This window comes from Eptesicus fuscus, chromosome 13 (assembly GCF_027574615.1).
Source record: "Eptesicus fuscus isolate TK198812 chromosome 13, DD_ASM_mEF_20220401, whole genome shotgun sequence".
NCBI lineage: Eukaryota > Metazoa > Chordata > Mammalia > Chiroptera > Vespertilionidae > Eptesicus > Eptesicus fuscus.
The window spans coordinates 61,370,424-61,442,512 of record NC_072485.1 but is presented as its reverse complement, the minus strand read 5'-3'; positions in this window follow the sequence as shown (position 1 = coordinate 61,442,512).

Below are 72,089 nucleotides of genomic sequence, written 5' to 3'. Positions count from 1 at the left end.
AAATATAGTGGGGTCTTTGTAAAAAAGATAATTTGATATCAATGATAATTATGATAGAACTTACTACTTGTGAATGAATTGAAGTGATATAAGATGCTATTGTGTACCTGATATTAGCAACATTTCATTCTCAAGGCTGCTTCATTATACTAGTAAATATAATTTAAAACATCATGCTCTATCTATAGCTCTAGAGCATAGCTTCTAAATGCATTGTGTATTAAAAATGGACAGTTATTTTCCAGGCAATTTGCTTTTCAGAATATTTGCCAAATTAGAATAACAAACAAATGAAATGTTAAGATTCACCTTGTTAAAAGAAATTTTACCTTTATTCTATTAAAAATTCAAAATAGTTCTTGTTATTTCTTACTTGTAAAATAAATGATGTTGTATGCTGGGCTGTAACTATAGGTCCTCTGGGGCCACCTGGGATACTATTGCTGAATACCTAACCCCTACTATGCTGTTTTCTCTAAAATAAAGAACATGCATCATCCAATGTTAATGTAAATGATTCAGCATACAACCAAAGCTCCAAGGTATACAAAATGCCAGGTGAATTTTCACTAAACAAATATTTGTGAAACAGCATAATTTTTGCAAAGTGCTGCTTGAGGTGCCACAGATGCAGTGATAATAAAAACATTTCTTCTTTCATAGACCTTACATTCTAGTGAGAGTATGCAGACAATAAATGCATGAACAAATAAGCAAACTGATCATTTCATATTAGTGTTGTAAAGAAAATGGAGCAGGTTAACAGAGAATGACTACATGCGGGGGCTTCTTAAACTAGTGATAAAAATCCTCTTAAGGTCACAGAGATTGAAACTCAATTCATGAGGAATAAGCTGGCGTGTAGGATCTGGAGAGATGTGCTTCACAGACCTAGTAAGAAGAGCTTGAATGCAAGTCACCTTAGAGTATCTGAGATCCAGAAAAAAAGTTCAGGATGGCTAGAACATAGTCAATAGGCACAAATAAGTAGGAGTGTAACCCATATAGGAGAGATCACATAACAGGAATCAGATCATACAAGACTATAGCAATGTCTTTCAACTCCCCCTGACCTTATCTCATTTTGACATGTTTTATATCTATATTTGCTTTGCCTTAACTCCATCCTTTGCTTCCTTGAGGACAAGCGCATGTCTTACTCTTTCTAATGAAATCCAGATAGCAACCAGACTGTTTTATCCTTTGATATTTAAAAGAGTTTGGCTTGAACTACTCAAGTATCAAGTAGTGGCAGAACCAGTAAAGGCTGGAACTCTTCAAAGAGTTTTGTGAGTGAGGCACACCCACTGAATTAGTTTAATTTAAAAATCAATTAGTTGAATTTTAAAAATTTGAACACCTAGCAAAGAATTTAAAGAAGAAAAGAAAATCCTCATAATTCCCATGTGATAATGATAAAAATGAAACTTAAAATCAAGAGTTATAATATAATGCTGTAGTGATTGGCTAAGCTTATCATAAATAAGTAGGCTTTCTATTAAAAAAAAAATCTACCCATAGAATAAACATCACATCTTGACTATGGTAAAGTTTTCCAAATATTCAATGATCTCTATTTTATAAAAATAAAATGTTCAAGAGAATAGAAAAAAAGTGAAGATTTCTAAACTTATTTTGGGAGTTTTGTATGTATGGGCATTTTGTATGTATGGGCTTAGTGCTAAGGCACAACAATGACTGTAAAAGAAAGCAAAAGTGTAGGCAAATCTAACTTATAAGCAAAATCCTAATTAAAATATTAAAAACTAAATTCAGATATATTAATTTTTAAAAATTCACAGCATGACTCAAAACTAATTAATGTAATTAGACACATCCATAGATTATGAGGGAGCTAAAATTCAATATAGAGTCATGAAAAAGAAATCATAGCAAACTGGAAATAGAAAAGTTTTTCTTAACCTGCTACATTCAATCCACAAAATTCTCTAAAAACATCATAGTTAACATTTCACTGGGAATTCTAGCCAAGGCACAGGAAATATATAAATATAATTGTCTTTATTCAGGGATAGTTTAGTTTTCTACATAGTAGATTTGGAAAAATCTATACAAACATCATTAAAAACAAACAACAAACTTAAGCAAGGTTATTTGTTGTATATAAGAACAATGCAAACAAAAAAACAAAAGTTTTTCCACTTAACAGTAATAAACAATTTTAAAAAAACTTATCCTGAGCAAAAGTAAGTGTCATAAGCCATTTTGTTCCATGGGAAAACACGTGTGTGTATGTGTGTGTGTGTGTGCATTGAAGCTATAGACTAATTTGAACATATGTGTAATATTAATTATTCCAAAGACAAGAATATATAAGAACATTGTCTCTTATGTAATAACTAGAGGCCCGATGCACAAAATTTGTGCAAGTGTAGACCTTCCTTCCCCCAGCTGTGGGCACCAGCTTACTTTTGGTACCCAGGACCCGGGCTTCCCTCACAGCCCGAGCTTTGTCTGGAAGGACGGAAGGATGTCCGGAAGGATGTCCAGAAGGATGTCCAGTCTAATTAGCATATTATGCTTTTATTATTATAGATGAGGAATCTAGTCTGATTGTCCTTTTAGTTTGACCCTTTCCAGTCTGAAAGTCTGGGAAAATGCTTTGTATTGATTCTTTGATAATTTCTTTCTCATTGTTCTCTTCCTGGGTCACCTATTATTCATATGTTCTATTCCTTTTATCTTCTCTTTTATATCTTTAAAACATTTTTGCTCTAATTTTGAAAAAACTTTCTCAACTATATTTTCTAACACTTAAACTATACTTTTTATTTTATCCTCATAGTTATAATTTTCAGGAATCCTTATCTGTTCACTGAATAAACTTTTTTATATCATGTTTCATAGATGCATTATATTCTCCAATTGTATAGTAATTATAGTATTTTAGAAGTCCCTCTCAGTATCTTTTTCTATATAAGATGATTTCTCTGATTTGTTTTTGTACATTTCTTGCTTGTCAATAATTTTCCTCTCTTGTCTGAACATATTTGACTTTAAAGAAATGATTAAGAATTGGCAATTTAAAAAGACTGATTGTACTTTACAGCATGATATAGAGGTATCATTTGTTTCTCTTTTCTTCAGCTAATCAGACATCTTTAGAAGGGTTCTTCAATCTCCTTCATTTTGGTAAAAGGATTTGGTTACCAGCATTCTGGAGGTCAAATGGGGGTGCAGATCTAAGGGTCTCTATCATCGTTCAGTATCTATCTATCTATCTATCTATCTATCTATCTATCTATCTATCGATAGATATAGATAGATAGATATATATATCTATATCTATCTATCTATCTAGATAGATAGATAGATAGATAGATAGATAGATAGATAGATAGATAGATAGATACTGTTACCTAATCATCCTCTTTTTTCAGGAGGGTAACACTGATTTCAACTATGCCTAGCATCTTCAATTCAAAGATGTTCTGAATTACTCTTTCAAGATAGTAAATCCCTATACATTTACTGGGGCAGAAAAAAAGGAGTCAGTCAACAAAGCAAAGGAAGGATAAGGATCTAAAAATCTAACTGCTCATCAAACAATGTTAACCCAGTCTTTCTTATTTTAGGCTTCTCTTCTCTCTTGGTTTATCAAGGGTACCTGGTTCTTCCAATTCCCATGACTTTCATGTTTTGTCCGGTAAAAGGCTCACCCCAAGCTGTTCTCACTGCTAGATTGTATTTTGCTCTAGATTTGTAATTTGCTTATCAATCATCCTCTTGCTCATTGTCTTGCACATTTGTTTTTTCTTCTCCATGTTCCTCTGTATTAATGCCTTAAAAGGTTAGCCATCAAAAAAAAAAAAGAAAGAAAAGTAAAGAAAGAAGGACATATGACAGCGATCTTACAAAAATGGTTTCTATTTTATGGCAATGAATGAGAGCACAATATAGCAAGTAAGTCAGTTATCTTCAAATAACACAATAAATTAAATTCCAATCAAGAAGTGAAAATGATTTTTCAAAGAAATTCACAATCTGGTTTATAACATGTTAATATGGCAAAATGCTAAAGCAATTTTTTTTAGAATTTCCTGACAAGATATGGAGATGCCATCATGCTAAAGAATTGGATAGTATTTGCTTTTTGTAGAGATAGAAAAATAGACACTTTAAGCAGATCTGTAACCTTGGACACAAATTTATTTATAGATAGAATATTGCTGTATGACAAACATTCTGGCATTTCACTGCTAACATAACTACTGTTAGATTGTAAGAGTTTAAATTAAAAAATGTTAAATAATTATATTAGTAATAAGAGCAAGATGTAATATAATCCATATAATTCGAGACCATTTATGGGGAAAAGTTCAGAAAGGAATACTAAATATTTTGTTTTGGGCACATACATATGGTGAGAAATTATGAAAACCTGCATGAGAATACCATACCACTTCAAGATAGTGATTATTCTTCTCTGGAAAAAAGTGCAGGGTAATATATAAGGAAACTTTGATCATATCTTAAAATTTTATTTCTTTAAAAATTAGAATCTAAAGCAAATTTAAACATACAAACCTTTATAGAGCTAATAAGTGAAAATAATAATAATTGAACCCGTTTTCTAATTACAAGGCCCTTGCCCTTTCCATTCAGCCGTAGTCCTATCACTTGAAGAGATTCGTGAAGTCAGAAGCAATGAGGAGTTTCCAGAGGCAAGTATAGCAGCCCCCTCAATGTTTTCATCCACTGTGCATGGGCTATTAAAATATCAAGTCAGTTCAGAAAAAAAGACTTGTTCACTATTACATGTGAAAAAATATAACATTTATTAACTGAATGCTTTTCATTGGTTTTTCTGTGCCATATGGATCTTATTTAAAACAAAAAAAAAATGATTCTCATCCTTTTGTAATTTATTTCATAAATCTCTCCAAAATTCTCTTTATCAGACTTTATATGTCTGCTATCCTTATATGCCTTATGTGTGTACCCATGAATCAAGTAGCAAAGATCAGAAGCTGGGCACATCATTATTATGAGGTGCACATTCTAGGAAAAGACACAAATGCAGCTAACGGCTTCATTTTCAAGAAATTGTTTGAACTACAAGAGGTCAATGGGGGAAAAGGGAAGACATATGTAATACTTTCAACAATAAAGGCTTAATTAAAAAAAAAGAAACTGTTCCCCATGAGTCGTACTTCCAAGAGGTTTTCAATGAATGACATAAATAAGTCCTTTGAGTTCTAACGCCTTCAGACTCTGTCCAGAAGGAATGATTTATGTTTGATTTACAGAAAAAAAAAATCTTGATACCTTACAACATTATCCATTTCATTTCATTCATTATTCATTTAAAGAATTGAAATTGATTAATAAACTGTATGCTTGTGCATTCTCATTAACATGCTTGGGCAAGGGAGGATTGGTGTGCCTCATCTCCAATGAGATCTACATACCTGCATAAGAAGGAAAAGCAAAGCTGCTCACATTACAGCCAATGAGATTCAAAGCTTAGCTTGCTGTTGTCAATTCCATAACTAACTATTACCAGCTATCTCTAAAGACATTGATTTATTTCATGTTGCCTTATACATTTAATGACCTCGGGATTTATACAGATTGTAGAATGCCCTTCTTGGCATGCTAAGGAATTACACATCTATAAATCTTTCCTCTTTGTAGTGAGGACATATTTATTTCTTCATCTGCATGGTAAGTACTATGTCATCTTTAATGTCATACCACCCTCAAAAGATGGTAAAATATGCAACAGCATGCAATACTCCTGCTCATGCCAGCATAACACTATGACAAAAGAGAATTTCAAAGCTTCTGAAATGTAAATGTTAAGTGTTTAATAGTAAAAGAGATTAGCATTAACCCCAGGTGTGAGATGAAGCAGGTGCAATTATTTTCTAACCTTGTAGTCAATGAAAAAAACATACGAAGCAGATTTATTTTTTTAATGTATTTTATTGATTTTTTACAGAGAGGAAGAGAGAGGGATAGAGAGTTAGAAACATCGATGAGAGAGAAACATCGATCAGCTGCCTCTTGCACACCCCCTACTGGGGATGTGCCCGCAACCAAGGTACCTGCCCTTGACCGGAATCGAACCCGGGACCTTTGAGTCCACAGGCCGACGCTCTATCCACTGAGCCAAACCGGTTTTGGCCGAAGCAGATTTAAGTTGTACTCAAGTACACAACTCCATGAGCATTGAGTATGTTTTCTAGCACAGTTCTATAAAGTTATGTCAATAAATTATTTGTGGAATAAATGAATGAGCAATTAACAAAAAAGAGCATTAAAAATAAATCTATCATTTCCTCCCAATTAATTTTTAGAGAGTGTGGAAAAAAGGGAGAGAGACACAAAGAGAGAAACATTGATATGAGAGAGACACATCAATCGGGCTGGGGATCAAACCTACAACCAAGGTACATGCCCTTGACTGGAATCAAACCTGTGACCCTTCAGTCCGAAGGCCTACACTCTAGTCACTGAGCCAAATTGGCTAGCACCATCATTTTGTTTTGTTTTTTAAATAAACATTTCCTACATTCCAGGATTGGTTGATTGATTGATCCATTAAGTGACTTGAGTATCAAACTAGTTTCCTGGTCCTCTAATAACTGGATGTAAAATAGTGGGCAAGACAGACAACATTGTTTTCTTGGTTTATGGTTTAATAGGAGAAAAATAATTCATTAAAATTATGACAAGAGCTAAGAAATGCACAATTTGCTTTAAGCAAAATACCAGAGTCACTTAACCTAGGTTGGGATAAAAACCTCTATATAGAAATGGCATTAAAAAGTTTCCTTTAAACAACAGAGTAGTGAATTGGATTAAATGGTGTGGGGGTTTTTTTTAGCTATATTTCTAGGAAAATGAAATTGCTGATATATTTTTGGCAACTGAAAAAATTAACTCATAAATTTAATCCACTATAAAGTTTTGAAAACTCTGCTAAACCTCTTTTTGCATTTATCTGTCAAACCCTATAGTATAAGATAGAAAACAAACAAGCAATGAAAGAAAAAGAACACAAATAGTACAAAAGGTATCAAATAAATAGGAAGTATACCAGGGAGACCCACAATCCTCCTCCCCAGATGCAACTACTGTTAACAGTGTCTTGCATATTTGCCCCCAAAAAGTTTGTGTCTATGAAATCAAAAGTTTTATTTATGACTACAATTACATATATATATATACACAACTATGTATATGTTTGTATACATCTATATATACACACACACATGTATATATAACTAAAACAAAAATAATTATGGAATATATATTTTTATATGGATTGGATCTTGGGAAAGATACATTTGGTCATTGCCCTCTTTCATTTCACCATATGGCTATCCACACCATGTAAGAACCAAAAAGATTATTTTTTCTTTAAATTGTTTCTTCTTAGCTTCACATTTCCCATCACTCCTTCTAAAATGGACTTAAAATATACCAAAATTTCATTTCTGAATCACTAACAGTCAACTGATATTTTCACCCTCCCCTTAGAAGGAGGGCAGTTTGCCAGTTTCATTTTCAATATGTCACTAGTTTTGAGAATCTTCTTTCTCTCTCTTTCTCTTTGCCAAAAGAGAAAAGGAGGTGAGAAAAGAAGGGATCACCAGACAAATCATTATGGAGATGTTTTTTTTTTTGAAACATCCCCTACAATTTTCTGACCTTTAAGTTTGTGTCAGGAAGCACAATGTCTGACTAAGGAAGGAGAAATCTCTGCATCATTGCTTATATCCTTCTAAAAAAATAATAATTTGATATAGTCCTACTACAATAGTTTTCTGTCCCTTAGTTGGCTTGACAAAGAAATTTGAAAATGTCTACCTACTAGTCATGGGCAATAAAAATTAGGGACTCTGGGGGAGGTGTTTGCCAGAGGAAGATACTGATGTACACAATAATTTAAGAACTCTTCTGTTATTTCTTTTTTTTTTTAAAGAGTATTTTACAGTGACTACATTTCTTCTGGTCAGTCTGTGAAATTAGCCTAAGCAAAAACTACTTTTGGAAGGAGCAAGGTGGGCAGAGAAATAATGGAAAAACCTACAAAGGGTAATTCTGAAAATATGAGCAGTGGGCCAGCAATGAGACAGAACTGGGGAGTGTGGGGGAGCGGGTGGGTGGGCAGGCATCTTGGCCGGGATGAGACAGAACATGAATCATGCCTAAGGCTTGACAAAATTGACTACAAATAAATAATTGTCTTTTAAGCATAAGAAAAATCAAAGGGTGAAGGAAATTTCTTTTTCAATGCCATAAATTAAATAGTCCCCCAGATTTAACTATCAGTAACAGCAATAATATGTTGGATTTTCTTAGGATCCTTTTCCAAAATCATACCATGTTCATACGAGTAGGTAGAAATTTAGCCTCATGAACTTCTAGTGGATGATACAGACCTATTTTAATTTTGCAGCTAAGAAAATGGGAGGGGCTATAGTTGTAAATCACTATCAACAACGGCCTTTACTAAACAACAGCAAAATGGCTTGCCTACTCTGTGCAAAGCACTGTGCTAAATTCTTCATAATCGTGATCTCACTTAATATTGCAAATAATCCCATTAACTTGGTATGATTCATTCCCTTGTAGAAAGAAAAAAAAAATGTTCAAAGTGGTTACAGACCTCACCTAGTGTGAGCAACTTCTAAGTGGTGAGGGTCAAATCTGAATCGAAATCTTTAATATTCTGAAACTTGGTTGTTAACCACCAGTGGAAAGTAGCGCCCCCATTGAATGCCCTATGGGAGGATGCACACTTTAGTTCACAGAGTGCACTGACCCACAGGACACTGATGTGGAGTCTGGGAGTCTGTAAGCAAGAAGCAGAGCACCCCACGTTTTCTCAAAGCTGCTGACGATGGCCACACTGTGGAGAACAGGCTGCCATCCCTTCATCAGCACAGGGTGTCAGGCAAGCTGGGTGGGGGCTGGCACAAGTGGTGGATGAAATGGAAGATGGTGAGTCATGCTCTCATCTCAACATCTAAAAATAATCGCAGCATATTAAAAGAACACATTTCCTTCTATAAAAATGAATACTTTTTTTTTAAAACCTACGTCTGTAACTTTCCATTTCCAAACAATATTCCATTGGCACTGAGATGTATCCCTCGAAAATATTAACTATCATCCCAAGAAGCCAGGGAGCCAATTTAAATGGTGGCACCTACACAGGCCATGGATAATGCAGGCTGAGCAATCAGTTGGTTGCCAGGGTTGAAATAACGGTAAGAGAAATGGGCATAGTTCAGAGGGCTTTTAGACACAGTTAGCATCTCTTGCCCACAAACTCCCTCACTGGCGGTCTTTAGGAGGTAAGGTAATTTTGTCCTGCTCCATCAAAATCCATATCAAGCCCTCACATTTGTATGAAAGAGAAGCAGACAGATTTCCCCATTCCTTGTAATCACAGCAATAAATCTGCCATTTTTGAGGAAGATCAAACCAGGGGTAGTTTTTGAAGAGGCACCAGAGGGACAAAGGAATATACCTGGGAGTGTAAAAATACATCTAAGATCTGCATAGTGAATCACTGGTTATTTTTAAAACTGAACCTGAATTGATCTGAAACAGTTATATATGCACTGCAGACATGGAAGGGATCTTGAATTTTTTGCTGACAGCTGTGGAATCGGACAGAAAGAAAGAAAGATGTGAAGTACCCAGTTTTCATCCCATATCCCATGATTAGTGGTCAAAAAAATGCACTGATATTCTGACTAATTAAAGCCTCAAAAGTATAGTTTTACACTTGACACATCCCCAATTGGTAACTGTCAGAATAGCTGCATGGAAATGTCCAATTAAAAAAATGAAGGTATTTTAATGTGTGGAAAATGTCAGAACCTTGGGGAATAGGTAGCAGGATGCAGATGTTTGTTAATTAAGTTTACAAAGGTAGTAAAATGATGAAACCAGTATCTCATATATGTCATTACTAAAGAAACAGCTGTTTCCCCCATTCTGACTCAATCTATACATGTCCCACCCCCACAATAGCTGTCACATTTTGAAAATATTTGCTTCAGTTATAAACTTTAATCAATCCAAGAAAAATCCACCAAAAATGTTATCAATAATTCACACTAGAGAAAGTGATGGGTAATACATGGGAATATAGCCACAGGACCTGCTCAATCCACGATTGTAGCAAAAAATGTCTGGTCACTTATCAAATTTTTGCCCCACGGGTAGATAATCATTGTTTCTGTAACAGATCACTGCATTCATTTGGTGATTCAGGTTTTTATCGGCTTTTATTCTGAGTTATTAGATTTTCATTTTGCTTTAGGAAAGTACAAGGAAAAAGAGAAGTGTGAATGAAGAGGGTTACAACCCAATTGCTAAAATGCAATGCCTCCTAGAACATGTGTTGTTTCTTTTTGTTTGTTTGTTTGTTTGTTTGTTTTCCAACAAGAAAACGGAAAAATAAATAACATGTTGAAGATCACATTGCAGTGAGTGGCTCAGCAGGGATTCAAGCCCAAGCAGCATAGCTGTCATCACCACGCCCTACCACCATTATCTAGGCATGCATGCAGGTCATGGGAACCACGGTGTCTCCATGCTGGACACCTCATCAGGACTATTGTGTCAATTTCAAGACACCATTAATTATTTGGAACATTAACCCATTTGAATACTCTCGAAAAGGAGACTATGGTGGAGAGAGACTGAAAGCCATTTCTTATTACTAATTCCAGCCATGCTAACATTAGAAGCCATTTTAAAGGCTATCCAAGGAAAGATCTGAGACTACTTTTTAAAAGTATGGTATAACTCTAATCATCATCACAGTCATCATCATTACTGATAAAATAATTATTTTTTAAATATTTTATAGGTGAGTCATACTAGTTACATACATCTTAAATTTAGCATTTTAGGTGAGATGATAATTATATAAAATATGTTGGTTAGCTTCAATTCTTAGGGAACAAATTCAAGCCATTTGAGTATTCAAATTTCATGACTCAATTTTATTTTGGTCTAAAACCTGATTTTCTTCATTTTCTCACTAGATCCTTCCCTCCCATTCCATGGCTCAAATTTGGTTACTTTTTTTTATAGACAAAAGTGGGAATACTAACCTTTCTACCAAAGAAACTCATGCTAAGTGAAATAAGTCAGTCAGAAAAAATTAAGAACCATATGACTCCACTGATATGTGGGTATAAAACTGAAACTCAAGGACACAAACAGCAGTGTGGTAGTTGACAGAGGGAACGGGGTGGGTGGTGAATGGGACGTAATATATGGTAACAGGAGAAGATTTGGCTTTTGGTAGTGGGTACACAGTGCAATATACAGAACTTACAACATAGAAACCCATACCTAAAACCTATATGATCATATTAACCAGTCACCCCAATAAATTTAATTAAAAAAATATTTTTAAAGAAACTCATGTTTAGTGTGGTGTTACTATTGTGAAATGATGACATGGCGACGCCATGAAAACAGATCTCCAGTGACTATAGATAGGGTTCTGTTTTGCTTTACCCTTTATTTTTATTTTTTTATATATTTTATTGATGTTTTACAGAGAGGAAGGGAGAGAGATAGAGAGTTAGAAACATCAATGAGAGAGAAACATCAATCAGCTGCCTCCTGCACACCTCCTACTGGGGATGTGCCTGCAACCAAGGTACATGCCCTTGACCGGAATTGAACCTAGGACCTTTCAGTCCGCAGGCCGACGCTCTATCCACTGAGCCAAACCGGCTAGGGCTTGTTTTATCCTTTAAATGATGGCAGTGATTCAAGTGAATACTGCCAATGTAAGGAGACCTTCCAATACTTCCAAATAACAGATTCCTGTAAGCATCTCAAAAATCTAGTAATGTTTCATTTCTACCTCCAAACTTTAAGTATTTCCCAGGCTAATAACTTGAACTATCATTCACCAAGTTGTTCAGACCAAAATTCTTGAAGCCTTCATTGGCTCCTCTCTTTCCTTCATACCCCATAGCCAATCTATCAAAAATCTTATTGACTTATCTTTGCAATTATTCAACTGTTTCTCATTTTCTCCACCACTTCCACACTAAGTCAAGAAAACATTTTTTTTGCCTAGATTTCTGTAGCACCCTACTGTTCCCTGCTTCCTTTTCCCACCCAGCTTATAGTATATTCTCTTCCATACTGCCACCAGCATCATGCTATTCTATGGTACATCAGATCATAGCATTATCCAGCTCTCACTCCTCCAGAGGCTTTCTATCTCACTGGAATTAGAAGCTAGCATACTTACCATGACCTAAAGGAACCCAGGAGTTCAATGTCAGTGATGGCCTGAGCCTTACCCTTTTCCTACTCAGCTCTGATCCCTATAGTCTGCTCTTCACAGGTGCCTCTGTCCACTCACCCCCAGATCAAGCCAGCTCAGGGAAGGCACTGCCATGAGATTGGAGAACAGGAAAGAGAAAATCCAGAATATTTCTTCTCCAAGGTGACCTCATCAAGACACACTGGCTACACTTCCTCCATGCTCCCTCTCCCACTCAAGAGGCTTTCCCTGGTCCTGGCTTCCACCAGGCTCTGGACTCTGTAATTACCAATACCTCCATTTGTCTCTCTTGGCTAGGAGATAGTAGTTTCCTGTTGATACTAATCACTAGATTACTTCTTGGTCTTTTATTTGACTCTCATGTCCTCCATCATCTATGCCAACTAATTGTACGTTTGTGTTCAGTCTCATTATTCGGTCTTATATGATATTTCTACTGAGTGGTAACTCAGATATTCTCTTAATAATTGCATCTTTATTCTGCATATCATGAAATAGAACTGGTGCACATCTTAGGAGAGTTTCTTTAATAAATTCTCCCTCACTGAGCGCTTTTCCATGCTGAGCTATAGAGTGAGCAATGCTCAAACTTGCAGATGTTAAATTTGTAGAGCCTTTCATAAATTTAAGGATGGAATTAGATTGGCTCTTATAAAGGTGTAGCTGCCTGGAAATGTATTCCTTCCTTTCATCCTCACTTTTTTCCAAGAGCTGGGAATTAGTTTCAAAATGTCTATTTATATTCCACGTTCTGCTTACTACTGTTTCAGTACACAGAACGCAAAATGATCTGCCATTTTTTTTCTATAAAGCCATACATCTCGATCCATGTCTCTTGAAAGGGTCGGCCACTGCTACTACCACTTCCTTTACTTAACCTTAGTTTTTTATCTTATTTTTCTTTTTTTTTTCTTTTTTATTTTAGTTATTTGTTTTTGTTTTGTTATTTTGGAGTTGCCATGTCTAATGACGTTGCAGCCCCCTCTGACCTCCAGGAGCACTGTATTGGAGACTATGTTCTCCAGTACAGTCTTGGCCCAGGGAGCCTGTGTGCCAAGGTGTATTTGGCCTGGCACGTGCTGACTGGGACGGAGGTGGTTGTCAAAGCCATTAGTCCGAAGGGCTTCTCTCGATATTGTCGAGAAGTCTATTGTCTTAAAAGCTTAAATCACCCAAACATCACCAAATCGTTTGAGGTGATGGCCACCCCAGCCATGCTTTAATCTCGTTATGGAGCACGTGAGGGCAGGGGACCTGCGCGAGCACTTGGAGAACCACGGCCCGCTGAGCGAGCGCCAGGCCCGCGCGCGTTCCGGCAGTTGGTGTCCACGCTCCCGTCCTGCCACCGGCGGGGCATCGCCCACAGGTTTGATTAGTTACCAAACCATGTGTCCTATTATAAAACTGTAAATGCTGTAGGTATCTATAAAGCAGGGAGTGAAAAGCTGGGGTAATTCCCTTCTCTAGAAGCAGCCACTGTTCACAGTGTGGTGCCCACATGTTCACACATTTCTTTCAACGCCCCCAGGGACCTGAAGCCGGACAACATCCTGCTGGACGAGGACGGGGCCGTCAAGCTGGCAGACTTCGGCTTCGGTCGGAAGGTGAGCGACGACTCCAAACTGAGCACCTTCTGCGGCACCTTCCACTACATGGCCCCGGAGGTCCTGCGGCAGGAACTGTACGACGGCGGGAAAGCGGACGTCTGGAGCCTGGGGGTGACCGTGTACAAGACCGTGACGGGGACGGTGCCGTTCCAGGGGGACAGCTTAGCGGAAAAGTAAGGAGCCGGTCCTGACCGGCAGTTCGAGGTCCCACACTGGATGTCGAGGCAGGGCGGCCAGTTCATCAGGTGGCTCCTGACTGTTGACCCCAGCCAGAGGCTGACCCTGGAAGAGGTCATGCAGCACCCCTGGCTCAACAGGGGCCAGGAGCGGGGGCTGAGGCCCTACAGCGAGCCGCCTGGGGGGGACTTGCACCCCCAGGTCCTAGAAATGATGCAGAAGCTCGGCTTCAAGCAAGACCAGGTAGAGCAATCCGTGGGGCAGAGGAAATATGACAGGGTGATGGGAACATACCTGATCCTGAGGATGATGGAAACCAAGATGCCAGGCCGAAAGGTCAAGGTAAGGCCCTACCGCTCCCCAGACAGCAGTGACATTTCCTCAAGCTACGAGGCGCCTCAGCCATCTGATGGGGGGACTGAAGAGGCGGCTCAGCCATCTGATGGGGGGACTGAAGAGGCGGCTCAGCCATCTGATGGGGGGACTGAAGAGGCGGCTCAGCCATCTGATGGGGGGACTGAAGAGGCGGCTCAGCCATCTGATGGGGGGACTGAAGAGGCGGCTCAGCCATCTGATGGGGGGACTGAAGAGGCAGCTCAGCCATCTGATGGGGGGACTGAAGAGGCGGCTCAGCCATCTGATGGGGGGACTGAAGAGGCGGCTCAGCCATCTGATGGGGGGACTGAAGAGGCGGCTCAGCCATCTGATGGGGGGGGGGCTGAAGAGGCGGCTCAGCCATCTGATGGGGGGACTGAAGAGGCGGCTCAGCCATCTGATGGGGGGACTGAAGAGGCGGCTCAGCCATCTGATGGGGGGACTGAAGAGGCAGCTCAGCCATCTGATGGGGGGACTGAAGAGGCAGCTCAGCCATCTGATGGGGGGACTGAAGAGGCGGCTCAGCCATCTGATGGGGGGACTGAAGAGGCGGCTCAGCCATCTGATGGGGGGACTGAAGAGGCGGCTCAGCCATCTGATGGGGGGACTGAAGAGGCGGCTCAGCCATCTGATGGGGGGGCTGAAGAGGCGGCTCAGCCATCTGATGGGGGGACTGAAGAGCCTTCCATCCTCCTACACTACCTGTTGTTGAACATGACCGGGCCCCCACCCAGCCTGGAATCCATGACCACCCCTCCCCCATTGGACTCCATCGAGTTCGGGACAGCTACCCCCAGCCCAGACCTGCAGCTTGGCCCTGGGGGCTCCCCCGCACCCACAGCGGCTGCCTCCGCAGCAGCATCAGGGGTGGAGCCCCAGAGGGAGCCGCCTGTGAAAGCTGCCGCCAAGCTGGGCAGCCTGAGGGTGGCACCCCCGCCTCTTCCTCTGCCCACAGCCAGGGCCGGCCGGGGTTGGCTAGAAGGGCCTTCCGAGAGCCTTCCTAAAATTCACGTGCTGTGGGTTACCCACCATCAAGAGACGTTTTAAAAGGAACAAAGTCCATCCAATGTAATTTTTAAATATCGAACTGTTCCATTCTCTAGAAGCAACCACTGTTAACAGTTTAGTGCCCACATGTTCAAACATTTCTTTCAATGCTCTGCAAACATCATTTTTTAAATTATTTTTATTATAACAGATTTATGTTATTCATATTATCTTGCTAGTTGATTTGTTTTCTTTTTTTTTTAAATTTAATCTTTATTGTATCCAGCAGCACCGTGGTCTTCAGAAGCATCTTGCCCAAAATGCCTGCTGAGCTGGGAAGACTGCGTGGCGCCTCCTGGAGGTCAAGAGGAGGGGCTGCCCTCGCTGTGGGTCCACCCCCCAGCCCCCACCTGACTGAAACGTCATAGACCGGACTTTTTCCTGGGTCACTTTCCTCCCCTGCTCCTTGGCTCCCATGTTGTGGGGCTTCTTATTAAAGCATTTGGTTCTCCCCCCCAAAAAAAAATAAATAAAAGAAATCATTGCTTAATCCTATATTTAAGCCTATATTTTTAAACAATAGCTTTAGCTCTTACATTTAGCTCTCATAAATTTTTGTGGAAACTGAACATTTTAAATAATACGATATGGCAACTTTGAAAATCAGATTTCATCACTCACAGTGTATTGTCACTGCTATTTTTTTGTTGTTGCTATTTGTTTAGTGAATTTTATGAACAAATTCTGTAAAGCCTGTATTCCTTGTTGTGTGTGGTCACTGGATCCTCAGCTTGGTTAGCTAAGTGGTCAACTAGTGACTGGATAAAGATTGTTCAAATGCCTGGAAGTAGTAAGTCCACCAGCTATTGTGGAGAGGCTTTGTGTGCCTGTTGAGGCACATCTTCAACCCTCAGGCACTTAACAACTCTTGTTAGCCTTTACTTACTAGTACTGCTTCTGCAGAGCTACAAGGTCAGCCAGAGGTGAAAGATTAGGACCTGATTAGCACACATGCATGTGACCATCTAGATTCCCAGGAAGATGCTGGAGTTTCTCATTCTCCAGTTTTTACTTTTAAATTATTCAGCTTTTTAAAAAATATATTTTATTTATTTTAGAGAGAGGGATAGAGAGATAGAAGCTTCAATGAGAAAGAAACATTGATTGGGTGCCTCCTACACACCCCATGTCCACAACCTTGGCATGTGCCCTGACTGGAATCAAATCAGTCATTCAACCGTTCAGCCACCCCAGCCAGGCTAAGTTTTTCAGCTTTAATTTTTTAAATTATCTTTTCCCATTGTTATTGCTGTCTCAGGAAGTTGCAGTTTTAAACAAGTGCTGCTGATAACTTTCTACAAATGTCCCAGGACAAGGGCTATACACACTAAGCTAGTTTTGTCAGGTTTGTAAGGCTAATATGGACCTGCATGGAGTTTTGAAAAAAGTAATTTTGACCATCTTTTTACATACAGAAGCTATTAAATTTTTAGTCAATACCATCAATCTTTTCCAATATAATAGACAAAAATTATTTTCTATCTCAAATTCATATATTTACCTTTCTCTAGCTGTCTTGTAATGTCATATTTATGAAATATGAATTTTGGGGGTAAAATAGGACAGGTTTAGGAAATATTAGAAGGAAATTAAGGGGACCATGGGGGAAAGCACGGCTGCAGAGCAGCAGAAGGTAGATTTCCATAGAATGGGGGAGCTGGAAAGCTGCAACAAGTATATTTCCATAGACTGAGGAAACTGGGAACAGCAAAAGGTCTATATTCACAAAATAAAGAGAAGGAAGCCCTTCATTCAGAAGGAGAGGGAGAAAGCCCAAAGGGAATAGGAAAACAATAGGGAAGGAGGGGGAGTGGGGGGGAAACATCACAAGTGAGGTTCAACCTTTGAGCCCAGGAGTTACTATAGTAACCAGTCTAAGGGAATAGTGACCAATCAGAGGGGATGTCAAGGCACCAGGATCTGCAGCCTTTATAAGCCATAGGGAAAAGGAACTCAGTGGGACCCTTTCCCCCTCCCCAAATGGGAGTCCATTCTGTGGGACTCTTTCCCTCTCCCCATGTAGGAGTCTGTACTTGTTCTTCAATATATCTCCACCTTTGCTATACCACTTTCTGTCTTTGGATTCATTCTTCAATTCCAGCGGACAAAGAATCTGTGTTCCAGTCCAAAAATTCCATATCATTTACATTCATTATTTTGTAGTATTTTTTTCAAATTGTTAATCAACTCTCTGAGAACCCTTTTATAAAAAAAAATATTTCCTTTCCCTACTGATTTGAATTTCCACCTTTTTAAAATACACTTTTTAAAATTAAAATATTATAATATTGCACAATATAAATGCTCCCCTCCTTTACTTTCTGTTTTTCAAAATTTCTTGTGGTTTTTACCCATTTGCTATTACAGATAAATTTTAGATTCACTTTTGTTAAAACTTGCCTCCAAAATAAAATATGAGAATTATAATCTGTACTCTTTTGTAATTACATTAAACTTAAAAGTTAGTTTAAAGAAATTGAAATTTTGTAATATTACATCAGCAAATACCATTCCATTTATCCTCATTTATTTTATGGCACTCAATGAAATTTTATAGGTTTTTTTCCTTCAAATAGATTGAAATTACTTTGCGTATTTACCTTTAGGTAGTTTATATTTTATTATTATTGTGAATATCTTCTTTTTTGCTGTATAGATTCTAAGTATATTTCTATTGTAAGTACAATTTTGTTTAATGTACATTTTGAACTTGATTATTTGTTCTTGATGGACATTTCTGTAATGTGCATATAATGATACCACTTATGTTCCTTTCCATAAGTGCACTCATTCTTTATAGCAATTTCATTTGTCAGAATTTCCAGAACTATATTAAATATCAGTGGTGTTAGTAAATCTTCTCCCTTATTCCTGACTTTAATAAGAATGTCCTTCTTATTTTACCTTCATAAATAGCATTATCTCTTGGTTTGAGTTAGATTTTTCCATATCAAATTAAGGGAAATTCCTTCTTTTGGAATCTATGATTTCAAGAATTATTAATGAATATTCACTTTTAGCTTTTGAAAATCTGTAGAAATTCTCATATTTTTTCTTCTTTTACATATTATATTAGATTTCCTGGGGTAAAACATTTTTAATTGGTTTAATAAACTATTTGTTCATGGTGCATCACTCTTTAATACACCACTAGATATAATAACTTACTAGATTTTACTTAGAATTATTACTTCTCACTATGAGTGAGATTGATTTGTAGGGTTTTTTTTTCAGTATCATTTTTGTTACATTTTGGTATCAGGAATAGGCTGGCCTTGAAAAACAATTGCAATGGTTTTCTTCCTTTGTTTTACAACAGTTTATATACAATGGGAATTTTTATTAAAACTTGGGAAAAGTCACTTGGAATAAAACCCTGGACTTAAAGTCTCTTTCAAAAACAATTCTTTGACAGCATTTTGAATTTATTCCTTATGTATTACTCCATTGGGTTTAGTCAATTTCAATTATTTGTATTTTCCAAGAATTTTAATTGTTCTTCTTTAGTCAATTTTAATTATTTGTATTTTCCAAGAATCAGAGGAATCATAGGATGACCTCACTCCAGGATTATAACAACTATTTACCAAAAACTCCCATTTCTGACGGACTCCAAACATAAATAATTATATAATACAGATTTAACTAGCTTGAATTTTGTGTTGATTGGACTGACAAATTGCTGTGTGACAATGCAGTTTCCACTGTCTCTGAGTCTGTGCTTCACATTTTCTCCATGGTGGTTCAATAAAGAATATCTACCAAAAATGATTCTAGAGCACTTTGTAAATGCACTGAACTAAATAGCTACCTCATACTAAATGCATGGGTGACAAAGTATACAGTACATTCTTTTATCCAGAAGAAATTACTCACCTGACAAACCAACAAATATAGGTGTGACATGTGAGGTAAAGAAACCAAAATACAAACAGTGAACACTTGCCTAGATTAGCTCACATTATCTTTATCACACCCTTGCTCAAGTCCCAACCTTCCTAGAGATTCACTCAAATGAAATATTAAAGGTTCTACTGAATTTCCAACCGGTGCAAATTCTCCATGCCCAAATATGGCTCTAGGCAATGGGAAACAACAACAATAATCCATGTTTTCCCACACAGCCTAGAATGTTCCTTAGAGAGGGGGTGGGAGGAATAACAACAACAAACCTCTCTGCTGCCTGGGTTGGCAGAAATTTACTTCAAGGTTCACTCATCTGAGCAGTTTGCTTTGCTCAATCCTTTGTCCTTTCTCCCTATTTTTTAACTTCAACTTTACAAGGTCCAGGCCCTTTATCCTGTCTCAGTTAGGACATCAAACTCTATTTTCTCTCTTTGCTCTTTTTCAGTAAATGAGGACAGATATGGAGTCACAGACACTTGAGTGAGCCAGAGTCGAGTCACTGAGATTCCAGCATTGGGTCCACAGTGAACACTGAGGACAGTTTGCAGGTGTGGTTAAAACTCGGGAGCCTCCGTTTCTACATCTGTAAAACTAAAGCAGTTGTGCTTCATAAGGTAAATTTTGAAGTCCTTCCCAGGTTCATAATCTTTGGTTCAAGAGAAAAAGTGATCTTTTAGAGTTTCAGTGATGGCCAAGGGTAGAATTTCCCATCTGGAGTGCTGGTCTAAGGACCTGATGGGAGCCAACTTCAACATGTGATTACTCACAGTTGACTTTCCCGACCCTACTCATTGGGTTGAAACTACTATGAAAGTAATCCACCTGAGTTTACTAAGGAGCACAAACTTGTAATTTTGCATTTAGGTATTCACATCAACTGCCTGGAAGCGTTTCCTCCTCTTTGAGAGGCTTGTTTGCTCTGAAAAGCTCAAGTGTTAACAAAAGGTGAGTGAATGTTTTATACAGGCGGGTGGGCTCCTGAGGGGACAGGTGGAAGATAGGGAGGCTGGGAGAGAAAACAATGCCTGCTTCTCATGCCCCTCCCCCAAGGGACCTGGAATGGAGTTCATTGTGGGGGGAGGGGAACCCTTTCCAAATCTTTCTGTCTACAATCAGGGAACAAAAAGTAAAGCAGGTATGTTCCCTCCAACCTCCAGGTAGCAAAGGGAGAAGGGCTCTCGGAAGTAGTCCTCTCCCCAACTCCCTACGACTAGGCTGTGCCAATAACCATGAGTTCCTATGGGCTTTTTTCCTACAGTTTGAATCAATTATCTCTTCTAGAAGGAGCTAATAAATAGAAGTTATCTCAGATCTTCCTCTATGGTACACTGGAAATAAAATCAGGTAATATGGGAGAGAGTAGAATGGTGTCAGAGAGGGAACTTTGAATGAAGTGATTATTCAGAGAAGGCCTCTTTTAATAACAGTGGCTACCATTTTTTGAACACTTTATATACCAGTCAGGTCATATTTGTTACTTCATTTCATCTCTGCAACAGTCTCAAGAAGTAAAGGCTGCGGGTTTTCATTTACAAACTTAAAAGTTGAAGTCCAAGGTCCACAGCTGGTAGGCATCAAAGCAAGGATTCAAACCCAGATGTGTCAAATTCCAAAGCTTGTGCTCTGTCCACCATGTTAACCCGCCCTCCTCGAGGAAGCTGTCTATTGCACTAGAGCACTGGTCCTCAGCCTATTGGCATGTGAGAATCATCTGGTGGGGTTGGGGGGTGGGAGATGGGGCAGGGTCAGAACATGTTGACACCTGGACCCAAACCCGAGAAATTCTTATTTAATTGGTCTGGAATGTAGTCTGGACCTTTCATAAAGGTTGCCCAGGGGAGCTAAACTCAGAACCTAGTTCAGGGGTTGACACTCAACCACTGAGCCACAGTGACCGGGCTCCTTCAGTTATCTTAATCATTTATTTGCTTACTAGAGGCCCGGTGCACGAAATTCATGCATGGAGGGGGGTTGTCCCTCAGCCCAGCCTGTACCCTCTCCAATCTGGGACCCCTCAAGGGATGTCCAACTGCCCGTTTAGGCCCGATCCCTGGGACAATCGGACATCCCTCTCACAATCTAGGACTGCTGGCTCCCAACTGCTCGCCTGCCTGCCTTCCTGATTGCCCCTAACCGCTTCTGCCTGCCAGCCTGATCAACCACTAACCACTCCGCTGCCAGCCTGGTTGATGCTTAACTGCTCCCCTGCCAGCCTGTTTGCCCCCAACTTCTCTCCTCTGCTGGCCTGGACACCCCTAACTGCCCTCTCCTGCAGGGTTGATCACCTCCAACTGCCCTCCCTTGCAGGCCTGGTCCTTCTCAACTGCCCTCCCTTGCAGGCCGGGTGCCTCCTAACTGCCCTCTCCTGCTGGCCATCTTGTGGTGGCCATGTTGTGTCCACATGGGTGCAGGATCTTTGACCACATGGGGGTAGCTATATTGTGTGTTGCAGTGATGATTAATCTGCATAGTACTCTTTTATTAGATAGGATAGAGGCCTGGTACAGGGGTGGGAGCCAGCTGGTTTGCCCTGAAGGGCGTCCCAGATCAGGTGGGGATTCCTTGGGGCGTGGGGCGGCCTGAGCGAGGGGCCTGTGGTGGTTTGCAGGCGGGCCACGCCCCCTGGCAATGAAAGCAGAGGCCCTGGTATCTGGAATTTATTTTCCTTCTACAATTGAAACTTTGTAGCCTGGAGCAGAGCCAAGCCTGGGGCTCCCTCCGAGACCCGCAGCCATTTGTGTTGGGGTTATAATTGAAACTTTGTTGCCTTAAGCGGGTGGGCCCAGCCAGGGTGTGCTGAAAGCTTTGCTTTCCCTGTTGCCGGCGGCAACCCTGGCCTGCTCTCTCAAGCTCCATTCTGCCGCCATTTGTTTGAATTTGTTTACCTTCTATAATTGAAACTTTGTAGCTTGAGTGGAGGCTTAGGCCTGCAATGGCTGGCAGAAAGCTTGGCTTCCTCTGTTACCTAGGAAACCTTGCTCTCTGTGGCTGTAGCCATCTTGGTTTGGGTTAATTTGCATACTCGCTCTGATTGGATGGTGGGTGTGGCTTGTGGGTGTGGCCTGTCGGAGGTATGGTCAATTTGCATATTTGTCTATTATTAGATAGATTTCCTATCTTCCTCTCTGGCCTCTAAGTGCCATGAAGCCAGAACCGTGTTTGTTTTTCTTTTTCCACATACCTAGAACAGTGCCTGACACTCAGTAGAGCTATTTTGCTGAATAAACACTCTCCTTCTGCTCCTTTAAAGCCCTCTATGGATGGTTAATGCTTTTTGAAAAGGAAGATACAGAAGTAGCAATTGTAAAAGAAATTGTTGCAAAGGAAGTGTTTTTTTATTTCATGGGTGGAAGAGAAATCTCCTATCAGACATAACTTAGCAACAGGCTTGGGCAGACAGTATACAAAGTGGGAGGAGACCACTCAAGAAATAATAGAAGCCAAATATGTTAATAGTTCAGAGCTTGGGTTTAATTTTAATTCTGTTGTTTACTAGCTATGTGTCTTTTGACAAATTACTTAACTTATCTGACCTATGGATTCCTTATCTATAAAAATAGAATAATAATAACAACTTCCTCATAGAATTCTTATATGAATTAAACAGGATAACTCACATAAAGGGCTTAGTGCGGTGCTTGGCATAGAGTATGCTATTGATGAATATTAGCCATCACTGTAATTATTATTAGAGGAAAAGCAATGTTTAAGCCATTCTAGAATCTGAATAACACACTGAGAACATTATACTTTGCTGTTTGTTGAGAGCATAGGTCCAGAATGTAACTAGACATTAGCCTACATTTAGAGAGCAGCATGTAAGCCACAGAGCTAGAAGCATTGCAGATTAAGAAACTGGGTCTACAATGAGACCTTCTACTTAATAGCCCTGTGCTCTTTATGATAACAGAACAGCAAGCATAACAGCAGAACAACATAATAACAGCAAAACAACAATAATGGCCACTATAGTATATGCTGTGCATAGCATGCTAGATGCTTAACATGCAATTTTACATGCTGCCTAAGGACATTTAAAATTTATTTTCAAATACTAGTGTTATTTGAAAGGCAGACCTGGTTAACCATTTATCCACTACTAACATCACAATTTGATTCCTTCCTATCCCCACCTAAATTATAACCACAAAGGTTTATCTTAAGGGCACAGGAATGAACAATGGTGATTTTAATATTCAATAAGGAGAGAAGGATCTAGAAAAGTCTTCATAATGATGGCTGTTTATTCATCTCAGGAGAAAGTCCCAAGTGATGCTATATGAACGAGGAACCAGCAGGGCTCCAGGCCCTGGAGGGTGCTAGAATGTAATAGGGTGTCCATAGGAGAGGTTACAAGACTCCCATGCTGCAGCTGTATCTCCAGAGGTCACCACAGCTGGATGTATATGCCCTGCATTTAGGAAACCTTGTTCCCATGTGTCTACTCTGTGATATTCTCTCTTAAAAGCAGCATGGCATGGGATAAAAGGGTTTCTATGTCTGCAGTGTTTACATGGAACCTGCTAAAGCTGCAATGTTTGATTTATATTTAATCACTAGATAAAAGTCGGCTTGTAACTTCCAGTAGCTTGATAATGCCCAAGTGAAAACATTTAATGTGACTCACTCTTTAATGTTAAGGGGGAAACAAAGGATTTCTAATAGTCTGTAGGCATGATGGTCTTGGAGTGAAACACTTTGGACCCACTGTTCTGATTGCAAGAGGCCCACCTTCTCTTCCATAGACCCTGATGAATAATGCATCCTCACTGAGGGAGAGGTTCTCAGTCTAGGCAGACAACACAGGCAGCAAACAAAGGACACACAGCAAATGGGCTCCCTGGTCCCTGATTGCAGTGACAGATTCTACCGCCTTCCTCTGCGTTTGTCAGGACTGCAGTTAGAACTGCAGAGTTCTAATGGCTTCTTTAAAACATTTCATTTAACATTGTTATGTTCAAATACTTAATTAAACGTTTGCTAGTAAACAGATGTCAGATGTTTAGAAATCTCACTTAATGTAATTAAAGCACATGTACTGTATGCTCAGACAAATGTGCCTTGGCTTTGAGAATTCTTTAGATACTCATCAAAATCCATATTTAGCATTCTAGTATCACTTTTTAAAGTAGTCTCTTCGTGGCAAGAAACTACTATCCATTTTTTTAATGTCTCCCTGGGAAAAAGAAAAATAATTAGGGGGAATTGAAAAACATATGCAGCATGAGCATGGAAGTGCTGATTTTTGTCTCTATTCTCTGCGAGTGTTCTGTCTGTTCTCAGGTGTCTTTCCTGGCATTTCCTGAGTAATTCCACGAAGACTTTGCCTTGTAGTTGCAACAAGTGGGTGGTACGTCATCTCAGAGGCCACATAATGTCAATATGCAATTTTACTGGTGATAGCAACCTTGATCACTTAATTAAAGTGCTGTGTGTCAGGTTTTTCTATTCAGAAACTATTCTTTCTCCCTTTGTAACTAATAAATACCCTGAAGTGGACAATTTGAGCCTACAGAAATGCCCTGTATTTCATACAATGTCCCTTCAATCTTAGCATCCTTTGGTAAATCTTGCCTGACAATGATTACTATAAAGTTCTAACGAGAGTTTCCATTTCCCTCATTCTTACTACATTTTCTATTGAATTTCATATAGGAGAGGGCTGTCCCTTATTCTCAATTATTTACTCAATTACTTACTTATATCAGCATGGAAGCTTGGATATTTATTTTCTTCTATGGGATATAATCCTATATTGCTGTCATTAATTTTATTTTCCCAACTGTTTCAGCTTTGGCCATTGGGAAATATGAGAGAGCTTCAGACACTGAGAGAACTTTCTGATTTGCACCGAAAGAAAAATATTGGAATAGCTTTAAGAAAAGATTTTATTACACCTAAAATTGTAAGACATTCTATAATCATTCATATATGAAGATAAAAGAAAAACATTGTTATATAAATTTCTCAAAGTATATATACTCTAAGCTCTTTTTCTAAATCTTTTACTCAGGTATTCTGAAAATAGCTGAAATAATGAATTTAAACATAAGTTTTTCAGGGATGCATGAGCACTGAATAAATTGACAGATAGTAAAAGGCATAATAATTTGAATAATCATTTTTAAAAAGTAGTAATTTGTATTTGAATGCAAAAATAATCTACTGCATAATTCCAAACCTGTAAGTGCAAAATTCCCTGCCTTTCTTTGTGGAAAAGTCAAAAGATAACTATTTTGTTTTTAATGTGAAATTAGGTTACTAGAAACATAACAATCTGTTAAGTAAACAGAAATATTGTCACCTGTACAATTAAAAAAAAGTTTTACCACCCCAACCTATGAAGATCATTTTTTTTAATTTAAGAAATTTAAAAAAGTAAGCTTAGACAATGTAAAAGGAAAGGCACAAAACAAAATAGCAGAAAAACATAAATAAGCAGATTTCTAAGACTAAACAAATAGTGAATTTCACCATGACAAAGCATAATCTTTTGAAATAGATTAAACTACACTATGTCTTGCTTTCTTAATTACACAGGAGTTCTAAAAGAGAATAAAACTAGTAAAAAATAAGAGGATTGCTAAATGTGCATCAGATAATAAGGTGCAAACAAAAACTCAATAGATAAATTAGAATGTAAGGCAAGGGGAAGATGAAAAACATTATAAATTCATGCTGCATCAAAAGTAAAAAAGTAAGAGTAAATAAAAGCACTAAAGACATAAAGAAAAAAAATTAAAAATAGAGATACAAAGATAAAATGCCAAAAACACAACAGCAGCAGACATCTCGGAAACTATTATCTGCATGTGATATAAAAATTACTCGAATATATTAGGTATATCTAACAGTGGCATTGCCCCAAAATCAAACTTTCACAGAAGTTCCAAGGGTTTTATACTGATTTTAACACTCCCAAAATATCATATGTGTTGCTTGTGATTTTGTTTATTCTTTATTGGAACGTGTTGTCCCAGTTTAAGATAAAAGGCCTAAAGTAGACTGAATAGGTGAACCTGAAACATACTGATGTACTCTTTTAAGCATTCATGGAACATGCAGAAAAAACTCATCACCTGTTTAAAGGAAAACCTCAATAAATTCCACACAGATGTAAGTACTCCACCCAATAACAGTGAAATATATTTCCTGCTGACCCTGCTTTGTGACATGTCTGGGGTATGGCTTCAAATGGGAACTGCTGAAACTCACTGTCACTAGCAGAGTACTACAATGCCCACTTTTACTTCTCTCTTTTGTCCTTGCACAACTACTAGCCTACCACATATTAAGTTTTTCTCATATTCTAAATTGTGTTTACTGTTGAGAATATCAATAGCTCCTTTAAATTTTGAAGCTCTTGTAGGGTTTTGCATATATGAGATGTATTTGGATAATAAAAATACAAGAAATTCAGAAAAAAATTTAGAACTGTGAGACAAATGGACATTAAAGCTGTACGATTTAAAAGTAAAGTTAGAAAGAGGAATCAGCTTGTTAAAAGGGAAATAACATCAACATGAAATTCATTAGTTATCAAAGAACTGAACATAAAAATGACATATTGATATGCAATCTTATCAAAATCTGTAAATGGATACTTATGCTTCATTCATATAAGAGAATGAGAATAGTATAAACTTTTGAAATGCAATATGAAATACCTGTTATTTTAAAATATGCATATTCTTTTGATCTAAATTCTTTAGAAACACCCCATGATTGCTAAGAACGTTTCATTCATCATCCTATATAATAAAAACCTGATATGCAAATCAACCGAACAGTGGAACAACCGGTCGCTATGATGCTCACTGACCACCAAGGGGCAGACACTCAACACAGGAGCTGCCCCCTGGTGGTCAGTGAGCTCCCACAGGCAGAGCACCTCTCAGCCAGAAGCCAGGCTCATAGCTGGCAAGTGCAGTGGTGGTGGCGGGAGCCTCTCCTGTCTCTGAGGCAGCCCTAAGACCCTTCTGGGGATGTATGCCTTCAGGCTTAGGTGGGGAGTGGGCCTAAGCCTGCAGGTGGACATCCCCGGAGGAGTCCCAGACTGAGAGAAGGTGCAGGCCGGGCTGAGGGACCCCTGCCCAGTGCACGAATGTCGTGCACCAGGCCTCTAGTCCATAATAATGATGAAATTGGAAATCACCTACGTAGTCTTAAATAGAGAAACCATTAAATAACAGTGGTAGATACATGAGTGGATTATTTATGTGGCTTTTAGAAACAATGAAAAGTTTCATGTGTGTTTACAAAAAAAGCTATCCATGATATTTATGATAAAAAATAAAAACAACTATATTTAGTATTGTACAGTACCATTATGTTAAAATGGAACTAATACAATATATATAAACAAACATCCTATCTAATAAAATAGTAATATGCAAATTAACCATCACTCCGCTATACCCACAAGCCACGCCCACCAGCCAATCAGGAGTGAATATGCAAATAAACCCAACCAAGATGGCTGAGGCCACAGAGAGCAGGAGGAAGGCTTGGGTTTCCCCGGTGATGGAGGAAGCCAAGCTTTCCGCACACCCTGGCTGGTCCAGGCCTCCGCTTAAGGCTACAAAGTTTCAATTATAGAAGATACATAAATCCCAACAGAAATGGCTGCTGCCACGGAGCAAGCAGAAGGCTTGGCTCTGCTCCAGGCTATAAAGTTTCAATTGTAGAAGATAAATAAACCCTAGATACCAGGGCCTCCGCTTGGGTCATCAGGGGGCGTGGCCAGCCTGCATACCACCACAGGCCCCTCGCCCAGGCCGCCCCATGCCCCAAGGGAACCCCCACCCTGATCTGGGACACCCTTCAGGGCAAACCAGCCAGCCCCCACCCGTGCACCAGGCCTCTATCCTACCTAATACAAGAGTAATATGCAGATTGACCATCACTCCAACACACAAGATGGTTGCCCCCATGTGGTCAAAGATCCTACCCCCAGGTGGACACAAGATGGCTGCCACAAGATGGCCAGCAGGGGAGGGAAGTAGGAGGAACCAGGCCTGCAAGGGAGGGCAGTTGGGGGCGACCAGGCCTGCAGGGAAGGACAGTTGGGAGGGACCCAGGCCTGCAGGGGAGAGCAGTTGCGGGGAACCAGGACTGCAGGGGAGGGCAGTTAGGGGCAAACAGGCTGGCAGGGGAGCAGTTAGGTATCAATGAGGCTGGCAGGGGAATGGTTAGGGGGTAATCAGGCTGGCAGCAGAAGTGGTTAGGGGCAATCAGGAAGGCAGGCAGGCGAGCAGTTGGGAGCCAGCAGTCCTGGATTGTGAGAGGAATTGGGCCTAAATGGGCAGTCGGACATCCTTCGAGGGGTACCAGATTAGAGAGGGTACAGGCTGGGCTGAGGGACACACACCCCCCCCTGCATGAATTCCGTGCACCGAGCCTCTAGTATGTATATAAAAAAGGTAAAATAATATTCAAATATTCAAAAACTGTTGACAACATATATTTCAGAGAGGGAATAGTGAAGTTATAGGAAATTTTATAATTTATATCTTGGATTTCTTTAATGTAATTTAGTATAGTTTTGTGTTATCTTATTTTAAATATTTATATTGATGTCAGAGAGAAAGGAAGAGGTAGAGAGAGATAGAAACATCAATGATAAGAAAGAATCATTGATTGGCTGCCTCCTGCACATCTCCTCTGCATGTGCCCTTGACCGGAATTGAAACTGGGACCAGGCTGACATTCTATCCACTGAATCAAACCGGCTAGGGCTTGTGTTATCTTCTTTAAAAATATTTTTAATTGACTTCAGAGAGAAAGGAAGAGGAAGATAGAGATAGAAACATCAATGATGAGAGAGAATCATTGATAGGCTGCCTCTTGAATGCCTTCTACAGAGAATTGAGCCCACAACTGGGGCATGTGCCCTGACTAGTAATCGAACTGTGACCTCTTGGTTCATAGGTCAATGCTCAACCACTGAACCACACTGACCAGACTGTGTTATCTTTTAAATCAGTAAGAATATAAATTTTACTTTGAAAGAAAGATCAAAGAAGTTAATGCTCTAAAGTGGGGGAAAAAAACACACAATGTCAGTGAATTTATTCTCAGGAATATTCAGTAAGAAGAACTAGTCTTACCAGTCATGATATCTCATTTCGTAGAGAATGAATTTTTAAAAAAATCTCAATTAAAATATTTAAAAACCTTCCCCAGGTTCTGTACTATTATATGTCTGACTTCTTTAAGTTCTATGTATGTTGGCTTAGGTATCATTTCACAGAATCCTTCCCCGGTGATCCTGGTTAACTTAGGGACCATGATTTACTCTCTACTACAGGACCTGCATTAGTTCCTTCATCCCACTCATCAGTCTGTAGAATTATTTGTGTGTTTTCCAATCCATCTATTGCTATTTAAAATGGGAGTTTCAGTAGAGTGGGGATCTAGTTTGTCTTTTTTGTCTTTGTCTCTCAATGGTACAGTGCTTCTCACAAGACACAAAGTAAGCACTCCATATTAAAATAAAAGAATGGATGGATGGGTGAGCAAATGTTAAGGTGGAAGGCATATAAGGATTTCAATAAATATGATGCCATCTTGGTAATGACACCACAATTAACCCAGTTGGCCAAACTAAAAACTTATGACTTCTGCCTATTTCCTCTTTCCGTCCTCTCCAAAGTCGGATCCATCAGTAACTTTCTGTTCTCAATATCCCTGAATCTCATCACTTCTCCCTGTCTCTCTCACTACCACCGTCATTGATGTCACAATCAGTTCACAGCTCAAGTACTGCTAGAGCCTACTAATTCATTTTTCTTGCTTAAAACCTTCCAAACACTTTGGTCTAAATAAAACGTATACTCTTTACCTTAGCCAACAAAACTTTGTACAATATAGTTCTGCCTATGACTCCAAGAGCCTCATCACTTAGCAGTCTCTTCTACATTCATCATATTCCAAACCCCCTGGCCTCTGAGGATGAAGTGTCTAGTACAAGGCCCTACAATTATTGCTCAACCCTATTTAGCCTCCATATGATTCTCCCTACATTGTCATATAACTTTCTCAATTATATGACAGTTATTTAATGTCAGTTATTTCTACATATTCTGACCAGTATATCTAAAATTATTGTGACATACAAAACCACAAATATACTGGCACATATATACATACATACATACATGCAAAAAAGTCCCCTCCTGTCCCATTCACTTTCTAGCCCTTTGGCTAGGTTTATTTTCTGCACAGCATTTATTAATATATAAAGTTATTTATTAACAGGTTAACTTGTTTTGGACTACCAGACGTTTAGCTCCACAGGGTAAGGAACTTTGTCTTTCTTGTTAATCACCATATTCCCACAATCGAGATGATTCCTTGCTACAACTAGACAATCATTATCTGTTGAAAGAATGATAAAATAAAACTCTTCAGTTGGGAGTGTTTTACCACTTTAAAAGTTACTGTGCTCCTAGTCATATGAATTTTTCATATAGAGGTTAATATCAAAGAACAAATTTTAAAGCTCTTCTGTTCAGAAATTCTGTTGTGTGTTTTTTTTCTTAAAACTAATAATTGCATCATTCTTCATCTCACTGCCCTTCTACTCCTTTGTGGGAAAGCTTTTTGTTACCTTTGCAATTAGGTCAAATGGCTCTCTTACACACTCTTAAAAGCATTATTTAACTTTCCATTTAGTGATTATCTGAGTTTCAATTTACCTAATTTTTAAAAGTGAAAACATTTTTTCCATGTCTGCATCCTCCACTAGATTCTAACTCCGTGAGGATGGAAGTTATATTTATTTTGGCTTATCATATAATCCAAAGTGTTTATCCCAATAACTGGCCTATTTTAGGCATTCAAAAATATTGCTTCAAAAAATAAATCACCAACCCAGGTGTCTAGTGGAAAATACATAAATATTTAAGTAGTATGCATCTATACTTTAGGATTAAACTATTACTCAACAATATAAATCATAAACATATTATTAAATTAGCTGACCTTTGTTGTCCTTTATTTTTCCCCAAAGTAGAACTCCTTCAGAGGTAACAAAATCTGATTAATTGAATGCCCCTTTTAGTTGAATTCTATGTAATTAAAAATATTATGTCAGGCACATGCAGCTCATAAATTTATAAGAGGGGATGAAGTAGTTTCTTCCTTCCATGTTGAATTCAATTTCTCTCATTGAGGTATGTAATGAGTTCAATTATTCACTTTACAAGAAATCTTTCATTATATCAACAAATAAAATCTCCTCTCTTCCCATCTCCTCCACATTCCATTACAGTCACCAAATTTGATTCTGTAAGCATGCAAAAGGTTTTTATAAATCCAACAATTGACAAATATCTTCTTTGGTTCTATTATACCCTAGTCATTTAAATATATTATATATCCAAAAATATAGTTTGTCTAAATGTAGCATTGGGAAAGGGCAGTTGGTTAAACATTATTCCTTTTAGCCTTCCTTTCACATTTAATGATTCATTCTTAGCAGTGTCAGAATTGACTATAGGAACATAAAATTAAGTTCTCTCAAAAGGTTAAATATTTTGTCATTTAATGAAAGATGAAAGGAAACCAAAACCAGCTAGCCACACTCACTTTCTAGGTTGGTAACATTTTTACTTGTACATGAGTTTTCACAATAAATTTAAAAATCAAAATATTTTTTAATTAAATATTTACTGTCACATTACTGTGATTTAAAAAATTTCAGCTTAGAAAGGGTCTACTAGCCCAACTTGTGTGATTCCGTTGTTCATGGGTGATTCCATTGACCCATGAACCAGTAGATCTTGGTTCGATTCATGGGATCAATCCCTTAGTAGGGGGCGTGCAGGAAGCAGCCTATAACTGACTCCCTCTCATCATTGATATTTCCATCTCTCTTTCTCTCTGCCTTCCTCACTCTAAAATCAATAAAAACATTTTTTTAAAAGCGTTTACTCATCTCTTACAAGCATTTCTTTGGTCTACCCTGAGAAATAAACTTAATTAGAAAATACAAAAGTGTTTGTTTTATAGGTATAAGCTAATTGTGTATAGTAGAAAAAAATAATTAAATTTAATTGTCCAAAGATGTTGGAAATTACCAAGTAAGTACTCATGTAACAAAAGAAAACTGTGAGATATATCCTAAATTTTTGAAAATAAAAATCTCTATTTCCAAATAAAAACAGAAGTATATAAAGTCAATTTAAAAAGTCTCTTTACTCTAAGAGGAAAATTTAATTTGAACACAAATCTGAAGATTTTTTTTACAAAAATACACACACACATCATTTTGCTATGTTTGCCTGTGTATGTGTGTTCATCTTAGCAAGGAGAGGGGGAAAATGTTGGAAATAAAAATGTAAACAGAGAAGAGAAAAAGGCAAAAAAAGAAATTGGTGTGATTTTAACGCATATCTAATACCAGGTCCAGAGCTCAGTACTGAAGTCACATGATAGATGGGAGAAATATGGTCCTTTGACCTCATGTTCTCACTGCTTATGGCATCACCCCATCAAATTTACTTTTAACTATCCATCTACTCAATAAATAACTGTATGTAATTGTTCAATTACAACTGAGACAAGTGCCCCAAAGAGGCCTGAGTGCTGAGAGAGTTTAGATAATTAGTCAAATTTAACTATCAACATCTGTATTTCAGAGAAGCTTCTGAGAAAATGACATTTTAAAGAAACCATGAATGACATAAGAATTGAACTGACATATGGGGTGGAAACATTGGGGAAAAGGGCATTCTTGGTCAAGAAATGGCATCTTCAAAGGCCATAATGTTGCTAGGGGTTTGGTGAGCCCCAGAAATTGTAAAAGGTAGTGTGTGGATTGCATGGAGCTAGGTAGGAGAGGTAAGAAATGGGACAGAAGTGGGTAGGGACAAAGTTATCTAAACAGATGTTACATTTTACTACAACAGTGATGGGAAACCACTATGGGGTTTTAAGCAAGGGAATGACATAGTTTCCTTGGTTGGCAAATACTCAAATCTGGTCTGTTGAGCGAGTCTAATTTTAAACCAAGGTGAGTGCCGTGAGACCACTGTTACCATCACGTAGCTAACTCTGATGGCTCAGAATCCATGCTCACTGGTCACACTTGGCTCTCCAAGGTACACTGTTCATTGTAAAGTGATTAACAGGCTCTCTGGTTTCTACTGACTTGTCATTTTGATTCTGTAATCAAATAAAGTATTGTTGTCTTGAGTAGACTAGGTCTGCAGGGCCAGGTGGCACTGCCTAAGTGACCCCTTGCTTCAGGGGGCTATTTTTCAGTCTAGCTAAAATTACACATCTGCTCTGTAGAGTATTATGCAGCCACTAATGTATATGAAATGCCCATGCAATTTAAAAATAACTATTTTAATATTAAGTTTAAAAAGAATATAGAGCTGCTAATATGATTACATCATGCTTAAAAAAACAAATAAAAGGAAACACAAAGCTCATTAATAGTTACTATGATTCTATAGTTCCATCTGTTGTTAATCATGATTACATATTATATTGAGAAAAATAAACACATTAAGGAAACTATGTTTTTCAAAAAGGAAATCTTTTCTCCTCTAGTACATGCAAATACTTAGTTAAATGAGAGTTAAAATTTTGAATTGTCTTAGATTAAGTGCTACCTCACACTTTAAAGATGTATAATTAAAAAATTATAACCACTATATAAAAATTAATATATCTATTGCAATTCATCATCTGAAGGATCCTCAGAATATAAACTAATATAACTATGTTTCAAAATTGAATGAAAACTCCACAACTAGGGATATGAATTAGGTATTTTTATTCATTATTGTTCCACTTTTATCCTTGAGATTTCCCTTTCCCATTCTAATTCAAAGCATGTTACAAATACCTACTGAAAGTAGAATTTATACCCCCTTCTGAATGCTGCCTCCTCATTCTCCTTTAGGGCCAACAGTCTTAAAATTTTCTCATAAGCTCCTTGTTAGAAACTCTCTCTCCTCCCACAGTCCCTGGAGAATGTGCAGGACCCCAACTCCCCACCCATGGACCCAAACCAAATTATTTAAATTCACTTCATCTCATTTTTCTGAACTGAAAATTGAGGATGATCATAGTATCTCCCTTATGAACTGAGAATCAAATTAAATGATCCATGTAGAGTGCATATGTGATCCCCTACATATAATACTTATTCAATAAACTTTGGCAACCAGAGAAATAATTTCACAGGTTGTGGCAGGTTGGGTTTCCAAGGAAGTGGTCTCTGAGGGGGAGATTAACACGCAGGAAGTTTACTTGAAGACACTTTCAGGATCAGCACCTGTGGCAGGGAAGGGACAGGAAGGAAGCAGAATTGGGTAGAGAGTTGATTCATTCTCAACAAATGTCTCAGCTGTCCCCAAGGGAAGCCAAAAGCCCTCCAGGGTTATTCCACTCTGCAACAGGAATCTGGGCCTCTAGCCTCAAAATTCAACCAGTCATTGGATACAGACTGTTTCTAGGGTGAGGCAGAGGCAGCTCTTTCCAGCCTAGGAAAATTTCTGGAGAGGATTCACAGTTAAGAGCTGCCAGCAGCCAATACACCCAGCAACTGGGGCATAAATCCTTCAGTCCTGAAGAGGGATTAGTGCAGTTGATCACAGGATCTCTTCCAGTGGTTGAAGAGAAAGACAATATGTTCTAGGGTGTTTCTCTTTCCTCTGGATTCCTCTCTGAATTCATTTTTCCCACCAGGGACTGCATTTCTTATACTTTCCTCCCTATTAATCTCAACTAATTTCTCTTCTCCATTCTTCCATATGTATATTTCTGAACTTGTTTTGCTACCATAATTTACACATAATGCAGGGATTATTCACCCTTTTTAAAATGTGTTAATTTTTTAAAATATTTTTTTATTGATTTCAGAAAAGAAGAAAGAGAGAGAGAAACATCAATTGGCTGCCTCCTGCACGCCCCCTACTGGGGATTTAGCCCAAAACCTGGACAGGTGCCCTGACCAAGAATCCAACCATGATCTCCTGGTTCATAGGTTGATGCTCAATCACTGAGCCACACTGGCCGGACTAAAATGTGTTATTCTTAATACCTTCTCACCCTTTTTAACTAACTTGACAAACTGCTTGTGGATATCAAAAAATGATACATTCTCACTTGGAAGAAAATGTTTAAAATGTAGTTTAGTTAGGTAGTTAAACATGTTTCCCTAAAGGTTTTCATTTGGTAATTTGATATATTTTTTAATATCAGTGTAACTTCTTTCCATGGCCTGCCCCTTCCCAAAGGCACCCATGAAAATAACATGTGTCTCTGAACAGTTTCCTAGCTGAGGCGGGTTTTATTATGTGTCCCCAATTACAATTATCTTCATCGCATTGTAAAGAATCAGTGTTGTACAGCAAATTCTCTATGAACAGTAACAATGTCTACAAATTATCTTCACTCCAGAACATCTCAAGGGTCCAGGCTGTTTGTATATGATAACAGCTCATTGAGACCCAAATTAAGAAAAATTAAAATAAACGAGTAGGAAAAGTATCACTGTCACACCATCAGTGTTTAAAAGGAATGTGTCGCCACGCCAATGTAAGGATGTCTCTTTGGAAGAAAGATCCTCTCTAGTCAGGTAAAGAAGCAGAAAAGGAGAAGGAGGAGGAAAAGAAGAAGAAAAGAAAAGGGAGTGGGGAGAGGGAGGAGCAGAAGGAGAAGGAAAAAAGGCATATGATGTCCCAAGGGAGGTGTGAGTACAAGCATCCTGATTTTCTGACTCTAAAATAAGACTGAGTAAAATTTTTAAAAGAGGCGTTTATGATATTAAGAATAATTAACAAACAATTGGATAAATATCAAGATTTAAATTTTTAAAAACACATAAATAAACTGCAATACTTTTTGTATGCTACAATTTAATTGGATGAGCTACAAATTTTAAATAGTGATGTGAAGGTCTTAGCAGGTAAAGATGCCAACTTTTGACATTTAAGACACAGAGTTTCTGAAGTCCCTCTCACCCATACTAAAGACATCAGCTTTAATTTTCTTCTCAATTATCATTAGTTTTACATTACATTTAAATGTTAGAGTAATATGACTGGATTTCATATCTATCTGAAAAAGGATATGTAAGTCAGGTCAATACCAATAAATTTGAAGAAATGTATAATGAGTTAAAGGCTATGTGATTGGGAAGTTCCAATATAGGAAATAGAAAAATGTGGAAGAGTGTTTACTATTGTGTCAATCACTCTTCAGGGCACAAGGAATATAGTGGTACTTTAAAAAAAAAATTAGTGGAATCTGAAAATGGAGCTAATGACAGGAGGCAATAGAGGCAAAGTGTCTAAAAGTATGCTTTTTTTTTTACCAAGTGTGAAAAAGAACAAGAGCAGCTAAATAATATGCTTCCAGTGCTCAGAAAAAAAGGAGCGATGACTTTGGAGGAAAATGATGTATTAGGCAGGACTTTCCTTTGTAAGAGACAGGACAGTTTCTATCTCCACAGGTTTAAACAAAAAATAAATATAAGACTTTAGTTTATTATGCATCAAAAACTTCTTATTGATATGGCTTCAGGAGCAGCTGAATCCAGGTGCACAAAAGTCCTCATCAAGACTAAGACTTGCTCTCTTCATCTCTTGGCTATGCTGTGCTATGTGCGGGCTTTGTTTTTAGACTGCATACTTCCTCTTGCTAGCAAAATAGATGGCAAGAGCTCCTACCTTGCATTACAACCTCTCAGCATCTGCATGAGAAAGAATACCTCCTTTCTGTCCTCTTCACCGCAGTATATCAGAAGCTCTAAAATCTAAATGGACCAACTTGGGTCAAAGGCTCATCCCTGCACCAGTCTCTATAACCAGAGGGAAGACATTCAATGTTTATCTGAATCCCATAGGCTGAGAATGCAATAGTGGTGCCTTCTCAAGGGGCAAATCAGGGTGCTGTAACCAGAAAATGGAACGGAAAGAATATCTGTTAACTACCAAAGGTAAAAATAAAAGAATTCAAACTGAATTCAATGAAGGACATTGAAAAATAAAAGGAGATAAAAATGAAGTACCCTTTTCCCTAGTGTTGGCTCTTCATTTTCACTATAAAAACTAAATCCAGATTTTTATAAGGGGAAAATATACCCAGATAACATTTCTACCCTTTTTTTTCTTATTGCCTTTTTAACCAATTTGTAGATTAAGTCTTACATAATGATACTTCGTATTTTGTATTGATGCTTTAATTGAACTGTATCAAATTTTAAAGAAAAAAGGACATACTCCAAATCTCTAAGCAACAGCAATGAGTGGCATCATACCTATGCCCACCTATGAATTGGGTTGGGGGTGACGTGGGAAAGTGCAGACGAGACCAGAGAAGCAAAAAGATTACAAGATATGAAAAATAATAATGAGGGATACTTGCAGTTATCCTGAACTTTAGTATACCTGAATGGATAAGTGAAGAATAGGAAAACAAAGCAAAACCACACAGTCTAATGTGCAAGAGAAAGTCATCATAATCTTTCTTTACGATGGGTTGTAATATCATTTTTCTCTAATTACCTCTGTAATATGTGTTTAACCTGTTAAACAAAGTATCCTATACAATTAAATGCTTCTGTTGCTGAGATGTCTAAGGCCACCCACAAGCCTAGACAGAGATTGACAATGTCTCCGTTCAACCCCAATTTCATAAGGCTTGTTGAGTTCAAATTACACAAGGCAAAAGTTTTTGATTCAGCTATGAAAAATGTGAACTATCTTAAGAACAATAGTTTATAATAAGTACTAACAAAGTAGGAACTGTTAAGGAAAAGGGATTTATCATGATAATTGACCACATTCCACTTAGTATGAATATAGGTACCTCTAAGTCAGTGTGCCTTCATAAAAGCAGAGAAGAATATATTTGTTTAAACTCTATCTGGCACAATCAAATGATTAAATTGGATGGGGAAGAGAAAGAACAAATACACAGATAAACCTGTGAAACTGATTGTTATTATGGAAGACTGCAAGTCTGATATGAGAACAAAGTGTAGGCGGTGCCCAGTGATTCACTCCTGAAATAAATAGGGAACGAGCAAGAAATGACATTTATAACCCCAGATGCATGTATACCAATTTTCAGAGCATGGGTAATAAAGTGAACTTGAGATTTGCAAACTAAATGATACCTTTTATCAACTGATCAAATTATATCTATATGCATATGTGTGTGTATGTGTGTGTGTGTGTGTGTGTGTGTGTGTGTGTGTGTGTGTGTTGAGAATGATGTTCAGACTTATAAAAAAGCATACTGAACATTATCAGAAAAAGGGACTTCCCATTATGGGTAGTTGAATGAATTATAGAAAAGTATTCATTGAGTTAAATGAGGCTACATTTCAGATTCCTAAACGTTTAAAATTACTGTACTGTTTTGACCATCATGGAGAAATTGGCTTGGTGCCACAAAGCTGTAAATAAAAGTGTTTTATTTTTTGTTTTTATTTTGTAAAGGACAGGAATTAACTATATACAAACTTTATACTTCTAACCTTGAGGTGAATTGTAAGCATAATTTTTAAAATAACTATTACAGAAATGAAACTCTTTTCTTTCTTTGTTTTAAGAAATAGCTACCACATTTCAGCACCTACTATGTGCTAGGCTTGTGTAATTCCTTGACATGAATTTCATTCTCACAATGAACAATGAGATACATATTCTGAAAAATTTATGTCACTCAAATTGGAAAATTTTCCCCAAGGTCATCAAAGTATAAATAGGAACTTTAGGTTTTCAAAATTTGTAAATTACATGAAACTGATTATAGAATCAAGCTCTAAAAGAACGTACACTCATTAGTATGTCAAATGAGTAGATATTTTGTAGACATTTTGTTTTTTAACAATCTTATTGTGGGTCAGTAGTGTTGACATAGCTGCTAAAAAATCAAAAGTCATACTATAGGATAACTATCTGAAGAAAGAGAGGTGGCATGCTTGCTTTTTCAGTATTTTCAGTTCCAAACTCTACACCTTAATATGGGATATATCTACCCCATATTAATGACAGGATTAATATGGGGTAGATTTTGTCCCCTGTTAATGACAGAAACTCCATATGCAAGAAAGGGAATTTTGACTTCTAGAGTTAAGAAGAATTCTCAGGTAACCTACAAATCTGAAGAAAGGACGCCTGGAACTTTGACTTCCAAGGAGGCAGGAGTAGATGTGTGCAATGGGCAGGGAAAAGGGTGACACCTGCAATGACACCAACATTAAAATCTTTCTAAAATGAATGTAAAATAGGGTCTCAGAGCCACCAAATCTCTGTTTTCAATCTCTCATCTCTGCTTCCCACTGCTCCACGTTGCATGTTGGTGTTATCCTCTCCTATTTCATATAGGCCTTCACCACTGGCAGGGAGCATGACGTGACTACCAAGAGTCTCAGCTGGGCTGTTCCAGCTGAAAGAGAAAACTTCTCTTTGTCCAACACTCACAAACAATCCCTGAGAAGAATTCTGTTTGGCCATGTTTTAGTTATATATAAATACATTTTTTTACTGGCCACAATTGTCAGGGAGATAGGATAATACTCTTGGCCATGACTTTGTCACATGAGCACTCTGGGAGCCAGTGGCTGCCCAGAATGTGGGGCAGAACAGCTGAGCACATCACCCCCAATATATGAACTTGGGATGTATGCAGACAGGAATAGGGAAAAGGAAGATAATGAAAACTACACTCTGAAGGCCAGATGAAGACCTAGAAGCAGTTATTCTGAAAAACAAAACAAAACAAAAAAAACAACCAACAACAAAGTTCTGAGAAGACAAAAGGATTGCTAACAAAGAAAAAGTAAAGTTCCATGTGGTTTAAAAGACAGAATTCAAACCATTCTCACTGGAAGATTTATTTTTAAAAATATTTCAACTTTCTGATATTTTAACATTCAAAACTCAGAGCAAGATGTCTCTGGAAGAAATAAGAACCCTGTCACTTCCATTTTGAAAACATACGCCATTTTAACATTTGCCAAGAAAGTTGCAGATAGGTTATAAATATCAGGTATATGGTTGGACTAAATCACCTTCAGAGGCAATGGATAAAAACCTAGATTTTAAAGTCCGATATGAGTATAAACCTAACCTTTGCCACTCATTACCTATGCAACCTGGGGCAGATTGACTACTCCCTCTTAGCCTCACTTTTGAAATGAAGATCATTATTCTTACTTTGCAGGACTATTGTGCATAGTGGAGATACCCTACACAGAACTTGTTCATAGATAGTGCTTAATAAATTATAGTTTATGTGTATAAATATGCATGTATGGGTGCACACATACACACAGAAGTATGTTCTCTGACATCACTGAAATAGGGAAGCATGCCATACTCAAACCACAGATCATGGCTAAAAATACCTATAGGTTTGGAATGGTAGAGAGACTGGGAGTGGAAGGGTGGCTGAGTGCATATAGTAAGAAAGATTCATGAAAATATATCAAGACTGCCTAGTCTCTCAGAATTGACTGTCTTAGAAGCCTAGCATCCTTATGGTAGATTTCAGAAGTACATAGGGTTTGAACATGTATTTCAGGAGGACTGAATGAAATAATAAATGCAAAATTACTTAGAATAATTCCTAGTATCCAATATGCTCTCTTAGGTTTTCAGAGTTTAGATTAGCATATAGTGTGTTATAAATATCCCCAAAAGCTGAGCACTTTGAATTAGATAATGATGCATATAATTTTACTAATTAAGCACACTTTGGGGTTAATGTGAGATTCCAGTGTTCAATGGCAAAGAACATTACATCAACCCTGTGAAGAATCCACAATGACAAGAGGAGTGGAAGGATAGCCACTTGGGTATTTTATGCAGCCTTGAAAATACAGTCCATCTGTTCTGAAGCAAAGTCCTATCTGTTCAATGGAAGGAAAACAGGGACAATCAATTTCTAGTGTTTGCCATGAGCCAAGCCATGGTGTTAGGATCTCCACCAGTGTATCTCAAATTATATGGTGCATCTCAAATCATGTGGAGACCTTGTTATAATGAAGACTATGATTCAGAAAATCTGCGGAATGATACAACTTGAGTTGGGTTAAAGCTAGGCTGTGCACTCAGAGCTCTTCTCAATAAGCTCCCATGTAGTGGGATGCTGATGGTCCTGACCATGAACTGTGGGTTCTGCACCACATGTGATAGTGCCTTCATTTTACACACGAAGTTGACATTAGCTCAGAAGGTGTCGTGCTTCAATTGACACCTCTCAACTGTAGTATATTCAAACTTGTAGTTAAAAAACACCAGCTGGTTCTCCTACCTAATGATTTTCCCCATTCTTAGAAGTCAGTGAGCTGAAAATAATTATATGATGAGGAAATATTTGACAGGAATTTTTAAATGTAGTGAACCCAATTATTTTTGAAGAAGATTTTGAAATGCATCTTATATGATCTCAATGAATTTGTGCTTTCTCTCTTTGCTCTTAGAAAAATCTATTCTTTTAATATGGTTGCTTCTTTTGAGTTGTCGTGCCTTTTAAGAAAATTAAAAGGAAAACTAATAATGGCTTGAGAAAATGGTGTGACAGAAGAAATTATGTTACTCTGAAGCCACCTACAAAAGGTATGGAGAATGTGATCTATACTTAGCACGACTTAATTTTCCCTGACTCCCTGGCAGAGTAGAAGAGAGTGAAGTAACGGCTTTGTTCCCTACCTAGATGTTCAGTAGCTTAGAGGGTGGGCAAGGTAAGCATAACTTCGATTAATGTCAGAGTAAATAAGAACCAAAAAAAATCCCTGAAATTTCATTTTCTGTGTTACTGCGTCACTTGGGATAATAGGAATACAGGCCTTCCCCTTCCTCCCACATCTCCCAACTGGTTTATTCTACATCACTGCACCTAATGATTTGTTTTTCAGGAAAGAAAATTACAAACAAGAAGCATCCAGATTTCTTTAACCTGGGCAAGCAACAGGTCCAAGGAAGACAGTACTCTGCCCACAAATACGCTTCAGCAAGTAAATAATATGAATGTAGCAAGATATTATAAGAAATAAAAGGGGAAGATGCAAGACCTGCAAACACACAATTAGGCAAATAAAATTCCAGATAAAAAAATGTCAATCACTGCTTCTTATATTATGCAAATAAGCAGTAAGATGCTAAAAATAAAAATAAAATTGAGGGAAATAAGTATAATCCCTTAGATAAGTAAAGTAAAACTTTTGGGGGATTTGGTTTGGTTTGATTTAGTTTGGGTTTTATATTTATAACTCATAAACATCCCTCATGGCAGAGCATTTGGTTTTCAGAAATATAGTCCTGCCACACAGAAGGAAGTTATACCAAACTTATTAAAAGAATATGCTACTCTTCTTCCATTAAAAATTAACAATCATGCCTGGCTGGAGTGGCTCAGTTGACTGAGCGACATCCTGTGCATCGAAAGGTTGCCGGTTCAATTCCTGGACAGGGCACAAACCTAGGTTGCGGGTTCGATCCCCAGTGGGGCGTGTATTGGAGGCAACTGATCGATGTTTTTCTCTCTCTCTCTCTTCCTGTCTCTAAGTATGACCTAGGGTGATAATTTAAAAAATATATATTATAATAGAAAATTTAGAGAATGCAGAAGTACCTAAACCCATTGAGGTCAACAAAACAATTACAATAAGTTGATTTGCATCTTTCCATTTGTTTTCTCTCTAAGCATTTTAACAGTTAAAATATATTCTTTACATATGGTTAAAACATGCTTTTTGCCTAAAAATGTAATACAGCATTTTTTATGTTGGAACTCTTCTCTAACATGCTTTATGTCAATCATAAGCATTGATGTTAATGTATTTAACCATTTCCTTACTATTAGGTAGTTACATCATTTCAAAAATGTCCTTATTTTAAGGAAACACTGCACTGAAGATCTTTGTATAGTCATTCCCCTTAGCCCCCCATATTTGGGCTTTTTTTCTTTGTAAATATTTCTAGAAGTAGAATTACTGAGCCAAAGGGAGTATATATTAAGATTCCTAGTAGGACTTACTTTTTTCCCATAATAATTTGTCATTTCATGCCTCATGGTTTTTTATTAAATGCATAAGTGTGTAAAGTCATTTTAAAAAACATATGACTATTGATCTGGCCAGTGTGGCTCAGTTGGTTGAGCGTCATCCCATGTTCTGAAAGGTTGTTGATTCAATTCCAGGTCAGGGCACATGCCCAGGTTGTGGGCTCGGTCCCCGGTCTGAGTGCATGCAGGAGGCAGCCAATCAATGTTTCTCTTTCACATCAATGTTTCTCTTTCTCTTCCTCTCCAAAATCAATAAAACATTTTAAAAACAAACAACAACAACAAATAACATAGGACTATTGAAGCAGTTGAGGATAGTAGTAAATAGCCCTGTTTTGAATTTGGATACGTCTCAGCTCAAGGACATATGAGTAAAAAGCTTTTAATCTTTCTTCCAGACCTTGCCACAGATAAGTATGACTAGAGTCTATGACTCTAGGACCTAAAACTTTGCAATAAGGTCTACTAATTCCTTTTTATAGAGGAAAAAATAAAAGTCAAAATAAAAGGTTAAAAAAGTGGTGAAATCTCCTGCCTCCCAGGTCAACTGCTATTTTCAACACCCAGTGCTTAGGCTGTATGCTTGCGGACTTCAAATGCTGATTTTCTGATCTAACCTTCCACAAACGATCTGAAACAAATGCTTTATGTGATTTAGCTTTTAAGTTCACTAGGCTTTGATGAGATAAATAGTGCTTTCCTCTTGTCATGATGTCATTACCTACTGAATGTATTCCCCCCCCCCCCCTTTTTTAGGAATCATGTCATGCACATTCAGGTCTCTAAATCCTATAATAGATGCTTTTTTTTTAACCTCAGGCGTGCTCTACTGTGACCTTTTATCATAAAAGCCTGTTTGTTCACCTTCTGACAGCTCTCCACAGCTCATCACCCTGCTGGCTACAGCTAAACCATACAATTGTATGAATTTCAATATATAGAAAAAGATGAAAGATGGAAAAAGAGAAGACTAGATAATGGATCCATGGTAAGCCAAAGAATTAACAAAAAGGGTCAAATTACCTGGCATTCAAACTAAAAGATATCAAAGAGGGAAAGCCAAGTACTAAAATAAGAGATAATAGAAGATGATTAGTGGGGGAAATCATAATAAAAGGGAGATAATAGTTTGTAATGGGGAAAGAAGTTGTAAAGAACTAGAAATAAATGGGCAAGATAGAATTAAAGGTATAATAATGAGAACTGAAAAATAATAGTGGATGTAGTAAGGGATAAACCTGTCATATTATCCAGCAAAGATGTGAACAGAGGGAACTGTTCCTGTAGGAAGTTTCCAATGCCTTGGTTTGAGTAGCTATATTCAGATGTGGAGTGGAGTCTTGGGGATATGAAAGCAAAATGGTGTAACACTAAAACTGGGTATTCATAATGGTGGCAAGCCAGTCTTGTGATTTAAAGCAACAGGATTCTAAGAAAAATCCTCAGGATTATTTTTCCATAAAGAAGATGTATTGCATTTACAAATCTATATGTCTGTCCCTGAATTCATCTTCTCAAAACTAGATATTCTGAATCATCATAAATTCTTCACTGGAATATCTGTCAAGTGTGTGTTTTTTCCTCTCAAAACATCTTTATTAGAACCGAGTGCCCTGAGTTTTTTGTCCACATTTGCCTCCTTCATTATTCCCTCAAAACCACCACTCATGTGTTTTATTTGTATTTTATATTTGAAGTTTGTTTTATTTTATTTTATGTATAAAGAGAGAGCATTCTGCGGTCAGGTAGATGTCTTGAATGACCTATTCATGGAAGTTCACCTAGTTTGACTTTATTAAAAGCCTATATCCTTCACATTCTGATGGAAACACTGGCATAGAGGCTGTAGTTTCAGATCAGACTAAGCATGTTTGAGCAGACATGGCAAAAATGAGAACCCTAGCCGAATTTGCTCAGATGGCTCCAGTAGAGTTACTGGTGACCCATCTGACTCTCTCTGAAGCAACAAGGCTAAAGGAAAGACTCATGTGCTTTATTTAAAAACATAATATCTGACTGGATCCCATTAGTCATTTGAGTATATAGGTTTTATAGCACAATTATATTTACAAAATTATCAAAATATACCCATAAAGCAATAATATACCCTTCATTTGTTTTTTTGTAAATCCCAGAGGTATATAGGAATTGCTTTTGTTTGATCAGACATGGGCTTTTTCAAAAAATAAAAAAAGATTTCAAATATATCATTTTGTTTTGCAGCTAGGGGCATACTTGACCTATGCTATAAAACTGATCCTGTTGGAATGGATCAACTGCATTTGAATGAGAAACCAGTGCAGTATTCTGGATGTATTAAACTCTGCCCCAAATAAAATATATCCTTAGCTACAGTGGAATGTATAAAATTGGGAACACAATATCACTATACTCTGTGAATAAATAGATGAATAAATGAGCGAATTTATTATTACAAAATTTTACTCTTCCCAAATCTGGTCTCAATATATAACAGAATGGCTATCATCAACAAATCAACAACCAACAAAAGTGCTGGCAAGGATATGGAGAAAAAAGAACGCTCGTGCACTGCTGGTGGGAATGCAGACTGGTGCAGCCACTGTGGAAAACAGTATAGAGTTTCCTCAAATAATTAAAAAGGGAACTCCCATTTGACCCAGTAATCACACTTCTAGGAATATATCCCTAGAAACCAGAAACACCAATCAGAAAGGAAATATGCACTCCTATGTTCATAGCAGCACAATTTACAATAGCTAAGATTTGGAAACAGCCTAAGTGCCCATCAGCAGATGAGTGGATTAAAAAACTTTCGTACATCTACACAATGGTATACTGTAAAACAAATGCTGCTGTGAAAAAGAAAGAACTCTTACCATTCGCAACAGCATAGAGAGACCTGGATAGCATTATGCAGCTAAGCGAAATAAGCCAGTTAGAGAAAGATAAATATCACATGATCTCACTCATTTGTGGAATATAATAAACAATGTAAAATGATGAACAAAAATAGATCCAGAGGCATAGAAACATCAAACAGACCTTCAAACCTCAGAGGGAAGGCAGGGGAGAGTAGGAGGGAGGTGGGTAAGAGATCAACCAAAGGACTTGGATGCATGCATATATAAGCATATCCAATGGACACAGACAGTAGGGGGGTGAAGGCATGTGTTGGGGGGTGGGAGCAGCTGGGGAGAGGTCAATGGGGGGAAAAAGGAGACATATGAAATACTTCCAACAATAAAGAATTTAAAATATAAATATATAATATATATATCATTATATATATATATATCAGAAATTGTCAATAACCCCAAATCTCGAATTTCAGGAAAACCTCTGAGGTATTGCATATAAGCCCCACAAGAGTTGACATAGGAAATACATCCATCTATGTGTTCTTATTTAACAATCTGATTACAGTTCACAGTATAAGGCCATGTTCATTAGTCCATTGATTCATGAGCATCTGATACAGGTTGCATTACATTTTGATACTGAAGTAATGTTATTTATAGAATAATAATATCATCTTCAGCACCAGCATCATCCCATTGATGTGGGCTTAAGACCCAGGAAGAGCCAGTATTTCAGCTTGAGTCCAAAGGCAGGAAAAAGATCAATGTACCAGTTAGAAGGCACACAAGCAAGAGCAACTCTCCCTTATCTGGGGGAGGGTCAGCCTTCAACTGACTACATGAGACTCACCTACATGAGGGAGAGCAATCTGCTTTACTCAGTCTACAATTTAAATGTTAATCTCATACAAAATACCTTAATAGAAATACCCAGTATACTAGTAATGTTTGACCAAATATCTAGGCACCCCATGGCCCAGTCAAGTTGACACATAACAATTAACCATCCCAACATTCAATGCCATGGTTTTCTTCATGTTTCTTGTGCTTGGGTTCATTAAGCATCTTGGATCTCTATGTTTATAACTTTCATGGAATTCAGAACATTTTTGGCCATTGTTCTTCAAATAATTTTTGAGCCCACCCCTTAAGAAACTCCACTTGAATGTATATTAGCTGGCAGGGCATAGCGCAATAGTTCAGCTCCAACCTATAAACCAAGTGGTCCTGGTTCGATTCCAGGTCAGGGCACATGCCTGAGTTGTGGGCTCAATATCCAGTAGTGGGTGTGCATAAGCCAGCCAATCAATGATTCTCTTATCATTGATGTTTCTATCTCTCCCTCTCCCTTCCTCCCTGAAATCAATAAAAAATATATTAAAAAATATATTAGACCACTTGCTATAGTCCCATAACTGTCTAAAACTGTGTGTGTGTGTGTGTGTGTGTGTGTGTGTGTGTGTGTGTGCTGCCTACATAATTTTTGAGGCCCAATGCAAAATGATAATGTAGACTTCTTATTCAAAAATCATTAAGGGTTTCAATTCAGCAACAGCAGAGCATTAAACCAAGCATGGGGCCCTATGAGACTGCAACAGTAGCATATCCAAGAATCTGCCCACAGTGCAAAACAGTAATGATCATGACCAATGCAAGGAGAGTATCTATACTAAACTAAACAAGAGTATCTATACTAAAACAAATTTATAATGAAATAAAATTATCTGGACTATCTCATAATACCCCCCCTAAAAAATTCAGAAAGGTAATATTCTCCTAATCTTATTTTTACTAACTTTATAAACAAATCGATGTAAAAGACCATCTATAATAATAAAAGTGTAATATGCTAATTAGACCAGAGAGCCAAATGACCTTCCAGACATCATTCCGACGTCCTTCTGGATGAAGCTGCTGCTGTGGGGGCCGAGACAGAGGTGGTTAGGGGTGATCAGATAGGCAGGCAGAGTGGTTAAGGGCGATCAGGGAGGCAGGTAGGAGAGTGGTTAGGAGCCAGCGGTCCTGCATTGCGAGAGGGATGTCCGACTGCTGGTTTAGGCCTGATCCCACAGGGATCCCTAGGGAATCGGGCCTAAACCAGCAGTGGGACATCCCCTGAGGGGTCCTGGATTTTGAGAGGGTGCAGGCTGGTCTGAGGGACACCCCCTCTCCATGCATGAATTTCATGCATCAGGCCTCTAGTTCAGGAATAAATACCAATAAAATGATGAGCAGAGAAAATGATTCATAAAGCAGGTAGAAATGATATTGGGCATCGTTTTGTTTTGCTTTTCTTTTGATTTTCCCCCCTTTTTAAGCAATGACTTTGAAATTAAATTATAAAAAGGAAGCAAAACAAATGGAATTTAAAATGCATGCAGGATTATGTAATTATTTCTGTAGCTGATGAAAGGTAAATGCTTAAAACTTAGAAAATAATTACAAAGCAATTATGGAGAGAAGTGCTGTTTTGTTCACTCTTATTTCAGGTATTATGGAAAAAAGTTAGTATGTCAAACTATTAAATTTCAGTATGTTAATCATCATTCTGAAAACTAAAGTAAGATATTTTGGTATCTTGCCAAAAAAAGAACAACAACAAAACTATGGCAACTATAATTTTTTCTTTTCTTTGTTGAGAACTAAACCGATCTGTTGTTATAGTTACTTTTCATGGTGAAATAGGAGAGATAAAAGTAATGTAGGCAAGGCAAGTATGCAAACCTTTGTTTTTTTCAGGCTGATTCTTAAATAAATGCTGCTTCACTGGTTAGGGAAATTAGGTGAGGGACAATACTTACACCTGCTGAAGATGACATCAGGAGAAGATGAATAACCAATCACTTTAAACTGTTTGTGATCAAATTAATTGTATGATAACCCTAATAATTAAAATTAGTGTATGATGAATATTTAATTTTTAAATCCAATTATTCTTAGAATGAATATGGTTTGACGATATATTATCATGATTCTTCCACATATAACTAGTTATATTAGAAGTTTCTAAACCACTAAGTTTTATAGTTTTCTCCCTAAACTGTATGTGCTATGCCTAAAGGGAGGAGGTTATTTTGGTCTAGTGCTGGGACATGTCACCTACCATATTCTTATACATGATTACAACAGATCATTGAGAAGAAATTTTTTATGAACATATAATCTCTTATGGTTTTTAATTGGCTTTAACTTACCAAACATGGAGGTTTAAAATCTTAATAGACCTAAAATCAAATTATTTATTGACTACTTAGGAAATGTGTAGCCTAATAGAAAAATACACTCATCCACTTGAATATCACCTTCGTAGGATTTTGATGAAAATATTAGAAAGTAATTTTAAGTGACTTTATAAGATTTATCATATAGTCCAATAAATGTTTTTCCTGTTTCTATTTCTCAAGAGTAGAATAAATTGCCTTTATTTATTCTAATATATCATTTATTAATCATTTTCTGTCTATATTAATTAAATAGTAGATTACTCTTCTGAAGACCTACCATACTGACTTTGGATATTTAGTATGTGCACATATTATATATTTACATGCCTACATATCCTATAAGGATCATGAAAGGTTTGGCAGGAAAAATCAATTCTCATATCTTTGAGAGGAAGTACTGGCCTTCTGTAAGAATAAAATTTTGGGTCCCTTTACCAGCAAATGTTATTTGAATTACATTATTTTTTCAAAAAGACAGAGGACATATAGGTTCTAATAGTGGCAAAATCCATAACGTTTAGATTAATACACACTTATCATAATTTCAGTTGTTGTAATGAAAACTCCAGAGAAAACAAAGTAGAAAAAAAGTAGTAAATTCTGTTTTAAGACTAAAACATTTTAGCTGTGATTATAATGTAAAGTCCTCACTTAACATAGTCAATATGTTCTTGGAAGTGCAGCGAAAGGATGTATAATGGAACCAATTTTGTCATAAGCTAATTGATATAAACAAACATTAAGTTCCTATGGCATCTCATCAATGTTATAATGAAACAATGATGAACGAAATGACAGTTATTTGAGGACCTGCTCTATGCTCCAACTCTTTGCACTTAGAACAGCCAGAGAGCATTGTACCTGACAGAACAGAATTGAACAATTACAGCTTTTGCAAGGTCTGTAACTTTGAGCAAAGTGAATGACTTCAAGTGTACTAGATGAAGCATTCTACATTTTCAGTGGGACAAAGCTGAAATCCACAAGCAGAAACTTCTACGGAACCCAGTGCTGGGGTAAGAAAACCTGAGCAGGAATAGACAAACTGCTGGAGGTTACGCTTACACAAATTGGAGAGATTAAAAATCTAGGGGAAGCCAGTCATAGGCCCTCATTCTCTTGAGTGTTTTGCCTCTAGGAGTTTGTGGAGTTTCTCATAGTGAAATCAGAGAAAAATGCCCTCCTACTCTGCCAAGGTGGAGGGGAAAAAGAACCATTTTGAAATACATCAGAGTATTCTGTTTTTAACAAGTCCTGCCCCAAGAAAAGACTAGCTAACCAGAGCCTAACTGACTTTGGGAAAAGGAAAGAACCAACTCTGGCCAACTCTACCCTTACTGAACCACCTAAGGGGGTGAAGAAAAATGAGGAGCACTTCTGAAGTTCACAGTCCAGGTTCACTATGAAACTGAGACCTAACCATAGGGCTATAAACCACTTCTTCTCCCTAACATCTTTCCACCTCATTACTTATGGTCTATTTATAGCAGTTCCTTTCACCCCATATACATGTCTAGCTATCAAGAGAAAATTATAAGGTATACTAAAGGGGAAAAAAAAACATAGTTTGAAGAGAAAGCATGAGAACTAGACTCAGATATCACAGGGATAGAAATGATTATTGACTTCTTATAAGTAACCATGATAAATGATACCAGAAAGAAAATCTGATCTATAAGAAATAGTGAAGAGCATAGGACATTACAAACAAGTGGGTAAATATAAAAGATGAAGGTTTTTCTCTTGTAATTTATTTAATAGCTGATAACTCAATTGTGAAAATGAAATGTATCTTAATAACAAATGTATTTTATAAATGCCTTTATAATTATTCAAAGTGTGTGTATACAATTTGGGGAGACACTATGTGTATATATAATAGGTGTTTATGTGTAACACATAATCATATATTATAGTTACATATTATTATACTAGAGGCCCGGTGCATGAAAATTCATGCACTGTAGGGGGGGTCCCTCAGTCCAGCCAACCCCTCTCACAGTCTGGGAGTCCTCAGGGGTGGGAGGCAACCAGGCGATCAGGGTAAGGCGACGCCCCATCACACCTCTGCTGCTGCCACTGCCGGCAGCACAAGCCTCGGCTGGTCCTAGTTACCTGAGCCTCGGGTGGCCCTGGGCAGCCATCATCCGAGGCTTGCCTGCACCTCGGGCCACCCTGGGCAGTTGGGGGGCTGAGGGGACTGGGGGACTCTGGAGGCAGGTGCGCCTGCCACCCCAGCAGGCCTAAGGGGACTGGGCATTGCCATCTTGTGGCTTTGGGCACTGCCATCTTTGAAGGAATGGCAGTCCATTAGCATATTCCTTCCTTACTGGCTGTGAGTGCTGCCATCTTTGAGGGAGAGGCAGTCAATTAGCATATTCCCTCCTTATTGGCTGTGAGTGCCACCATCTTTGAGGGCGGGGGAGTCAATTAGCATATTCCCTCCTTATTGGCTGTGGGTGCTGCCATCATTGCAACGGCATGAAGGTTAATTAATATATTCCCTCTTTATTAGATAGGATATGTATGTTTGTATATAAAATCTCAGGTACAAAGAATCCAACATGGGAAAATTATATCTTAATTTATTCACGTACATCAGGTATTTTTCCATCATATAAACCATGAAGGCTTTGTTCACATGGTTACTGTGACACAATCAAAGTCCCTTGGTATCTATTCTCCTTTCTACCTCACAATTCACATAAGTTAATTAATGCCTCTTCATATCACGCACCACCCACCTCCTCTTTGATGCTGTTCTCACCCATTGTGTGTGTCTAAGGAAACTCCTCACAGTATTCTTTTGGGAGTTGAGCACTTCCTTCTCTGTTTTATTTCCAAAAGTCCAAAGGGAAGCACCCAAATTAGCAAAGATGCTGATTTCCCACCAACGCTGACAAAGGTGTCTGCCACTGAGAGACAGTTCAGCCACCCAGGTGGGAAATATTGCCACAGAGGAGACAGCTGCTCTCAATGCCAGAACAAACAGGTGCAGGTTTTATTGATGCAACAGACGTGAAATAACATAGAATAGAGTTCCACTCACAAATACAGATTTCTCAGAGTGAAAGCAGGAAGTGGTCTTTCAGAGTAAATAACCGCGTCCATTCCTAATCCTGCTCAAAGTCGTGCCTTCTGTCTCTCACCATATCCCACGGCCTTATGCCATCTCTTATGACATCTCTGTCCCTTAATAGTTCCATTGATATGGGGTCCTTTTTTGATAACAGAAAAATGCTTATGTAAAAAGAGGTACGAGTTTGTAAAAGCTATTCAATTCTCATGGACTAGAGAGATAATGTGGTAAATTGGGAAAAAAAAAAAAGGCTTCAGCATTTTATAGCATCTGTTATCAAAGTGACAGAATCTATATCTTTACCCCTTAAATCCGGACATGGCCTTGTGACTTGCTTTAGCTAATGGGATATTAGCAAGCATGATTCACACAGAAGCTTGAGAAGTGCTTTTTTCACTGGGACTCGCTATTTTTGGAACCCAGTTGCTGTGTGAAAAAGCTTGAGAGAGCCTGATGAAGACATGTAGCTTATTCATCCTAGCCAAAAGCCAGACATGGATAAGGCCATCCAGGCTCAATCAACTCCGTGTATGATTCACAAGATGACTGCAGTGGTGAACCCAGGCAAGATAAACAGAAGAGCTCAACTGAGACCAGTCCAAATTGTTTACTCACTGAGTCAGGAGCTAATAAATTATGTTTGCTGTGCTTGTTACACAGTCACATGTGACTGATACAGATGGCACAGCCAGCTCAAAGCTGCAGAGGTATTAGAGAAGGACCATTTGCTGCTGAGTTCTGAGTCATAATGCAGATCATACTTCTTGCCAGAGCAGTGACTTCATTCCTCCTGGCATTGAAGCTTACTCTAACTGTAGGTAGAAGACAAAAGGAGTTTGTGAAAACTGCTGAACAGCACCCATCACACCAAAGAAAATATATGCTGCAGTTTTTTAACTTAGCACTTTGTTGTATGTTTATCTTAGGTTTATGTCTATATGTGTACCTGGCCCCAGATCTGACCTGAAAATAGGCATTTGAAAAGAGTGAATGGGTGAACCTCAGCAGGCTAAGAGATCTATGTGCTATTCATGCACCTTCCCTAAGAACCCACCACAGTTAAGTATAACTCAAAGCAATTGCATGTTGTTTCCAATGAACTTGTTTTTAAAAGTAAGGGGAGAAATCTGCCAATGGTAGAGAAACCCTATCCTATATAATAAAAGCCCAGCGACCAAAATAGTGGAATGACCAGAATGACCAGAGACCAGAACTACCATGGTCCCTTGCCCTGGCTGGCCCCGCCCCCCGCCCCCCCCCACCCCCCCAGGGAGCAGTTAGGGGCAATAAGGCAGCAGGCAGAGGTGGTTAGGGGTGATCAGGCAGGCAGGAGAGTGATTAGGGGCAATCAGGCAGGCAGACAAGTGGTTAGGGGGCAATGTGGCAGGCAGGCGAATGGTTAGGGGCGATGAGGCAGGCAGGCAGAGGCAGTTAGAGGTGATCAGGCAAGTGAGTGGTTAGGGCCAATCAGGCAGGCAGGCAAGCAGTTAGGAGCCAGCAGTCCCGGATTGCGAGAGGGTGAAGGCCGGGCTGAGGCACCCCCCACTCCCCCATGCATGAATTTCATGCACTGGGCCTCTAGTATAATATAAACACTTCTAGACAGAAAGGAAAGGAAGTAGAGATCCTGAGTCAGGATCTATACAGTGCCTTTCAATCTCTCCTGTTCTTAACTAACTTGGGATCTTCCCAAAATGCAGATTTTGAATCCGTGTCTGGCCTCTAGTCTACAAGTTTGCATTCCAAACAAGCTCCCAGGAAATACCATGGCTGCCGGTCCAGATCATACTGTGAGCAGCAAGGCACTAGAATCTCTCCTGGTCTTGGGGCAGCATCAATAAGTTTGACAAGATTTATAATGTAACACTCAGACATTCATTATTGGATATTGAAAGTAACATTTAATTGAAAAAAATACTTAAATACTTAACACCCCATTTTCACTCCAAATATAAGACTCAGTGAAAACTCCTGATTCTTTATTCCATATGTGATTTCAGTATGTATGAGCATTTTTTTCCCTCAGGGCTTTTTCTTATTGAAACCCAACTTCCTATGCTGTCTTTCTGGAAATGGTGATAACTTGATAAAGTGATACTTGTGCAATATTGACATCAGAGACTGAGCTAGAAGCCATGAAAATGACTGTTCTGGTTGCTTTTATGATTGTTTTCACTTTAATTTTACCTTAAGGATATTTCCCCCTTGAGATTTATTAGATAAAGGTTGATATTTTGGGAGAGAAAATGCTTTCAATGCTTGAATGTGAACTCTATCTGCAAATCTACCACCTCTGGAAGGATCTAATGCCAAAGCTGTATTGACTTAAAATCTATAATATACAGGGTTTTCTTCCTATTTAGCTACTATGTGCTTAGTTTAGAATAAATAATTTGCTAATTTAAACTCACAGATTTCTATATTCTTTTTTTTTTTTAATCTTGCTGGAGGTTATTAAAATAGAAACACCAATGCCTACTGGTTTGTAATTTTTCTTGGGGACATTCTAAGGAAGTCTAATAACTTACTTGAAATCTTAATTACTCTGAAAATCCTAAAATCCTTCTTTGTATGCCAATAAATACCATAGAAAAGAAGACCCATTGCTAGGCATTGAATGTCTGAATATGGGCACCGTGCATCTGCTCTCAAATCCTAAACTTTCCACTTCCTACCTGTGAGACCACAAGCAGCGTAGCCTTTATTAAACTGGAGTTTCCTCATTTGCAGAAGGGAGGTAATAACATATCCCTCAGAGCTCTTAGTACACGGTAATTGCTTTAAAAACAAAACTGTAGTTGTTTTCTCACTTTTCAACATTATGTCATTTGTGGCAACAGAGAATGAATCAACTTCCTCTTTGGTAAGACAGCATTTCCAGTCTTCATTCATTTATTTATTCATTCAAAAATATCCAGGGAACACTTAGATCTGGGCAATGCACCATATATGAAGGCTAAATATATGAATAGGAACAGTTTTATTTGTAGTTTAGTGGGAACATAGACTTATAAAGAAAAAACTATAACAGTGTTTTCTAAGTTTGGGCTATAGACTGAGTGGCTTGCACAACCAACTTTATTTCTCATGGTTCTGGAGGTTGGAAAGTCCAAGTTCAAGGTGCCGGGGAAAATGAGTATCTGGTGAAGGCATTTTTCCTGGTTTTCGATAGCTGTCTTCTTGCTGTATCTTGATGGGGTAGAAAGAGAGAGGGCTCTGGTCTTTCCCTCTTCTTATAAGGGCACAAGTCTCATGATGGGGGCTTTCTCTCATGAGCTCATCTAACCCTAACTGCCTCCCAAAGGCCTTATCTCCAAATGCCATTACAGCTGCAGTCTTTTCTCCATGTAAACATATAGTGATTACTGTCTTCTTTTCCAAAGTGAACCAACCACACATTAATAAACTGAATGAGAAGGTCAACAGGAAACAGCATCAAGCTTACTGAAATGTCATTAATAATGCATGCTCTCTCTTTGTCAACATATGCACATTTTCTTACCCCCAACCTTCTGTACCACTTCTCCAGAATTCTTTCAGAGATTACTCCCAAGTCTCCTCCATGTCTTGGGTGAGTCCTTAAAAGCCCCAGGTCACAGAAGAGTTAATTGATGGGCTTGACATTATCCTAACACTCCCTCATCTTGAGCTTCATTTGAAATGAAATACTCTCTCCTCTTCTGGCTTTGAAAATCATTGTTAACTTGTTCTGTTTTCTTTTTTCCCATTTTGTAGAAATATGCCATTTTCCCACAGGCAATATACCCATTCTAGGTTTGTTCCTCTTCTCAGGTAAAACACGAGTTCAAAATACTTTCTTGTTTGTATCATCCTAAGAAAATATCAAATTCTTTTGTCTTTTGCCTTCTAGACACTCTTTATTCAAGCACCTCCCATATTTTCTAAACTATATTTAATTCCTTTCAACATTAGGTTAGTTTGTGTGTTGTTGTTTTTCTAAATATGACCTCAATTCAAAACACACCTTTGCAATAGGCTATGTATACTTAATAATGACAAGTCAATTTAATCAAATTTTAAATACTTGAACCAAATTCCCTTTTTAAGATTTCCCCCATCAGAACATAGTTATCTTTTATGCTTTATATTTCACAAATGTATTTTCAGAAAGGTGAAAATATCTTCTAATAATGTTCAATAATTTCTTCTTTGCTATATGTTTCTCCAATATAACATAATTCTTTTTTTTTAATATATATATTTTATTGATTTTTTACAGAGAGGAAGAGAGAGGGATAGACAGTTAGAAACATCGATGATAGAGATACATTGATCAGCTGCCTCCTGCACACCTCCTACTGGGGATGTGCCTGCAACCAAGGTACATGCCCTTGACCGGAATCGAACCCGGGACCTTTCAGTCCGCAGGCCGACGCTCTATCCACTGAGCCAAACCGGTTTCGGCATAACATAATTCTTTTCTATTAAGATTTTCTTCACATCTACATATCTAATCATTTTCACCATGGTTATCAGAATTATTCCCAAACCAGCTGTTTTCTCAATGTCCCTGTTACTTTTCAAGAAAAGTTAAGCATTTTCCATATCCTCTGCTTTTAGAGAGTGACACATTCAGCTAAGTCCTCCATTCCTACTATCCCTCACTTCTGTGATGCTGTTTTTGCAATTATTATTAGAAAAGCCTAGATCCTAGCACCTATCCAATCAGGCAGATTATAAACACTTCTTTAAGAATGCCATTATTGTGTCTTTTCATCCTGATTCTTGTGTGTGTATGTTACCTGTCGTATTACTTTTAGTTGCTCAGGTTTCCAAAGAGGGTTATGACATCAGTACTTGAATTGCTGGCTGTGATCTCACTCTCACTTTCTTTCTCCTTCCTTCCTTCCTTCCTTCCTTCCTTCCTTCCTTCCTTCCTTCCTTCCTTCCTTCCTTCCTCCCTCCCTCCCTCCCTCCCTCCCTCCCTCCCTCCCTCCCTCCCTTCCTTCCTTCCTTCCTTCCTTCCTTCCTTCCTTCCTTCCTTCCTTCCTTCCTTCCTTCCCTCTTCCTTCTTTCCTTCTTTCCTTCTTCCCTTCCTTCCTTCTCATCCCCTGGGGATATTTTTTCCATTGATTTCTTTTGTTTAAGAGAGAGTGGAAGGAAGGGGGAGAGACAGACAGAGAGAAACATCGATGTGAGATTGGTTGCCTCCTGCACATGCACCAACCAGGGCCAGGGACCAAGCCTGCAACTGAGGTATGTGCCCTTGACCATAATCAAACCCATAACCCTTTAGTAGGCAGGACAAACCAGCTATTCACAGAGCCAAACCGGCTAGGGCTCATTTTATTTCTTTAGGAATATCTCATTTCTTATGTTTTCTAATTTTCTAGATCCCTCTAAAAATCTCCATTGGAATAATAAGAAATAACCATCCATGTATTAATTTGTAATTATACATGTCATTCATGTGGATTCAAAATGCCTTCTAATTAGCCTATCACTTACCTCCTTAATGTCTTTTCTTTCTTAATTTCCAGCTTTTCTCCACTGTGAACCTTTTACCCAATCTGCAAGATCTCATGTTGATAGCATATAGCATGTCCTTGAATATGGTCCATTCACCACACTCATACCAGTGATGTATACATAGCCCAGACCACCTTGTATTTAGTTGTTATATTAGTTATTATAAGTTTGAAAGGGATAAATGTCTAATTTTCACTTGAGTACCCTAAATAGCACCCAGGACATATTTTAGGTGCTTTATTAATATAAACTAAATTAATAAATAAGTCTGGAATAGCAGCCCTAACTTTTCCTGTCCAACTATTAAATCGACTGTATTAGAAGTGAAAAATCAATAGTTAAAACTTCATAGTGGTCACTTACTAATTCACGTGTACTGAATTCAGAAAACAGCAATCAGAATAATTTACTAAAACAACTGAATTGGACTCCATTACTGTGCTTCAAAGTAAAATATTAAGCAGAAATTTTAAATTGTTTCCTGTATTGAATGTCAACACAAATCTAGAGACCTAATCATGTTAACATATCAACAGTCAGATGGGGAGAACCGCTTGAGTCATTTACTTTAGTCAATACTTAAATGGGAAGCTGACTCCTTAAAATGTACTCTTTCAATTTTCTGTTTGCATAATTAAAGCTATGGAAGAAGCTCATTTGCACTGTTTGTTTTCCCATGATAGGTAGTTACCATGACAATGGTTATTGTTTCAGGATGATCAGGATATTAGTATGAGTATTATTCAGTGCAGAATTATCAGAGCAAGATCCTACTCAATAAGTCAGTGCATCTGGGAAAGAAAAGGAAACATACTGAGCTTTCTTTAAACGAGATTTTTAAAATTACATTTTAGAAATGACAGAAACCTTTGTTTCTTTTCCCAGGAAGCACAGCATTACTAATTTATTCAAATGGCACAACACACCAGCTTAGATCAGGTAATGCCCAGGCTCTGTTCCCTATAGAAGGACAACATCTTCTGTTCCTGATATTTACCTGCTGTGACAATGTCACAAAAAGAATATTTCAACAGAAACTAAATTGATCACCAAGAAAAATGCACTTCTAGCATGAAGATTATAGGATTAGGAATGTGCTTACTTTTCCATAGTTAAATAATTCAATTCTGTAGAATGAAGTCTATAACATGTAGCTGGTAACAGGATTAAAAACAGTATCAACAACAACCTGGGGGTTTCTGAGCCTTGTTCTGATATTATAATTAGTAATTTTAAGCATGTTTTTTTTAGAGGCTTAATTTAAGACTCCTACCCTCTAAATTCAGGAAGATTATTCTTAACCTATTCCACAGATTTTGTGCTACCCACAACATATGTTTAAAATTGTCAGTGACCACATCTTCTCTCACATCACTGCCACTAATTTTATCTTCTCTTGTCAACAGGCAAAGCTGCCATTTATGGTTTTAAAGGAATTCCACTTACAATTGCAGGCGGAAATGTACATGTAGAAAACACTGTGGTAACCCTACAATTTGGCTATCCCTGTCCAATTAGGGCTTGCTACTAATTACATAATAGATCTTTATTCCATCAGGATGCAAACTTGAGTCATGACAAAGAATACTGAATTCTAACTTATTTGCTCTTTGAAATGCCTAAAGTTTCCAAAAGACATCTTTCTGCTGCTTCTTGGGTGGTTTATATTATTTCTATATTTTAACATAGCTGGTTATCTAGTCTCTTCTGTTTGACGTTCTCAAATTGAACAACTTATAATTTTAATATAAATAATTTGAAGCAAAAGTATAAGAAAAAGTTGAAGAATTACTTTCAGATTACAAATATATGTCGTTGTGATACAAAGTAGAAATCAAATGTCAGTTAACTTTTAAACATAAAATTTGATTTCCAAGAGATGTCTATTTCTGGTGGGTTTCATTGATCTCTGCTGCACCCCACTCCATCCTAGATGGACTCTCTCTGCCTCTCCCTCCAGTTAGGGATACTTTGGTTATAAAATTAGAGACTTTGCCTCATCTGCTTAGAATTACTGGTTTTGCTGTGACTTTCACATCACCCATCCTGAAGAAATCTAAAGAACCAGTTAAAAAATTAACTTCCCTTTCAGAAAGTGAGGTGCCAGATTTGCTTCAGATTAGAAACAATTTTTTAAATGATAGTATCCTATTCTAGCAAAATGTGCATAAAAAATATGAGCCTATAAAGTTCCAATAGAAATAAAGCCTGCTCATTTTTAGAAGGTTATTGAGAAATGAGTATCAAGAGTCTTAAAAATAGCCATTTATCTTGGTCCACTAATTCCATATTTAATAATTTCACATATTTAATAATTATATTATTGAAAAATATCTCTTCTATCTCTCTTAGGGAAATAATTCTGAAATACAAAGGAAGACTTCTATACAAAGCATTCTTTCAAACATTGTTCATGTATTAGAAAGACCTAGAAGTCTTACATTAGTCTAATTATTGAGTAAATCATGTTGATTTCATGTATTAGGACACTTTCCATGTGACAGAAAACCCAACTCAAGCTTACTTAAACTAATAAAAAATTCACACATTAATAAGAGAAGAAAGATATCTGTTGACATAGTTGAAATAATCAGTGAAATATCAGGAGGAGGCGTAAGTATTAGGGAGCAAAAAGTAACTCTCTGGCCCAGCTTGTATGGCTCAGTGGTTGAGCATCTACCTATGATCCAGGAGGTTATGGTTCGATTCCCAGTCAGGGCACATGCCTGGGATACGAGCTTGATCCCAAGTGGGGGATGTGCAGGAGGCAGCCGATCAATGATTCTCTCTCATCATTGATGATTCTATCTCTCTCTCTCTCCCTCCCTTCCTCTCTGAAATCAATAATGTATATATATTTTAAAAAGTACCTTTCTGTTCAGCTTTATTCAAGTGGTTTGGCCCCTCAAAGTGTCCACATGGCTGCCATTAGCACTAGGACCACCAGTCATTCAACTCCAGCATTAGAAATAAAAGGCTCTCTTGTGGGTTTTATATGGGTTCTTGTTTTAATGAAGCATTCCTGAAGCAATTACTGTGGCTAGCACAATTATTCTAACTGGCAAAAGTTTGTGAAGTGCCTTGAATGAATCATTATAACAAGAGAGATTTTGTGGGTTTATTTAGTTATTTTATTTTTATTTTGGCTTCTTTTGCTTTTGTTTCTCAAATCTGTGTGATCTTGGGAAAGCATGCTAACATCTCAGGAACTAGTTTCCCATCTATTAAATGAGAGATTTGAAGCAAAAAGATTTAGATCATTTTGAAAGCCTTTAACTGTAACCACCTATGATGCTAACAGTGTTGACTCCGGGCTGACTTGTGACATAAAAACAATTCCTGGTTTCAAGATAAATTTAATAAACTTGAAGCATGTGCTCTGCTACCCAGCAAATCTTGCACAAATACCACAGTTACTTAAAGGAATTGTGCCCAGGGGGACAAGAACCAAGTTTTAAAAAAATAAAATACTGTAAAATATTGATTTAATTAGATTAGACCACAACATTTTTGGTGGAAAGAATTATGGGGACACCAGTCAAAGCTCAAGATAGACCCAATCTGTAGATTTTCTAGATGCTTATAAACAATGAAACAATCTCAGTAATCTTGCAATGTTATTCTTCAGATCTGTGGGAATGGAACTGACGCCATTGTAATAACCTGGTTGTGATTTAACAGGAAAGGAGTAAGAGGAGAGACCAAATAGTATAGGCATTTAACACTCCAAATCTGTTCCCTGCTCATTGATGGGGGAAGGGACTAGACAAAGACAGTTCAGAGGCATGCCCAGTAAGGTCTGAGTGACATGGGGAAATGCTTGCCCTTAATCACACCTTGAAATAGGTAATTGGCCAGGATGAGCATGCCCATGGCAAGCCCTCGAAATCTAAATCTATAAACTTCGAGATCTCTTTTGTATCCAGGGCACCAGGCCCTCTTGGGACTCCTGTTGCTTGGACACCCTCCCCTGGGCCCGTTTGGTGCATGGCCATATTGGGCTCCACACATGGCTAATGGACTTTAATCTGGCCTGAATGCTGAACCACACCCAGCTACAACATGAAACGGAAACTCTGGACACTGGCCCACTTTCTGATTCGGCTGAACTCCCAGTGGCACCTCTTTTAGGACTGGCTTAAGGGGCCAGGGACTTTGGAAGCCAAGAAATGTAACTCCATGCCAATAAAGCCTGTTTCCATATTCCATCCTCCCATGGGAGTATTAGAACATTTATTTTCTGAAGATATCACAAGAGCCTCATTCCCACTTGTGTCGGCGAACTCTGGCCCTTTAATTCCTCTGGTCAGTACAATAATTTGCAACTTGTGGAGCTTTTTATCTGGATTTTATGTTACATTTTATATTGATTCAGGTTTCCACACTTTGCTATGTAATTGGGGAGCTGAGCATTCACAATATAGCCAGTATAAGAGATTCCTCTGTCCCTTCTAAATAGGAACTGTTAAAGTACAGATACATAGTTAAGGTCCTATCCTTTAGATATAGAAGAATGAGTGAGTTCTTGACTGATGTGAAAGCTTCATCCCAAGAAATTTTTTTAAAAAGATTGTTCTCCTTGTGCTCTATTTGCAGAGTACACAGATCTCCTAAATTTCCAGAAATGGGGGTACAGTAGGGTGTGAGAGAGTGGAGAAAAAGGACAATTAAAAAGGTATCTTTTTTATTCTAAAATTGACTAAGTAGCTTAATGTTTTGGTGCATAGTGTACTGTGCTTGATGTAGTACAGTTGGCACCTTTATTCCTTTTATTTTAGAGTATATGATGTTTTATATAGTTATGTATCACGATTTACCAAAAGTGGAGTTGAAGATATAAAAGGAAATGTCTCAAGTGAAAAATTACAGCCAGTATCAAATCTACGAGGGCCCAATTTTTAGGAATGAGGGTTTCTTCACAAGCTTTTGGATGACAAATGACTCATCACATGTATACTACATATTCGGCAAATCTTTCTAGAATTTGTATTGGATAATTAGAAACCCTTATTAAAAAAGTCACTGTAGCTTATAAAATATTTAAAATAATTACATATTCTGAAATTACTTCATAAAGCACAGAGCAAAACCAGGAAGTTCCTGCATGAGTCATTCAATCCTGGACTCAAGTTTTGTTTTTGTTTTTTTTTTCTTGTTTTGAGGTAAATGATTCTTCTTCACTGATTACAAGTTTTGATTAAGTTGGATGAATAAAGAATGTATTGTTGGCCTATTGGCTTTGCCCCCAAAATATTTACTTATTTTTTTGGCATAGAAACAAGAGTAGACAAAAAACTTTACACATTTCATTCTACTGACTAATCGAGAAATATATCACTTAGGGAAAAATTTTAGTGCAATATTTATAGGAAATTTGTACTTCTATTGGGATGTACACTTTTCCCCCTACATTTAATGAGATTTTTATTAAATGTATCTATAATGGAACACAGCTAATTTTATACCAACTTGTTAGTATTGACTTACCCAAATGAAGTTGGCCTCTTTGAAGTAGCCATCTTACTATAGGCTATACATTGATATCAACAATATTGTACATACCCCTGGGAGAAGAGTTATGAAGGAAAAGTAGGAAAAAGGGAGAGATGTAGACTAGAGAAAAAGGGACAGAACCTTTTAAGGGCCTAGCACATCCCTGGCACTACCACATGACAGCAATGTCAGTCTTGTTTTATAGATGAGGAAACTGAGCAAAGGGGTTTAAATAACTCCCCATAAGTCATATGTAACTGTTATCTAGTAACAAACGTTTACTCCGAATTCTAGTGGCTTAAAACCACAGTTGTATTTGTTCACAGTTCTCTGGATTATCTATTTGGGGAGGGCTCAGCTGGGCAGATATTTGTCAGCCATGACTGGGATCACTCATGGGGCTTGCCGGAGCTGAATGGTCTGGGGTAGCTCAACCCCTGTTTCATTGCTCAGGATGGCTGTTGGCCAAGCCACAGGTCTCCGGCACGCTATCTTAAACTCCTTGATACAGTGGCCACATACCAAGAGAGCAAGCTCCAACAACCTACAGATGTTTTCCAAGACTCTGCTTGTGTTATGTTTGCTATAACAGTATCTAGTGTAAATATTACATATCTAAAGAGGGATAAGATTAAGATTCAAATCCAGGTCTTTCTGATAACAATCCTGCTCTTTCCATTGTCTCACGCAGTTAGTCTTTGCTGATTGTAGTGAGATAAACTTCTACTTTCTAAGGAAATGTTGCAGAGAACAAAATCAGGAGGGATAGTATGTTTTGGCAGTAGTAAAAGCCTATCTTATTAAAGATCTGCTGTTTTAAAAAATATTTTAATATTCCTTGCATTAGTCAGCTTTTGCTATGGCAACAAACAACTCCAATTATCTTAGCAGAATACAGTTATTACAATTCTCAGACTTCTCAGACTGTCATAGAAAGCCTAAAAGGTCAGTTTATATTTCAAGGAATCATGGTCTCCTTTAATTTATTCTGATAATCAATTCTCTCAAAAATTTTGTTGGCTCTGTGTGTGTGTGTGGCCTGCCTATTTTATTCTAGTCATTTCCTTTGCCAAGAGCACATCAACAAATCTTTTTCTAGATTCCTAACTCTAAAACTCTGCTGTCCAGCCAGCCACTCATCACATATGGCTATTCAGCATTTGAAATGTAACTACTCTGAACTGAGAAGTCCTATAAATGTAAAACATGCAATGCTTTTCAACACAAAAACATGGTAAATGTCACATTAATATTTTTAAATTGATTATATTGGAGATTGTATTATTTTTGTGTGTGTACTAGCATATTGGCTTGAATAAAAGTTATTAAAATTAATAGAGTTATTGAAATTCATTTCACCTGTTCCTTTTTACTTTATTTTAAAGTGAGGTTATTAACATTTTTTAATTGCACATATGACTTATAGTACATTTCTTTTGGACTCTGCTATCCTATCATTAATTTTGGTTGCTGTTAGATTGACATTATTCCTTGGGTCTTTCCTTTGAGAACTTTTGTCCAACTGAAAGGATTATTTTCTGGTTCCATCTTAATCCAATAAGAGGTGTAATGCCACACCCTTAACTGGCTTTTTGCCTGAGACTGTCTTAATTTGAGAAAATTTTACTGGCAGATGAGAAAGCACTGCACCTTTCAATCCATCAGTCAGTCTCAGATGTTGAAATTATCTCTCTTCCTTCACCCTTGGCAACAGACCAATTATTTTTTTTAGCTCATTCTTCCTTATAATATCTAATCAAATTCCGCTAATAACAACCACTTATGCTATGAAAATTCTGATCAATATCTTTTTCCAAACTCACAAATTTATTAGATGGATTTTGTGCTTCCAATTTATTGCAGGCAAAGATTTTATCAAATATTTTACCAATTTATTGCCCAGCCAGGTTCATGGTTCATGGTTCGATTCCTGGTCAAGGCACATGCCCGGGTTGTGGGCTCAATTCTGTGTGGGGTGTGCAGGAGGCAGCCAGTCAATGATTCTCTCTCATCATTGATATTTCTATCTCTCTCCCTTCCTCTCTCTTCCTCTCTCAAGTAAATAAAAATACATTTAAAAAATATTTTACCAATTCATAAGTTAGATCGTTATCTTTCTTGCCTCTTATATCAGCTTACTTGCTGTCTACTTCCCATTCCTATCTATATTTTAGGGTTATTTTTGGCATTGTGCCACTTCTGGCACCATTTATTTTATTGGTCCATCTTTGCAGTAATTAACAACTTCTTTACTTAGAAGTCTTAGAGGCTTACAAAAATAATAACTTATTGCTCATGTGACATGAGAGCAATGGGTTCATGTGGCTCTGATCGATTCTCCTGGCAAGACTGGATTTAATTAGACTCCATGTTTCTTCTCATTCCGGAACACAGACTAACGGTGCAGCCACTATCTGAAAATGCCATTCTTCTATGAAAAGGGCAGGAATAAAACAGACACAGAGCCAAACTATGAAGGCACATTTAAAACTTCTGCTTATGTATGGCACATGCCTTTAGCTAATGCATGCCAGATGGCCAAGCACAAAACCAGTGCCTATAGATAAGGAATAATGGGTGGAGAGGAAATACATAATTATGAATTAATAATTTTCTGAAAGAGTAATATGGTAGACTGGATTATCTTCAAAACCAATTTTCGTACAATAGAAGAAAATCAATATTCTTAAGAGTCCACGAAACATTCATTTCTAAACAAGTATTCTCTTGCCTAGCCAATCTCTCCATACATATCAACATGCACAAATAAAAAATAACTTTAGAAGGTAAAAATCTGCTGCCAATGACAATATTTCAAAGAGTGTACCATAGACTGTAAGATCAATTATCCATCAACCCCCTCCAAAGAAAAGAAAAAGGTATATCTAACATGTTTTGAGTACTGGTGATGCCATAGCAAATTTAGCTCTCTTAAATTTAAAAGTTTAGCTCTATTAAAACATTCATTGTTTTGTCTTATACTTACATGATGTCTCACAAAACTCCTGGCTAACATTATATTTCTGGCCAGTTTTTGAATATAGCCAATTAATGCATACTTTTCCTTTTCCTTATCTACTTCCTTTCTCTTTGACATCTACCTGTTAATAAAATAAAACCATATATATTTGAACTATAAATATCTGAACCTCATATAATTCAAGATAATATTAATTATCTCAAAATAAGATTGTTGTCTTCTATTAGAAAGATTAATCAATATTCTTTTTTCTTCTTCTTTGTTGTGTTCATGGAAAAACAACATAATATTTTCCCTAAAAATGTCTATAATATTTCACAGTTTTTTAAAAATGTTTATCATTTTTACTTTATGATTTCCAACATAAAATATTCAAATACAAAAGTGTTCTGCTTTATACATTGCCATTTTCTAATTGAATAAAAATTATTCAGATCCAATTTCAAGACTGAGGATTTAGAAAACCAAACATTAACCCCATTAAAAATCTTTCTTATGACATCACACCAAAGAATATACACAGATGGAAAATAAGCATCCCAAAACTTCTCCACATCATATGTTATCAAGGAAATTCAAATTAAAATAGCAATGATGCTACTACACACCTATTAGAATGGCCAAAATCCAGAACTGATAATAGCAGATGCTGGTGAGGATGTGGAACAATAAGAACTGTCATGCATTACTAGTGGAAATACAAAATAATACAGCCACTTTGGAAGACAGTTTGGCAGTTTGTTACAAAGCTAAACACAAACTTACCATACAATTCAGCAACTGAGCTAAGAATTTACTCAAAAGAGTTGAAGACTATGTACACACACATACACTCACACACACATAATCTATAGATGCTTATAGCAGCTTTATTCATATTTGCCAACATTTGGAAATAACCAATATGACCTTCAGTAAGTGAATGGATAAATTTTGGTACATCCAGACAATGAAATATTATTATGCAAAAAAAAAAAAAGACATGGAGAAAACTGAAATGCATTTTACTAAGTGAAAGAAGTCAATCTGAAAAGGCTACCTACTGTATAGTTCCAACTATATGACATTCTAGAAAAGACAACTATGAAAATAATAACAAGATCAGTGATTGCCAAAGGCGTAGGGTTGGACAGATAAATAGGGTAAGTACAGAGGATTTTTAGGGCACTTTGATGTGTCAATTAAGTTAATTCTTTTTTAAATGTTTTATTGATTTTAGAGATAGAGGAAGGGAGTTGGAGAAAGAGAGAGAAAACATGAATGTGAGAGAAAAACATCAACCAGTTGCCTCCCATAAGCACCCCAACCAGAAATTGAACCCACAACCTAAGTTTGTGCCCCGCCTGGGAATGGAACCAGCAACCTTTCTTTTTGGTGCACAGAACAATGCTCCAATCAACTGCACAACAGCAGCCAGGATTATAAGCTCTTTCTTGATTTAAAAAAAAAAAAAAATCCTAGCCAGTTTGGATCAGTGGATTGAGCATTGGCCTAGGGACTGAAGGGTCCTGGGTTTGATTCCAGTCAAGGCCACATGCCTGGGTTGCAGGCTCGATCCCCAGTAGGGGACGTGCAGGAGGCAGCAGATCAATGATTCTCTCTCATCATCAATGTTTCTATTTTTCCCTCTCCCTTCCTTTCTCTGAAATCAATAAAAATATATTTTTAGAAAAGTATACCATTCTGGTGAGTTATGTTGATAATGGGGGAGACTGCATGTGTTGGGGCGGGGAGTATCTGGGAAATCTCTGTTCCTCCCTCTCAATTTTGTGGTAAATATCAATAATGGAGCTAAAAAATAAAAGCAATAACATATTTTGTTATTTTTATTAACTTTAAACCTGTGGACATCAAAATGCTGGTGAAGTTTTAACAAAAAGGACCCTTATATATTTGGACAAAAATTAAAGTCTTAGAAATCAAGTTATTTTATATCACCAAATATGAATACCTCTCATTTACTGAGCTTTTACTGTCTTCTAAGGCATCTGAATTGATTCATTCATATAAATCCTATAGCACATTACTCTCTAAATCCTCTGTTAGATTATAAAATTAACTCAAGTATAGAAAATTGGAAATTATAAAAAGCGGAAAGAATAAAATAACAACCAAAAATTCACCACCTGGAAATCTCTTCTGATAACTTACTGGACAATATTGCACTTTTATGTATGCTTCTTCCTTAATATGATATAGGCCTTCCTTACCGTGAGATCAGGTAAATATTCACCTACATGTTTTTTTAGCCATTTGATCATTTCATTTTTGCTTCATTTACCACTTTACTACATGTTATGGAAATAATGTTGGTATCCTCTCATTCTCCATATTCTGAAGTCCTACCACCCCATGTTACTGAAGATAGGTCCTATAAGGAGATGATAAAAGTTGGGTGAGGTATAAAGGATGGGACCCTAATCTAATAGGGCCGGTGTCCTTCTAAGAAGAGGAAGAGCCTGGCCAGCTCAGTGGTTGAGCATCGACCTATGAACCAGGAGGTCATTGTTGGATTCCTAGTCAGGGCACATGCTCGGGTTGTGGGCCTCATCCCCAGTGTGGGGTGTGCAGGAGGCAGGGATCAATGATTATCTCTCATCATTGATGTTTCTATCTCTCTCTCCCCTCCCTTCCTCTCTGAAATCAATAATAAAAAATACTAAAAAAAAAAAAGGAGAAGAAGAGGAAGAGATACCAGATTATGCTCTCTTCACCTTTTGAGGACACAATGAGAAGGTAGCTGTTTATAAGCTAGAAAGGGCGTTCTAACCATAAACTGAATTGTCTGGCACCCTGATTTTGCACTTCTCAGCCTCAAGAACTGTGAGAGATAAATCTCTGTTGTGTAAGGCACCAACTCTGTGTTTTTTTGTTATGGCAGCCCAAGCTGGCTAATATGCTACATTTGTAATTTATTTTTATAATTAGCCATTTTCAAGGCATCGTTTACTTAATAAGCCTTCCATTACTCCATGGATTTGGCTTGCCAACTTTTTAATGTTGCACACTTTTACATAAAATAGAAGGCATTGTGAACCTTTTCATTTATTTATGCACCTAATACACTTTGCTTTAATTATATTTGGTTGAAATTTACACACACACACACACACACACACACACACACACACTTCTATTTGTTATCTTTGCAATTAGTTTGCACAGTTAGGCCCTGTAAAGGTCTCAATTTCCCCGATTGTATGTGATCCAGATAAAATTCCCCCCTTGAAACTGGAGGTCCAAGGCACCTTTTGAACAGTCATCCTCCCAAGAAAAATGACAACTATTCAGGGTTGCCAGCTACTTTGAAGATATTGTGCTTAAATGTCATACAGAGGGCGTAAGTGAATAAGAGGAAATTTAAAAATCTATCTAAAACATCCAATTCTTCAAGCTCTGTTCTGGCTCCTCATCTTCTAACTAGGATGTCCCCTGCAAGTGAAGCCAGCTTTCATCTAATTCTAGCTGAGACTTGACAGTCTCATCAGTTTTTTGATGACATTTCCTGTTCCTTCCATCAGGGAGGTCTTTTGCATGACAGACACTGCCTGGCTGGAGCCCTGAAGTTTTCTTTAGAACTTCAGCCTTCTGGTTTCCAGATGAGAACTCTTTTATATGCACATCAGCTCTCTGCCCAATGGATCTGTTTGAGGTGTTTCTTTTGTCCTGTTTAACTATTTTCATGCTCAGTGTCATTACTAGTACTTCCTGGAAATAATCTCTCCTATTGTCCCACATCCCGCACTGTTGGGTTCCACAATGACTTAAGAGAGGGAGAAAGGAGGCAAAGCCCCTCTCTGTGACTCACATGATTTCAGAGATATTTCTGGGAAAGACTGTAAAGTAAGAAAAAATGTCAACAGCTCCTCCTTCATCCTTCACCTGTTCCCTCTTGGAGGTTTTGTGGCTCTTCTGGGCAAGTGTTTGAGAATCATTCAAAGTTCTGAAAGAAGGAGTTAGGAATTCAGGAGCAATTTACCATGTCCTTCTGACTTGGGACATCTAAAGTAGTCAAGATGTCAGCTGGGGTCTGTGATCTGAAACCCTGACTGAGGCTGGAAGGTCTACGTCCAGGGTAGATCACTCTCATGGCTAGCAAGTTAGTACCAGTTCTTGGTGGGAGGCTCCTTTCTGTGTGGGTCTCTGCACAGGACTGCTTAAGGCTCTTCCATACATGGTGGCCAGCTTTCCCCTCAACACATGATCCAAGAGACCAAGGAGGAAGCTTCAGTGTCTTTTACAATGCTAGGAGGAAGTTGCAACTTCATTTGTGATCTCCCATCAAAAGTCTCACATCATTTCCATCGTATGTTAGATCACACAAGCCAGATGTGATTTAGTGTGGGAGAGAACTACACAAGAGTGTAAATACTAGCAGGTAAGATGGTTGGTGGCTATTTTGGAAGCTAGCTCCTACCATTGTTTAGCACTGTTCCTAGCATGAGGAAGTCTTATTAAATAATGGTTCATTTGATTAACATAAAATTATTTTGTTAATCACATATGGGTTTACTACATGCTCTTAACAAGTTCCCTTCACTTTTTCTTCTTGTAAATGATCTATCCTGTATAACACCACACACAAAAAAAGAATGTTCCTAAAACAATGTTTCCTTCCTATCTTTTTTTTAATCAACTCTAGTCTCAAATGCTCAATGGCTTGTCAGTCTTAGCTGTCAGAGGTCAAGTTTAGGAGGATTTCTATGGAAGCTCCTGTTAAATGTAGGATAAAAAGCCCTATATTTTACTCGGTTACTGAAAATGTACTTTTGAAGATAGTTGGTTCTTTAGTATAAAATTATTTTTTGGGAAAAAAACCAAAAACCTGAGATAAAAGTGGATATTCTCTATCTGAGTACATTTGACCCATACAAGTTTCTAGACTAAATCTCAATAATTTCTGTGCAAATCAAAGAGATAAGAGGTCTATTTTTATACTAGAGAAAAATATGTACATTATTTTTATCAGTTTTGATTTTTAGTTTACTCTCCATCTGCTCAACTAAAGGAATAGATTAGAATAGGTTATCTAGACATGTATATTTACATTCACATTAAATATATGCATATATATGATTTAAAGTTCATTCAAGAACATGTATTTTTCTATTTAATAATATGTGGTAGGAGATGTCCTGAGAGTTTATTTCCAACCTTATAATTATTTGGTAAAAATATCTCTTAGAAGAAAAGAGGTCTCCTTTAGTTCTTCCTAAGACTATCGCACTGTCAACTGCAGAGTTCCTTCTATCCCTTCATCCAAGTCAGTTCCAGGGTTTCACTCCTCCATGAAGTCTTCCATGATTACTCCTACCTAAGGTGATGTCTCCTTGCTGCAGGATCCTGTCGTCATTGTTATTAGTACTACTCATGGTATATAACACTCAATGCATTGAATTGCCAGCTATGTTTTATGTGTATTTGTAAGCTATTGCAATTATATTATGAGATTCTTAAGTTGTTTTCTACTTATGAAATGAGTTGAAGAGAATAAAGGTCTTGGTACATACTAGATGTTCAATTAA